The sequence below is a fragment of the Pinus tabuliformis genome, chromosome Q, assembly GCF_031772625.1.
Source record: "Pinus tabuliformis cultivar Carrire ecotype Pingquan chromosome Q, CPIR1, whole genome shotgun sequence".
NCBI lineage: Eukaryota > Viridiplantae > Streptophyta > Pinopsida > Pinales > Pinaceae > Pinus > Pinus tabuliformis.
The window spans coordinates 1,116,326,022-1,116,398,110 of record NC_142296.1 but is presented as its reverse complement, the minus strand read 5'-3'; positions in this window follow the sequence as shown (position 1 = coordinate 1,116,398,110).

Below are 72,089 nucleotides of genomic sequence, written 5' to 3'. Positions count from 1 at the left end.
AGTCGACCGTTAGGGATCCTTCCCAATGTACCCATAACGTTGAGAAGGAAAACTGTTTATATGAACGTAATGGTAGTCCAAGGACCTCTGGATTATAATCTACTCCTTGGGTGTGACTATATTTATAACATAGGAGCCATTGTCTCCTCACTCTTTAGAGTAATGTGTTTTTCGCATGAAGGCCGAGTGGTCCAGCTCGTAGACCAGCTTTCATTCCCCAGCTCACACATAGCTAATAGTCAAATACCATCCCTAAATGGTCTTTTCACGCAAGGAATGTCTCATCAATCTCCAGTCCGTCCACCTGAAGAGCGCGAGTGATTCGGGAGGACATGACTGAAACCCAAGGGGCATGCACCCTGGTCTGTTTCGGCAGGAAAACCTTGGGTATAGGGTAGGTTTCCACGGGGGATATATGACTAGTCTGACACACCCGTCCGTTTAGGAAAATGGGATTAGACTGGAATAAGATTCCCTCGTCAAAGTTATGTGAGTGGAGGCGACCGCGCCACTCACCTTTGTCTATTTTGGTGGACATCGCCAAGGAAGTGTTTTGTCTGCAACGCAGATGGAGCAATCTTGCAAATGCGAGAGCTTTCACATGGTAACCTAGAAACTCTACTTTGCTATGCCTGGGGGCATGCAAACCTTTTTGCCTGAAAGTAAAGAGCGACCATTTATTTTCTTAGTTTGTAGTTTCTCAACCCTTTAAACTCGTAGGATTGGTCATTCCTAACTTGCATAATGAAAGGATCCGGAGAAAAGTTTCGAATGGTGCAAGCTCCCTAAAAATTGAACCTATCGATGAGACGTCCTTATTATACGACTGGCACGAGCAGTTTTTATGCGAAGTTCAAGCTCGTTAAAAATTAAACCTTAGCAATGAGCAAACGTTCCCCCAGAGTTTAAGCTCATTAAAAAATGAACCAATCTCCAGTAAATAACCATTGTGAATGCATTATCATCGGCTTTTGAGCCCTAGTCGTGTTCTTACCATCACCTCCACTCTGTTTTAGCCGATCATTCACCTCCATTTGATTGTTTACCCCTTTTGAGGAATAGCTGCGAAGAGTGATCCTATTAGCCATCCTTGTGACACTGTCGTGATTGGAAAATTCCAAACCTTACCTGGAATCAACTGCTACCTGAAATTATCACTCGTTCCTCAAAAGATGAGTCTCCTTTAAGCTCTTTTCATCTGACTCGTAAAATGTGAAAAGATTGCTGAGGAATTGGCCTCTCTAGCTCGTTAAACCTACCGGGAGTTCTATCCCTCCTCTAGATTTTAATCTTTTTGGACCTGAGGGATTATTACACAAAAAGATCGAGTGCTTGTTTTGTTCGGCTCGTTAAAATTACCGAAAATTCATCCCTTTCGTATTATTTTATACTTTTTCGGACTTAAGGGATTATATGACAAAAAAGGATTATTGGAGTTTCCTTTACGTCCCTTTCAGACTCTCTAAAATTGAAAAGGACCGAGTTATCTTTGTCGTTAAACTCGTTAAAACCAAATAGCAACAAACTTGTCCATATAGACAAGAACGAGTTTCACTGTCGCTAGGCTCATTAAAACATAGTGATGGGTTTGCCTGAAGGGAAAATTATAGAACAAGCATATGTTATCCTCCTCAAGCTTGACAAAAATAAAGAGGTACTGGTCAGCAATGACTGGGGAAAAATTGGGAAGAAAACTTGAAGAAACTTTATTGGTAGCAAGTCGTTCTTGAACATGACACTTTCACTCCACATCCGAGTCGGGTTGGGTTATTCTGTTCACCGGTCATATCACCATTGGTCCATCACACCATCCATATTTGGGGTTAACGCTACCAATCCATGTCAGTGTCGCCGGTATGTTCAAGAGAAGTCGCTCAGAGAATTCACCTGTGTCTCATTCGCTGCAATACATTCACGCTCCATTCTTTCATGACCGCCACCCTGAACCCTGTATCATCAGATCGTTTTCACCTCCAAAATCATTTACTATGTTCCGTGTCATAGATGTGGGATTCATTAAGGCCCTCCTATGACGGGTCACTTCTTGTCGACATCAGCTCATTATCCAAGAAGTCGACTTAGGAACAACCCTTTCAGTACTTTGAAGCTTGCATGCCTCAATGGCAAGTTTCTCACTTCCGGCGACAGGTTTACATCAATGGCCTTCGACCGAAAGATTTTGCGTGGTGTTCGACGCCAAGTCCCTTTTCACACCACGAAAATTGTACTGTAGTACCTTGAAGGTCACCATCATTATCGGTGATTCCTCTCGTGCTTGTTAACAACTTACATCATTGGCTGGTAATCAGGCGATGTCTTTCCATGTTCGACTCCATAACATCTTTCACATGGATCGACTTGTACTCCAAGTGAAGATTGGACGAGTTTGAAGACCCCGAATCTAGTTTCATCCATCCGGGTTGCGATATATTCAGGAAAATAAAGACATCAAATGTACATCATTGCTGCACAGATGATCATCCGAATCAAAGGATGATGACTCTATCAGAATCATCAGTCTGCCACACAGACGGTTGTCTGTCTTATGTACATGAAAATGAATTTATAAAGCTGAGCATGGGAATGCCCACCTTAGCTAGATCATGAAAAATATTATGAAGATAATGTATTGTATTGTATCTTATTACAGGTCGCCTTCCAGCTCGAAAAAACTTCGGATCCTCATGATAAAGCATTTCACCCGACATCAAAAGATTAACGACCTCATGCTTTAGGGGGCAACTGTTATAGACATTTTTGGGCACTGCAACCCCAATCATACATGTCCATAAACCAAGGGCTCCTAAGTCCATAAAAGTGTTTCTTCACACCCTAAAGGAATAAGGTCAGCTGATTATATCATCTCCCAGAAGTTCTCCATAGAAAACTGCTCAGAACTAGTCAAAGATGGACCATACAGGCTGCCCAGTGCAGAGGGTGCGATGCATCTCACCTGCTCAGTGAAAAGGGTGCGATGCATACTGGAAAGCCCTTTTGTAGGGTGCGATGGGCGAGAGTAGACAAATGGCAGAGACAGTTTGTAAGGTGGATCGTCATGGAATCTTCCAGAAACTTCTCCTGTGACACTTGCCTCTCTGAATTCGCCCAGGGATGAGTAAGAGATCATCAATCTCCAAGTGGAATCAAGAACTATCAGAGAAAGGACACTAATCAAAATCCCAGAAGCTAACTCACCCCCCTGCAATCATCTATATATGGATCCCTCATCACAGAGATCCAGAGGCTGGAATTTTGTATCTTGTAAGGAAGTGCTATTGGTTTCTTGGTGGAATATCATAGTGTTGGGTGATCTAAGATTTTCATGAGGTGAAGAAGGGCTTTCATGCTGGGAGGATGACGCTGGGTCAGAACAATTGGTTGTAATCCTCTTTGCTATTTTTGATATTAATAAAACTATTCAAGTTTTCCTCCACATTCTTGTATGTTTGATGATATATGCATTTGTGTGGTCAATATATATCTAGTCCTATATTGTTTATGATTGTAGATCTCTGTTCTTCGATAGTATTATGCTGCTTTGATTCCATAGGTGCTCTTTGAAGCTGGGTAGATGAAAGAAAAACGGCAAGGATCTGTCAGAAGTGAGAGGAACCAAGAAAGGAACCAAGCACAAGACTGAGGTTGGTATTCTTTGTTCCCCTCTTATCTACTTCTCATAAAGGAAAGCGAAAGTAGTTTTAGTTTGTTTGTTTCTAAGATAGCTACCAGTCTTAGTGGGACTAGAAGCTCTAAGTGGACACTAGATTTCTTGATAACAGTCCATCTACTAGAATGCTGGTCCGGGATCTAACAACAGAGCTGAAGCAGTGGCATTAATGGGACTCCTTTCCTTCTGTATCTTCCTTAACATTTCGAATTTGAAAATCTATCGAGACTCGAGGATAATTATTGACCGTGTTTTGTCAAAGCACTACATAAAAAACATTCATCTGGCTAGATGGTTGGACAGGATTGCAGCGTTTTGGAACAGCATGAGGGACTATTCTATTTCTCATATTGACAGGAGCAAAAACAAAGAAGCTGATGCACTATCTAAAAGGGGCCTTACATCTCCCCAAGGCATATGGAGGATGCAGATCAGAACAGGCAGCAACAGCTTCCAGATCCAGGATTTTTGTCCCCCGGGTATATGATTCTCAAATATTGGTAAACATATGGTATGTTTTTTCTTCACAATCTCCATACAATGGCTTAACACACTGTTAAGGCATGCGCACATATTTTTTGCAGTCATGATACTCTTTTTGCATCCTATACATTGATCTGAAGTATCATTTCAGGCATACATGTTGTATATACAGGTCATCTTCATTTTTGTTAAACTATAAGGATTGTGGCATGATCTACTCCACAGTCATATCCTTTCGGCAAAATTCCCGAGATATGTATAATGTATATAGTCCCAATGAATACAATACAGATATATAGTTTTTTCGTGCTGAAAAAAGTTTGTCTGTCCATCGGTTCTCTTTAAAATAAAAATAGAAATTAAAAATTAACTGAAAATTTGAAAAATAATGTATAAAAAATATTCAATGTGGGTTATCATAAAATATTTTAATACAAATTAATATCGACATATACTTAAAAATATAGTAATAATAAAAAACTATTTTTATTTGCATGATAAAATATCAATGTACATGTCATGTAAAATATTTTAATGTTGATTACATATATATTATATATCATTTTAAAAAAATTATGTATATATCACAAAAAAAAAATTCTGGTTAAAACATTTATTTGGTCCTATATATATTGTATTTAGCATTCAAAAAATCAATTTAAACAATAAAAAATAACACATTATATTTTGCACTTAAACGAAATTTACACATGAAGAAATTTAATCCTTCTCAACTCATGCTAGATCTGTACTTAAAATGAATCTATACCAATACTAATCATAATAAGGATCGTCAAGTCAAAATATTTTACTAACAATTTAACAAAGAGTATAACTTCCCTCACTCCAATATCCCATCCAACTAAAGATCTTTCAATTTTTCGCCAAAGTTCGACACAAAACCTTGTTGGGAAGGAAAATGAAAACTGTGAGTAATTAAATATGACGTTGAAGACACCATAAATAAATAAATCTAATGTTGTTGAACATAATGCAGAAAAGGTGAAATGGATTAGAGTACCACCTTATTGTTGAAATAGATATCATGGACTTTAATGCCCACATTGCCTGCAACAAATGGTAGAGCTTCAAGATCCCTACATTGCTTTTGTGGGCATCATAACGACTTCCTGTGACCACAAATCCATGATAGTTACACAAATCTTCCATTGCAGGAAACTAACCATTAACAAACCTAAATAATCCCAAATTTCCTCTGGTTTACTCAGCATGTTGGCAAAGATAGTGAAATGTCCTCATATATATTTTCTTCATAGGCCACATTAGGCACCTTTCTCAACTACGAATGTACTTGATTTCTAGGAGTAAGTGCAGAGATGAGAAGTGATGGATGATGCAGCGGGGCAATATATATGCATATACCTCTATGTGGACACTAGCAAGTGATGTGTGTGATGGAGTGAGGAGTAAATTATGAAGAATGTGTTGTTATTATTGGCTTTGGCAACCACTTAGGGAACTATAATGGTATTGAAAGTGTTGTTATTATGAGCTTTGGCAACCACCCAGGAACTATAATTGTATAATTTCAATTGGGAGTTTATTTTACAAATTTATGGATTTTTTCATAATAATTTTTTTTCCTATAAAAACAGTTGCCTTACACTTGTTTCTTTTACTAATTTTTATTATTGTGTGGACTTGGTTCAATAGTTTTTTTTTTTTTTTTAATGAATTTTACCTATATTATATATTTTCACAATTCAATTTTAAATCATGATGTAATATAAAAAATAAAAGTTAAGTCAAAATTTTGTATTTTAATATATTAGACATTATAATTTTTTATATTAGATATTTTATGACATATGAATCCTTGACACGGGATGCTTCATATCAATTTGATTTTATCGACATTGAAATTTCATCATAAATGATTTATTTGGTAGGATGAGAATAAATTTAAAGTCAAATAAATAGTTTGTTACAATAATTAGCTTTTTAAAAGTTGTTGTTGTTGTTGTTGTTGTTTTACATTATTTAATATAAAAATACTAGACATTGTAATTTCTCCTTATATTGTCCCATGAACTAAAGATGGAATAAAATGTGCATAGGCACATTTCAATAAACTCTTAACTTTTGTAACAAATGATTATGATGGGGTTAATGTTTCATCCAAAATTATCTTTGCACCTCTATTTTGCTCCAAGGTTATCGAGTCCATTAATTACTTATGTTACATCCCTTCATCGTGTTCAAATGTGTTCCACTTTTAGATTTATGAATTTGTTCAAGCATTCAATAATTGTTATCGATTACTTCTTGCATAAGAGACAATTACGAAGCAGCAATGTTGCATATTACACTTGTTTATACTATCTTTGTATTGAAATTATTCTTTAAAAATTATAAAATGTAATAGCCCCTAGTTGATTTTCATGTAAATAAAAATAAGACCAAGGTCACGGGACATGTATTCCACGTTGAATGTTGGACAAAACATAGTGATGCCAATCACTTGTGATTAATTAATGGCCATGGAAATCGACAAAGGCAAAATGGCATTAGTTGTCATTTATTTATGAAAATAATGGAAAATAAAAGAAAATGAAGGTGAAAGCTCACAAAATTGCATAAAGGAAAATGAAGAAAATACAAGCCTCTATGATAAAAATGTTTCTAAGGATTAGTTCACAACTTTTGATAGTTCTATGGTGGAGCTCTCTCTCTATTCTCTCTTTCTCTCATACTCTTGCACACTTAGAGCATTCTTGGAGTATGTTTGGGGAATTCTAGCATATATTGGATTTGGAGAAAGAAGGAAGGGAAAAGAAGGAAAGCACAAGGGGACAACGGGATCAACAACTACAACAGGATTTCTTTGTAAGTAACAGGTTGCATGTATGATCTCCTTATTGATTTATGGATGCATGGTATATTCATTTGATTATTTGGTTATTATTTGTCGTTGGCATGGAGGATTGCCTAGATTGATAGTGGCTTAGCCTTGCATTTCCATTTCATGGATAGCCATGGTGTTGTGGATTTTTCCACTTGATTATTTTCTAGTTGGTAATCATAATTCCTTATGGTCGTGGGTTGGAACAAATGCTCTGGAGCCCTGGAACAACTTGGGTTGAGTTACTAGTCTTGGAGCCTAGGTTAGACAAATGCTCTAGAGCCCTTGGTGGATTGTGGGTTGAGATACTAGTTGCTGGAGCCCTGGAAATCTTGGGTAGAGACCGATTTGGTTGGTGTTAGTGATATTCGACCGTGAGATGGAATCATTGGTTGTGGATTGAGGTGGTTTGACCTTTAAAAGCTTTGGTTTGGTTTTGTTTGGTTTATTCCATGAGATCTCACATTCATGCTTGGAATATCCTTCTATTAATAGGTTCACAATTTCTTGACTCTCTCTTCTCAAAATAAAGATCTCATTACCCTGATGATGGACTCACCTAGCTAGTCCGAAACGTCGGTTTCATAAATTGCTCACAGGTTTTTCCATTAGCAAAAAAAATATTCTTCTCATGTTTACCCTGATAGGACGGTGAACTAAGTAAATGTGGGAGAGGTGGTTATAGATTGGTATCAGAGCTCTTAGGTTCAACACTTGGACTGGATGGGCAGAATATGTTTGTCATGCATGCATATCATTTGTATATGTGTTTGTTGCGCATGCATTGTGATAGTCATTGTTGCAGTAGTGGTGTCATGTAGAGGTTGATGATATTTATGTTGAGGTGATTAATATTTTGATTTTAATATCTATATATATATATATATATATATATATGTTGTGCTAATTTGGATTGATTTTGCAAAGGGGATAACCTCCCCTGAACTTCACCGAGGTATGTTGATTATCTTATATTCAGTTATCTAACATGGTATGTTTCCAAGAAGTAGAGGATAAAAGATGACAAACAAAATGGTGGACTACAGTTCACGTGATTCTCCCTACATATCAGATGAACAACATGGTGATGAGTACTCTCGTGACATCACAAATACATTAAGAAGATTGAGAGCAGAGATCATAAGTTGTAAGGTAGATAATGAGATGATCAGTTAGTCACAAGAAGTACTTCCTAGGGCACATGAGAAACAAGCAGAGGTTAATGCAGTCATCCTATATAGTATAACATATTTGCAGAGACATGGACTACTTAGGATCAGTCATGGATAGGAGGAAAGGACCAATGGGGCATATGGTAGCAGGTCTCAATCAGGATACTTGTTTGACATGGATGATAAGGTCAGAGATGGTAGGTTCTTGGATACACTTGACAAGAGGAGTAATGATTGTGGGTTTTATTCTAGTTCTAGTTTAGAGAGACAACAACATCATCATCGTCACCATTTGTATAGGAGGAGTGAGAAGTAGTACATTCCATAGGAGTTCAAAAAAGAAAATCCTTCTACATTTGATGGAGAAATGAAGAAGTCACATGATGAAGAAGCTTGGTTGATTGGGATGAATAAGTTCTTTTGATTGCATGATTACTCAGAGAATATGAAAGTCAGGATAGATACTTTCAATCTTAAGAAAAAGTAGACATTTGGTGGGAAGATGTGAAGGATGTCAGAGGAATTCAAGAAGAGGCGCTGACTTGGAGTGAGCTAGAGAGACTTTCAAGAAGAAGTATCTATCTGAAAGATACTATGATGACAGGGCAAAGCAATTCTATGAGTTGAAGATGGGATCTATGACCAACGAGGAGTATACTGGTAGATTTTTGGAATTGTTGAGATATGTTCCTTATCTTAAGGAGGATAAAGTGAATATTCATAGATTCATTAGTGGGTTGTTGGTGTCATTCAAATATATAATTGAGTTTGATGATCCTAGATTGTTGGAGGAATCCATTAGAAATTTGAAGCATTGTTAAGAGCAATCGAAGCGCAAGACTGACTCTAAGAAAGATTGGAAAGGTAATGAGAAGAATAAAGGAAATTGGGGTAAGAAGAGAGGAAAACCACAAGATACATATGACAAGGAGAATGCAACACTAAAAAAGAAGTTTATTGCAGTTGATAGAGGATATGGATTTCAGTCTAAAGAGAAGAACAAGGTTGATGGGAGGAAGCCTTTACAATCTTGGACATGTGGAAAATATCACCGTAGGAGAGATTGTCCACAACATCAAGGTGGCAGAACACAAATTTATAGTGCTTAGGAGCCACATACAGTGGGGGATGTTGGACAGAGTAATCCTTGGATTTATGCAGTGTTGGATAATAGGAAGGTTGATCATCAAGCATTTATTATCGATATGGAAGGTAAGCTTTGTGATCAACTTGTTTCTATTTTGATTGACCCTAGATCTAAATATAGTTATATTAGTCGTCACCTGGTGGACAAGTGTGGTTTGAAAAAATAAGTGCATGCAGAGTCTTGGTTAGTGCAGTTGGCTACAGGTACCAAGAAAAGAGTTTATCATTGGATAAGTTCTTGTGCATTTGAGTTGAACGGACTGTCTATATTAGCGTTTCTAAATGTGCTTATATTGGGATCATACAATATGTTGTTGGGTATTGATTGATTATACATTCACGGGACTAAAGTAGATTGATATGATAAGGTTGTCAAGTTCTTGGATGACAATGGAGAGAAGAGAATATTGTAGGGTAAGAAGAAGCCTAGATCAGGGAGGATGGTTACAACTATGCAGGCCAAGCGTAGTGGTAGGAAAGGATGTGTATTATTTGCAGTTAATATTTCTAGTGGTAAAGATAAGGATGTTGAGGACGTAGAAGTCTTGAGAAGGTATCTAGTTTTGCAGCAGTTTCAGGATGTATTCCTAGTAGAGATTTCAGAGTTACCGCTTCATAGGGAAGTGGCAGTTTCTATTGAGTTGATGTCAAGAGCAACACCACCATCTAAGGTGACATATAGGATGAACACTCTAGAGTTAGTGGAACTGAAGTTGTAGTTGAAGTAAATGCTTGAAAAGCGATACATAAGGCCAAGTGTGTCGCCTTGGGGTGAAACAGTGTTGTTTGTAAATAAGAAGGATGATATTCTCAGGTTGTGCATTAATTATAGGAAGTTAACCAAGGTGATAATCAAGAACATGCACCCTTTTTTGTTGATTGATTACTTGTTTGACCAGTTGAAGGGAGAAACAATGTTCTTGAAGATTGATATGAGATCATGATATCATCAGGTACACATAAAAGAAGAGGACATCTACAAGACTGCTATCCGGACCAGGCCATATGGGCATTATGAGTTTGTTGTGGCTCCTTTTGGTTTGACTAACGCTCCATATGCTTTCATGTGTTTGATGAATAGTGGGATATTTCCATATCTCGACAAGTTTGTGATAGTATTCATTGAAGACATATTGATATATTCTAAGAATGAGGAAGAGCATGCAGAACATCTAGCAACAATGTTGAGATTGCTAAGAGAGCATCAATTGTATGTCAAGCCTAGTAAATGGAGTTTCTTTTAAACAAAAGTTCATTACTTGGGGAATGTGGTTTCCAAGGAAGGTATAGAAGTGGACCCTTAAAAGATCAGAGTTATCATGGAGTGGTAAACTCCCTAGAATGTGGATGAGGTTAGATCATTCATGGGGTTAGCAGGTTATTACAGAAATTTCAACAGGAATTTCTCACGGATTTCCTATCATATTACATCATTGTAGATGAAAGGAAATAAATTTGAATGGACATAGGAATGTGCAACGAGTTTTGAGTAGTTGAAATAGCTGCTTACAAATGCTCTAGTTCCAAAGATTGTAGATCCAGAGAAAGAGTTTGCGGTCTATATAGGTGCTTGCAAAAGAGGACTTTGTGGGGTTTTGATGTAGGAAGGATAGATGGTATGTTATGAGTCAAGGAAATTGAATGATCATGAGCAGAACTATGTGATGCATGATCTTGGGTTGGCAGTGATCATCCATGCATTGAAGATGTGGAGGCACTATCTTCTTGGCAGGAGGTTCATTTTGATGAGTGATCATAGTGGGCTGAAGTACTTCTTTGACCAACCTAATCTGAATGTTAGAAAAGCTAGGTGGTTGGCCGTGCTCAATGAGTTTGATTTAGAGATCAAGTACATTAAGGGTAAAGAGAAAAGGGTTACAGATCCTCTTAGCATAAGAGTGCAGGTAAATCACATAGTTGCTATGAGTTCATATGGAACAGATTTACAGGATCAAATATTAGAAGTAGGACAACAAGAGGACAAGTTCCAGCAGCTTAAGCCTAGGTTGCAGGAGCAAGGTACAGGTGAATAGGATGTGCACTATCATCTCACAGCAGATGATTTGGTCCGATTTAGGTACATGATCTATGTGTTGGGAAACAGTGAGCTCGAGAAGCTTATCTTGAGGGAATTTCATGCCAAGATGTATTCAGGTCACCCAAGATATCAAAAGGCATTGAAAATGGCTAAGAAGTTCTACCATTGTCTGAATCAAAAGAGAGAGGTGGCGAAGTTTGTGGTGAGATGTTTGGATTTTCAACAAGTAAAAGCACAGTGTAAGCATCCAACTCATTTATTGCAGTTGATTTTGATTCCAAAGATGAAATGGGAGGTCATTTCCATCGATTTCATTACAAGTTTTCCAAGGACATCTAAATAGCATGATTCTATTATGGTCGTGGTTGACAAGTTGACTAACGTAGCTCATGTCAGTCTAGTAAAGTTGAAAAATGTAGCTAGTGAGGTAGCTCAGGTCTTTATCAGGGAGATAGTGAGGTTGCATGGTATTCCTAAGAATATTGTGTTAGACAAAAATGCCAAGTTCACTTCTAGGTTTTGGAAAGAGTTGTTTGCAGGTTTGGGTACAGAGTTGGCCTTCAGTACAACTTATCATCCATAGAAAGATGGGCAAACAGATGGACAGACAGAGATGTTCAACCAGATTCTTGAGGACATGTTGAGTATGTATGTCATGGATCAACAACAGAAATGGAAAGAGTATCTTCCACTGGTTTAGTTTTCATATAAAAGTGGATATCAAGAATCACTGAGGATGAGTTTGTTTGAGGCACTATATGGTAGGAATTATAACTCTTCTATCAGCAAGAGTGATCTAGTGAATAGGGTTTTTATTGGACTGGCCATGTTGGTAGAGATGGAACATGAAATGCAGTTTATTAAGAAGAATCTAAAAGCAGCACAAGATAGGCAAAAAAGTTATGTAGATCAACAAGGTAATTTAAGGAGTTTCAGGTTGGGGAACATGTGTAGTTGTGCATTAATCCCAATAAGATCTCCTTGAAGATTGGATCATGTGCCAAGATGGAACCTCGGTATTGCGGGTTTTCGAGATCCTTGAGAGGATTGGACCAGTGGCCTATTGAATTACACTGCCTCCAACAGTGAAAGTCCATGATGTTTTATTTGTCATTTCTTAAGAAGTATGTGAAATATGTTGATCATGTGATTGAATGGTTTGTATTATAGATGGAGCCAGAAGGAGAATTCCATCCAGAACCTCAGTGCATTTTACAATGAAAGATGCTCATGCTCCGAAATTGAGTAATCAAACAAGTTAAAGTGCAGTGGAAGCACTTTTGGCCCGATGAAGCTATATGGGAGATGGTTGATCAAAATGTGGGTTATGTATCCTTAATTGTTTGTCAGTTGAGGCAAAGGAGTTTTGGTATATGTATATATATTTATGTATGGTTGTTATTATAAATACCATAATGAGTTGTGTTATAAAGCTCCAGTAAGCTATATGGTTGTCATGTTTTCATGTTTGTTATGTTGGTTTTTCTTTTCAACAGGATGTTCATTGTAAATATTGCATTGAGCTAAGTTATAAAGATCCATGAGTAGTATGATTTGATTTTCAACGGTCTTGTTGGACATAGGTGTCATAGAACACCGAGGACGGTGTTCCCCTACGGGCCGGGGGGGGTTTGTAACAACCCCCGGTTGACTTTCATGTAAATAAAAATAAGACCAAGGTCATGGGACACGTATTCCAAGCTAAATGTTCGGAAAAACATAGCGATAGTGATCACTTGTGATTAATTAATGGCTATGGAAATTGGAAAAGGTATTGGAAAAGGCAAAGTGGCATTAATTGGAATTTATTTATGAAAATAAGGGAAAATAGGACAAAGGAAGGTGAAAGGTCACATAATTGCATAGATGAAAATGAAGAAAATAGAGGCCTCAATGATAAAAAGGTTTTTGAGGATCAGTTCACAACTTTTGATAGTTCTATGGTAGAGGTATCTCTCAAACTCTACACACTTAGAGCATTCTTGGAGCATGTAATTGGGAGCACTCTACCATATATTGGATTTTGTGAAATAAGGCAAGGGAAAAGCAGGAAAGCACAAGGGGACAACGTGATCAGCAACTATAGTAAGATTGCCTTGCGGGTAACAAGTTTCATGTATAATCTCCTTATTGATTTATGGATGCATGGTATATGCATGTGATTATTTGGTTACGATCTATCATAAGCATGGAGGATTACCTGGATTGACAGTCGATTTGCCTTGCCTTGCCATTTCTTGGATAGCCATGGAGTTGTGGGTTTTTCCACTTGATTGTTTTTTGGTTGGTCCTCATAATTCATTATGGTTGTGGATTGGAGAAAATGCTCTGGAGCTCTGGAACAACTTGGGTTGAGTTACTAGAACTGGATCTGGGTTGGACAAATGATCTGGAGCTCTGGAAGGATGTGGGTTGAGTTACTAGTTCCTGGAGCCCTAGCTAACTTGGGTAGAGACCGATCTGGTTGGTGTTAGTGATGTCCGACCATGAGGTGGACTCACTAGTTGTGGGTTGAGGTGAATTGACCTTTGGAAGCCCTGGTTTGGTTTTGTTTAGTTTATTCCATGACATTCCACATTCATGCTTCGAATATGGTGTGGGGGTTATTGGTTGAAAGAGAGATTTGGTTCAGCCCAATCTATGGTCGGGTGGTACGTGGAAGTCCCTAACTTGGTTGGCTTTTGCATATGTTAATAAGATATCTTTTCCTATTGTATTTTATGAGTACTTGTACTTGAGATTATGTGGTTTTGATTATTGTTCTATCATGATTATTTTTTGGTTATATGTTGGTTATAAGCATGGTTCCATAACAGGTTCTCACTATGACTCTTGAAATGTTTCGATTAGTCGATGAATGGTTAATGAATGCATGAGCTTAAAAATGTTATTATAGCTATTATGAGAGGGCATTAGACCTTGGTGATTCTCCGATAAGTTTTAGACCCCTATGTTCAGATATGCATTCATGATCTATAAATTACATGTTCGCCATATGTTTGACGAAATGATTGTCATGGTTAGACCTGGATAGATCAAGTATTTGATCAAATTTTGTATGAATGGCTTTGTCTTGATGTCATTTATCATTCTGAAAAGTCTCACTAAATTTTGGGTAGTGGTCTAGAGGCTCAATTGGAATTTAAGCTCAGAATTCAGGACCGCACCCTTTGAACTAGAGGAAGTGGGTTGCAACCGCATGGATGCAATGTTGTGCATGCGTTTGGAGGCTCCCAACCGCATGGATTCCTTCATGTGGGTGAAGTCGTGGGCCTAGGGATGAGAAATGGATGTTTAGCTTAGGGTTTGGCCACCTAGGGTGGTTGTTCAACCTCTGAGTGACTTGTAGCCCCTATGGGATGTGTTGAGTTGTCAGTTTGCCATCAATAGTCAACCCCACTTCCTTAATTGGATCTAGTAGGTTGGGTCAGGTCATATTAGCTCTTCGTCTCAAGTTTACCCTGATAGGCAGGTGAATTGGGTAAATGTGGGAGGGGTGGTTAGAGATTGGCATCATAGTTCTCAAGTTCAACACTTGGACTCGATGGGTGGAATGTGTTTGTCATGCATGCATGTCAGTTGTATATGTGTTAGTTATGCATGCATTGTGATAGTCATCGTTGCAATAGTGTCTTCATGTAGAGGTTGATGATGTTTATGTTGAGGTGATCGATATGTTGATTTTATTATATATACATGTGTCATGTTAACCTGGATTGATTTTACAGACGAGATAGCCTCCCCTAAACTTCACTGAGGTATGTTGATTATGTTATATTTGGTTATCTAACATGGTATGTTTGTAGGAAGTAGAGGATCAAAGATGACAAGAAAAATGGTGGACTACAGTTCACATGATTCTCCCTACAGATCAGATGAACAATATGGTGATGAGTACTCCCCTGACATAGCAGATACATTTAGAAGTTTGAAAACAAAGATCAGAAGTTGTAAGGTGGATAATGACAGGATCATTCAGTCACATGAAATATTTTCTAGGGAATACGAGAATAAATTAGAGGTTATTGCAATCATCCTTCAGAGTCTATCATATCGGAAAGACATGGACCAATTAGGATCAATCATGGGCAGGAGGAAAGGACCAATGAGGCATATGGTAGTAGGTCTCAATCAGGATACATGTTTGATAGGGATGATATAGTAAGAGATGGTAGGTTATTGGATACACTTGGTAAGAGGGATAATGACCATGGGTTCTATTATAGTTTTGGTTTAGAGAGACAACATTGTCATCACTGTCACCATCCATATAGGAGGAGTGAGAAGCATTAATTTCTAGAAGAGTTGAAGTAAGCAAATCCTCCTAAATTTGATGGAGAAATGAAGAAGTCAAGGGATGTAGAAGCTTGGTTCCTTGGGATGAATAAGTTATTTTGGTTGCATGATTACTCAAAGAATATGAAATCCATGATAACTACTTTCAGTCTTAAAGGAAAATCACTGGTGAGAATATGTGAAGAATATCATAGGAATTCGAGAAGAGGAGATGACTTTGAGTGAGTTCAAGAGACTTTTCATGAAGAAGTATATATATATATATGAAAGATACTATGATGATACAACAAAGGAATTCTATGAGTTGAAGATGGGATCTATGATCGATGAGGAGTATACTAGTAGTTTTTTGGAACTATTGAGATATGTACCTTATCTTAAGGAGGATAAATTGAAGATTCATAAATTCATTAGTGGGTTTCTAGTGTCATTCAAATACAAAATTGAGTTTGACGAGCCTAGATCGTTGGAGGAAGCCATCACAAAGTTGAAGCACTGTTATGAGTAATCGAAGCGCGAGATTGAGTCTAAGCAAGATTGGAAAGATAATGAGAATAAAGGAAAGTGGGTTAAGAAGAGAGGAAAACCACAGAATACAAATGACAAGGAGAATGTAACACCGCACAAGAAGTTCAATGCAGTTGATAGAGGATAGGGATGTCAATTTGAGGAGAAAAACAAGGGTGATGGCAGGAAGCCTTTAAAGTGTTGGACATGTGGCAAGGATAATTGCAGGAGAGATTGTCCAAATCATCAGGGTGGCAGACCACATATTTATATTGCTCAAGAGGCACAGACAATGGGGGATTTTGGACAAATTATTTCTTGGATTTATGCAAGGTTGCATCTATTATCGAGATAGAAGGTAAGCTTTGTGACCAAGTTGTTTATATTTTGATTGGCCTTGGATCTAACTATAGTTATATCATTCTTAACCTGGTGGATAAGTGTGGTTTGAATAAAGAAATGTAAGTAGAGTCTTGGCTAATGCAGTTGGCTACAAGTACCAATAAAATATTTCATCATTGGGTAAGATCTTGTGCATTTGAGTTGAATGGTATATCTACATCAACACATCTAAATGTGCTTCCATTGGGATAAGTATGTTGTTGGGTTTCGATTGGTTATACATTCACAAGACTAAAGTGGATTGTTGTGATAAGGTTGTCGAGTGCTTGGATGATGATGGAGAGAAGCAAATCTTGTAGGGTAAGAAGAATCCTACCTCAGTGAGGATGGTTACAACGATGCAGGCCAAGTGTAGTAGAAGGAAAGGATGTGTATTGTTTGCAGTTCATATTTATAGTGATAAAAATATGTATGATGAGGATGTGGAAGTCTTGAGAAGGTATCCGGTTTTGTAGTAGTTCAGGATGTATTCCCAGTAGATATTTCAGAGTTACCGCCTCATAGGGAAGTGGACTTTTCTATTGAGTTGATGTCGGGGGAAACACTAGCATCTAAGGCACAATACAGGATGAGCACTCTAGAGTTAGTGGAATTAAAGTTGCAGCTGAAGGAATGCTTGACAAGGGATACATAAGGCCAAGTGCGTCACCTTGGGGTGCACTAGCATTGTTTGTGAAGAATAAGGATGGTACTATCAGGTTGTGCATTAATTACAAATAGTTGAACAAGGTGATGATCAATAACATGTACCATTTGATGCAGATTAATTACTTGTTTGACCAATTGAAGGGAGCAACATTGTTCTCAAAGATTGATATGAAATCAGGATATCATCAAGTACACATCAAAAAAGAGGACATCTGCAAGATTTCTTTCCAGACCAAGTATGGGCATTATGAGTTTATTTTGTTTCCTTTTGGTTTGATTAATGCTCCAGCTACTTTTATGTCATTTTTGAATTGTGTGTTGTGTCCTTATCTCAACAAGTTTGTGATAGTATTCATTGATGAAATATTGATATATTCTATGAATGAGGAAGAACATGTAGAACATCTAGCAAAAGTGTTGAGATTGCTAAGACAGCATCAGTTGTATGTCAATCTTAGTAAATGCAGTTTCTTTCAAACATAAGTTCATTACTTGGGGCATGTGGTTTCCAAGGAAGGTATAAAAGTGGACCCTGAAAGGATCGAAGCTATCATGGAGTGGGAAACTCCTCAGAATGTGGATAAGGTTAGATCATTCATTTGGTTAGCAAGTTATTACATGATTTTCATCAAGAATTTCTCACGGATTTCCTATCTTATTACATCATTGCAGAGAAAACGAAAAAAAATTGAATGGGCATATGAATGTGCAATGAGTTTTGAGCAGTTGAAACAATTGCTTACAAATGCTCCAGTTCTAAAGATTGTGGATCCTGATACATAGTTTGTGGTGTGTACAAATACTTTCAAAAGAGGACTTGGTGGGGTTTTGATGCAGGAAGGACGGGTGGTATGCTATGAGTCAAGGAAATTTAATGAGCATGAGCATAACTATGTGACACGTGATCTTGAGTTGGTAGTGATCATCCATGCATTGAAGATGTGGAGGCATTATATTCTTGGCAGGAGGTTCATTTTGATGAGTGATCATAGTGGGTTAAAGTACTTGTTTGACCAGCCTAATTTGAATGTTAGGAAAGCTAGGTGGTTGGCTACGTTTAGTGAGTTTCATTTTGAGACTAGGTACATTAAGGGTAAAGAGAACAGGGTTGCAAATTCTCTTAGTAAGAGAAACAATGTAAACTTTGAAATGGGAACTGATAATGTTACCCATTTCGTAGAGATAGCAAAAAAGTGACCCGATTTTGAAAATGGGTGATGCGGAACACGTTTTTTTAGAGCATAGTTTTTGGTACTTTAAATTTTTTATGTAGATTACATTTTAGAATGGTCGTGATTTTCATGCTGATTTAAAAAAGTGGTAATTCTGCATCATGAACTTTTTTTAAAAGACCTATTTTTTGACTTTAAATTTTCTAATGTATGAAATGTAAATAACTATTTTCTAAATTTAATAATTTTTGAAGTGGCCTTCTTCTTCATATTTATTTATTTATTTATTTTTTTGTAGTGAGGTTTTTATTGTTTTGCATATTTAAAGAAGAAGGTCGATATATTGAATTTTCGATATTCTATATATTTATACATCATTAATTAATGTTTCAATCCACATGAAATAATTGTCTCTAAAAAACAATAATTTTTAACAATTGACATAAAAATAACCATTTTCAACATAAATATAACTAAAAAACTACACGTTTTGATAATTTTTTGCTAAAAATGACATGTCAAAATCACAATTTTTATAGGAAAATTTTAATTAAAAATGGTTAAATAATTTTTCTTTTCATGTCAAAAAGCTAATAATAATCACTATTTTTTTCAAAAAATAATGATTAACATAAAAATTAATGCGAAAATCACATAATACAAATATTGAACGTATAACAACCTTAATTGAGTGCTTATTCTTCTCATAAAATGCCAAAGTCAAAACATTACAAGTATAACTAATTAATAGTTACGAAAAATGAGCTTGGTTTCCAAGCATAACTTAAATTTAATCAGCGATGTCACGCAATCCAAACTCTTCGTCCTCTATAGTTTCATCATTGTCTTCTTCCACAATATTTTCTGCTTCATTTTGCTCATTTTCCTCTTCTAATGGATCTTTGATGTCTGCGAATCTCCCAATGTATTCCTTTCTAATCAATCCGTGTGATGGTGGTTAGGGTTCCTTTGCCTTTTTTTCCACATGTGATTCACTAAAGTCCCATTTCTTCAACCCAATTTCTTGCCAATTTCTTGCATTGCATCTCGAAGAAATTGAAGAGCATTAATTCTTTGTTGAATAAAATTGCACTGTATTGGATCTTTTTCAATGGCAATGCAATTTCTTCCTTTTTGAAGGCAACATGCTAGTGTTGTACCTAATTATCAAGCACAAAAGAAATAATAAAGTAAATTAGTACAATGACATATAAATTAAGAAATAACATATTGAAATTCAATTCCATATAATAAAACTTATCTAAGCCAGAAAATAAATCTAGAACCCAACCTCCTTCATTTGAACATGTCTATAAGATAGTTAATCAATAACTGTGGTTTTTGATAAATGTTAACTATCTCTCTTTTTGCTTTTTTGTCTTCATATGTTAGTTTTCTCACAAGAGTATCATAAGTCAGTATTTGGTTATGACTCTTTCCATCTACCCAGTTATAAATCATAGACATATAGCTATCATCTTTTGCCCAACTATCAATATGGATGAACTCACAATCATTTATAAATGGTTGATCTTCACGGTTAAGAAGATTTGACTTTTGCTTGTAGCATGAAATAGTAAAAGTTCAATTAACTTGTACATAAATGAATTTTTTAACATTAATCAAATATACAATTTAAACGTCTTACCATGTAAGTTGCATCCTTGAATTTGTTTTCCCCTTGAAGCTTGACAATAACATTGCCAATTGTGTGTCTGAATGAAATGTTACAAATCTCCATAATGGTGTGACATGACTTCTAGAAATCCCGCAACCACTTTACTAAAAGCTTGATAAGTATAAGGGTCACTATCATATTCAATGTTTGGAATATTGAAACCATGGGGAATATCTGCAATAACTAGGGCATAATCCCTTTTAGGTATGAGTTTAGCAATGTCTTCATAGTCACATTGTATTACTTGATATTGAATAGTGTCAAGCCCATTCCAAATGAAATGAGCAAGATTTGGATCAAGTTCGACATTCTTAAGATGTTGCTTCTCAAGTCTTTCGATCTTAATTTTTTCAATAAAGCTTCTGAAACTATCTGGTGCTCCATTTGCATCCTTCTTCATCTTTTATAAAATAAACAAATATATGTGTAAGTTCTAAATTAAAAATAGTATACAGATGAATAAAAATGAATGTATAAATCAACATACATTTTTAAATGCAAGATATATATTTTTTTTAATGTTGATGTAGAACTCGAATCTGGATAGTTGTGTACAACATCATCCCAACTATCTTCATTCAACAATTTAACCATTTGTTCTTGAATTTTCATTTAAACTTTGTGACTACATAGATAAAGTAAAAAAAATTAATATAATGATATGTATAACAAATACTACCAAGAACATTATGTTATATTTAAAATAAAATTATGATCTAGAAATAAATAAAAATAATTCAACAAACTTACTTTTGAAATTCCTTAGACATTTCCTCCAATGATAATTCCCCTTACCTCACACGAGATAATATTGTTTTGACAAGTTTTTCATCCTTCACTCCTTGCAATGCTCTCCAAGGTGTGATAGTCATATCTTCTGGAAGCTGCTTCATTTCAGGACCTGATTTACTGTTGCTACATATCAATGGTTTAGACCTTTTGACCTTCTGGATTTTAATGCCAATGTTCTCCCACATGCTAAGAATATCATTAATCAACTTCCATATCTCTCCAGTTCTAACTGCCATCTGGAAAATGATATCAACGCCTCTGAATAAATCACTAACTTTGTCACCCTTGTCATCTTTTGAATTGATTTTCTCTTCAATTTGATAGCCTATTTCCATACAACATTCCTTTCGGAAATCTACAGTAACATTTATCTTATCCCCACCACTTTTTTCTTCAAATTCACTATGAATAAATCTAAGCCTTTAGATGAAATTCATAGACATCCTATATTCATTATTTGAATTATGATCCCATGCCACTAATTTGGCTTCTGTATCTGATAAACGAACATAAATGATACATTTCATTGTTTCAAAACGTGGGTTATTGGATATTCCTCCATCAATTATCTTTGAGCTTCCACAGAATGGTTCCCCCAAGCACATAATAATTGTATTAAAAACGTTTTGACTTATCAAATGCTTCTTTGTTGGGAACTTGAACTGGATCAACAAGAAGCACATAATTAACCGCATGAGCATATGGATTGTACTTCATCAATGTCTTCAAGTTGTGAACATGCAGATGGTGTGGCTTTTTGATTTGATATTTACATTGTCCTTCACTTGCCTTACAGATTTGTCTGACATTAAGCTGAAATGTATGACCACCCTCAATTAAGTTTCTCTTTGTCAAGTTCTGTTGAATGGCATTTTGTTTTGTTTTGATAATGCCATCTTCTAAATCAGATCCTAGTGTAATGATTTCTCTGCTTTCTTTTGAAGTTTCACTAGGTTTTTGACTGTTGGTAATGAATACTTCAAAATGTTCAACTTTACTTTTCTTCCTCATAACATTCTCATCATTAAATGGAACATATTTATTCTTGGGCATTGTTACTTTTGGTATTTTACGACTCTTCTTAGTTCCAATGTCATCCTCAGTAACGACAACATATTCTTCACTGCCAGTTTCAACTTCATCGTCTTCAAAAGTAACTTGTCTACCTTTGCTAGATTTATCTAGTAGAGGCTTATTTTTCTGATCCCTTGGATGTATTTTATTTGCATCATGAATAACTACATTTTTCTTGTTTGCCATATATTCTTCTGACACTGAGTAGAAACTGCTGACAACTTTCATAATATCATGCTCTATGAAATGAATTCCTCCCAACCTAATTGAACAACTTTCAACAAAATTTTGCCAAACAAAATGTCATATGTCAATAAAAACAAAGTTATAAAAATATAGTGAGACAGTTACAAGAACACAAAACAAAAATATAAATAACAATACTTACGATATTTTGTGTCATCTCATTTATGATTTGTTTACACAACTTTGTAGATACCTCTTTCGTGTCATACAATGAATATGATAACTAGTATTTAATCCTTTCATGTGACTTGGGCAGTTTTGTAAGTATGTAAACAATTTCACTGTCCAGTACCGAACACATGTCTATGACATTTCCTATCAGTTCATAAATTCCATTATCATTAGATATATCAACATATAGATATATCTGCACATTTTGGATTTCTCTTTCTTTCACATACCAAGCATTTGATGGAAGTTTCACTTCTTTTGATTTCTTCTAGTATGAAATCATCTTATTATCGTTTGAGGCGCTTGAAATATTTGTAGCCATCAGCTCAGGTGGGGTTCGTTCACCAATGTTTTTTGAAGATCCACCTTTAAGAGTCTTTGGTCTAGAAAGATTCACAGAAATCTTCTTTGATGCCATTTTCCTGAAAGAAAAAAAGACACATATAAATTAGTAAATCACAAAAAAAATAACTTAAATTAACAACGAAAACGATAAATGATAATTAATTTTATAAACCATAACAATTAAAAAAAATAAGAAATTAAAAAAATACATCGCCCTGCCGCCGCACCTTGAAAATCGGCCGGCCAACTGAGCTGTCCGTTGGGTCAGGCCCCCCTAGCCCACCCTAGCAGCCCAACAACTTCCCCCCAGCCCCACCCCAACCCGGCAGCCCAATGGTCCGTGAGGGTGGTGGAGTGTTGGGCCATCGGGGTGGGGCGGGGGGTTGAGGCCAACCCCTGCCCCACCTCGACGGCCCAATGGCCCGTGGTGTGGTGGTCGATTACTGGAATCACCTTGCCACCCCCACGGGCTGTTGGGCCATCGGGGTGGGGCGGAGGGCTACGGACAACCCCCGCCCCACCCTAGCGGCCTAATGGCCCGCAAGGGTGGCAGGGCGATTCCTGGAATTGCCTCGCCACCCCTGCAGGCCATTTGGATGCCGAGGTGGGGTGGGGGCTGCGGCTAGCCCTCGCCCCACCCCGGCGGCCCAACAACCCGCAGGGATGGCGGGGCGATTCCCGCTTCCGCAGGCCGCCAGGGTGGGGCGGGGACAGTCTACAGCTCTCAGCCCCACCCCAGCGGCCCAACGATGCGTGGGGGTGGTGGGGGGGTTCCCAGAATCGTCCTGCCACCCCCACGGGCCACTGGGTCGCTGGGGTGCTGGGTAGCCAACCCCACCACCCCTAACCTACGAGCCCGTTTGGCCGCCGTGAGCATTATCGGGCCCACCATGCCCACTGCGGACGTAGTGGGTAAATTTGACCCACAAAAATTTTTAATTTAAAAAAAAAAAATTAAACTTCATTAAACTTATTTAATTTTAAAATTTACAAAGCAGAAAAATTAACTAACCTTTCAAATGCGAGAATCCTCCGTTGAATATGTTGTTGATAGCAATGTAGCTGCTCCACAAATTTGCTCCAAGTCTTTTAACGAACCTTAGAAAACCTTGATGTGATGTGAGTAATAGTGATAATGAAATTTATTATATAGGTGAAATTACGGAAATGTTTTACTGTACGGTTAATGTGAGATTAATTTGTTTTTAAAAAATTAACATGTTAATTTTGTTATGGCGATATAGGAAACTATGATAAAGCGAATATTATGGAATTGTTTTACAAAGTATTATAAAAATTAAAAAAAAAAACTTTCAATTGTCTAGTAAATATTATATAGTTTAACTATTAAATTAATTTGGGTAGAAGATTTAGTTTACAATTTTAAATTTAAAGATTTATTTCATAAAAAAAAAAAAATAGTTAAAATTTTTCAATAAATTGTAGAATAAAATAATGGAGGGAAATACATGAAATGAATTTTTTGGAGGGAAAAATTTTGGCGAAATTTTTTGGAGAGAAAATTTCATTCTTTAAGCCATATAATATCATTAGGAGAGTATGCATTTATATCATTCAACCTCTTCTATTTGAAATGGATGGATTCTTCTGATAGTGAAGTTTTGCTTTGTGAAGCATCAACATCTTCGTCGCGTAACAACTCTATTCATATTGATGAATATAATGGAAATTCTTCCACTTTAGTCTTAATCCTAAGGACTATGAGAGTAGCACTGATGAAAGAGGGGATGGAGAATTTCAAATAAATAAAGAGTCACGGTTTCCACTTAGTCCTAATCCTAAGGATTATGAGAGCAACAGTGATGAGGAGCATGATGAAGAATTTCAAAAGAATGGAGTGTCATGATGTCCACTTAGTCCTAATCCTATGGACTATGAGAGCAGTAGTGATGAAGAGCATGATGATGAATTTCAAAAGAATGGAGTGTCATGGTGTCAACTTATTCCTTATCCTATGGACTATGAGAGCAGCAGTGATGAAGAGCATGATGACAAATTTCAAAAAAATGGAGTGTCAAGATGTCCACTTAGTCCTAATCCTATGGACTATGAGAGCAACACTGATGAAGAACATGATGAAAAATTTCAAAAGAATGGAGTGTCAAAGTATTCTCTTAGTCCTAATCCTATAGACTATTATAGCAGCAATGATGAAGACCATGATGATGAATTTCAAAAGAATGGAGTGTCACGGTGTCCACTTAGTCCTAATCCTATAGACTATGAGAGCAACAGTGATGAAGAACATGATGAAAAATTTCAAAAGAATGGAGTGTCATGGTGTCCTCTTAGTCCTAATCCTATGTACTATGTGAGCAACAGTGATACAGAATTTTAACTGAATAGAGTGTCATGGTATCCACTTAGTCCTAATGCTATGGACTATGACAGTAGCAGTGATAAAGAGCGTGATGACGAATTTCAAAAGAATGGAGTGTCATGATGTCCACTTAGTCCTAATCCTATGGACTATGAGAACAGTAGTGATAAAGAGCATGATAAAAAATTTCAAAAGAATGGAGTGTCACGGTGTCCTCTTAGTCCTAATCTTATGGACTATGAGAGCAGCAGTGATGAAGAGCATGATGACGAATTTCAAAAGAATGGAGTGTCACGGTGTCCACTTAGTCCTAATCCTATGGACTATGAGAGCAATAGTGATGAAGAGCATGATGAAAAATTTCAAAAGAATGGAGTGTCACGGTGTCCTCTTAGTCCTAATCCTATGGACTATGAGAGCAGTAGTGATGAAGGACAGGATGAAGCACTTAGTCCTAATCCTAAGGACTATGAGAGTAGCAGTGACAAAGGATAGGATGTAGCATTTTCAGTAAGTAAACAGTCACATTTTCAACGTAGTCCTAATTCTATGGACTATGAGAGCAACACTGACAATGCACATGAGGAAGAATATCCAATAAACATCGAGTCAAATTTTCCATTTAGTCCTAATTCTAAGGACTATGACAGTAGCACTGAAGAAGGGGAAGATGAAGAATATCCTCCAAGTCAGTATTTGAAAAGCATAGCTGATCATAGTGTGGATAACATTCCTCAGAATGATGATGAAAATGCTTATGCAAATGATGATCCAATGATGGAGATGTTTCCAAGAAATATTGTATTGAGGAGTAGGAGCAGACCTTTTCGTATCAATGCAAGATGTTCTAGTTATACAAGGGGTAGAGTAGAATATCTGATGAGAAGAAGTTCTATCAACGCTCTCATTTCAAGTGAATGTTGTCAAAAAGATTGCTTGAAACATATGGATTTCAAATTTTCATTAGAGAAAAGGAAGAGATATTTATCAATGAATAAAAGCATGCAAAATTCATATTTAGTTGGGTGCATGCAATCTACATTGTCAGGTTATGATTATCATATTGCATCTTTTATTTATCTGTAGAAAGGCTTTCAAAATGTTTCATTCGATGGGTAATTTTCGTCTCTCGAGAATCCAAGAAAATTTGGAAAAGGATCCCACTTTCTATTCAGAAGTACGTCATAAACGACAGTTTGGGCCATTATCAAATACTGCAATGTCATGGATGAAAGATTTATTTTCAAAGTATGGAGAGTGTATGCCAAATAAAGAGATAATACTTATTCCAGATAATTTTTCAAGACGAGAAATCTACAACCTATACAAAGAATATGCAGAAGGTTCTGAGGGGCATGGTCGGTCTATTACATATCAATATTTTGTGAAGGTATGGAAGAAAGAATTCAACAATGTCCGTATTCCTAAGAAGAGAAGGATGGGGATTTGTAGTACATGTTCTTCTCTTAAATAAAAAATGGACAAATGTGAAGGGTCAGAAATAGGTAAGCATTCATAACTTTAACTTTTAAAATTGTATAGTCATCAACTATGAAAATGTATTTCTTAATGGCTTTCTTTTATGTTGTGTAGATTCAATTGTCAAAGAACTTCAGAAGCATCACGAACAACAAACAAGTGAAAGGAAAAAGTTGTAAAAGCATCAAAAGAAGTGTTATGATAATCTTAATAAATATTTTGGTTTGATAATTGATGGTATGGACCAGAAGAAAACAATTTTACCACATATTGTTCGCACACCCAAAAATTTACAGGAGGAAAATTTTATTCAGTATCACTTGGTCGGTTGTATGGTATTCAATGGGAAAATGTTGCCAAGGGTGTACTTCACAGCTCCAAATATTCATAATGATTCAAATCTGACAATAACCATAATTCATGATGTGCTTTCTCATTGGTCTGGTAATCTTCCTGAAGTTTTGTATCTACAATTGGACAACACTTGCCATGAAAACAAAAATCAGGTTGTTTTCGGATATCTAAACATGCTTGTTGAATTAAGATTTTTCCAGAAGGTAAAGGTTGGTTTCCTTCTTTTTGGGCACACTCATGACCATATTGATCAGATGTTCAGTCGTTTTTCAGTCACATTGAGGAGGAAGGAAGTTGGGAGCTTGCCATCATTAACTGAATGTATTAAGAAATCATACATGCTAGAGCCTACTTTTGATGTGTTGGAAGAAACTGTTGACATGCGAAGGTTTATTCTAGGATCGCATGGTGAGGAGAAATGCATTGAAAAACTTAATGACATTAGCTTCCAACATCAATTTTGTATCAAAAAAATTGATGGGAAAACACTAATATGGGGCAAGAAGTATTCAACTACTGCAGAATGGACACCGTCATCATGTTTGGAATTTTTGAGGTTCATTTTAGATCATCCAATATTTGCATCAAAAATATTGTTATTACAATCAGTTGGTGAAATTCATAATGTACGTAGATAGAATAGAGATATAAATTATTCTGATTGCCTAGAAGAAATTAAAAAATGTATTAGATATACATATGAGTACTTTAACATTGTTGATTCAGTTTGGTGAAGTTCATAATGTACATAGATAGAATAGAGATATAAATTATTCTGATTGCCTAAAAGAACTTAAAAAATGTATTAGATATACATATGAGTACTTTAACATTGATATCATTTCAACAACAACAAATGAAGATATACCTTTGAAAAATCCATTTATTTGGCCACAAAATGTGTCAAATGAACATGAGGAAATAAGCATTGTTGAACAACACAATCTCAAGGTATTATTAATTCTTCACAGGCAGAGGAAAGAGAGATGTATATTGGTTCCAGAAGATCTCGTGCACAACGTGAAGCCATCGAAGACCTTTACAGGGGTTCATTACAGGATATTAAGGAGGGTTGTATGATCATAGTGCGAGTAGATGGAGATCCCAATGGCTATCCATTCTGGGTTGCTAAGGTTATAAAGGTCTTTACAGAAAATGAGGATGTTACAGGTGTTAAAGTACATTGGTGAGCCACAAATACACACCCATTCAATGGTGTGTATAAGCCAGAGATGGTAGTTGAAAAAAAAAATGGTGGAAAGAGAAAAAAAGGGTACAAATATAAATCGCTGCCACACATACCTCTTAAAATTGTAGGATGTTGACATACTTGTTTATGACTTCAATTTAACAAAAAGAGGAACTCTTCGCTTCAAGATGATAGAGATTCTAAAAAGGTTATTACCAGAAGGAACAGTGTTGAGATGGGAGTTTGTTGAAACCAGTTGTAGATCCAGAAGAATTTTGAAACCTGAAATGGTGGGCATGCATGTGGACTTAGATGGGGCACTAGTTGATGAAAGAGAAGAATATGGAACATCTTCGTCTGCATCCATTCATTCATTTGAAGATGTGAATTCTGATGGTGTGCAAGAAAATATGAGTGATTTTGAATAATTGTCTAAGACAGTTTATATAACTGATGTTTGCATCGTATCTTGAAATAAAAATTTTGATTTCCATATGGTGTTAAATCAGAAGTTATGAGTCATTTTTATGTTGTTGGATTATATGTCTTAATTATGATGATTTTTATTGTTTAGAATATCTACAATGCAACATTAAATTAGAGATATAATGTATGTTTCATTCAATATACAAATAATGACATTTTTATTAATTTAGTCATGTAATTTGTTCATAATGTCATGGTTTTTTAATTTTATGGTTGAAAAAATTCCATTTTTTTGTATCTTTAATGTTATGGTTGAAAACAATTAGAATTTTAGCAATCTTTAGTGTGATGTTATTATATGTTTAACAACATGGATGAAAACTAATAGAATTTTAATTTATTTCAGATCCCATTATTTTATCTTTATGGTCATTACTAAAACATGTTGAATTTATACTTACGAATGAAAAATGTTATTCTACCAAAAACATTAGTGTGTTTTTTTCCTCGTAAACAGTGGTTTTTTTGCACATAAATATTCGGTTTTACTAGCATTTTTTAAAAATGTTGAAAATTGACCCTAAAAAAAACCATCGTTCCAGTATCAACACTTTTCGTTTTCATGGTGTTTTTTGCACGAAAATTTCGTTTTCACTGCCATTTTTAAAAAATGTTCAAAATTGACCCTAAAAAAAAACCATCATTCTAGTATACATACTTTTCGTTTTTAGCACTGTTTTTGATGTTTTTCTAGGGTTTTCTTGTCAGAGTTCCCATTTTGAGTTTATAGTTCCCATTTCAAAGTTTACATTGTTGAGAGTGCAAGTAAATCACATAACAACTATGAGTTCATATGGGACATATTTACAGGATCCGATATTACAGACAAGACAACAGGATGGTAGGTACCAATAACTTAAGTACATGTTGCAACAATAGGGTACATGTGAAAAGGATGTGGATTATCATCTCATGACGGATGCTTTGATCATATTTAGGGACATTGTCTATGTGCCAGACAACAGTGAGCTCAAGAAGCGTATCTTGAGGGAATTTCATGTAAAGCCATATTCAAGTCACCAGGGATATCAAAAGACATTGACAATCATTAAGAAGTTCTACCATTAGCCGAATCCTAAGAGACAAATGACAGAGTTTGTGGAGAGATGTTCCGTTTGTCAACAGGTAAAAGAATAGTGTAAGCATCTAGGTGGTTTACTATAGCCGATTATGATTCTAGAGTGTAAATGGGAGGAAATTTCCATGGATTTCATTACAAGTTTGTCAAGGACATATAAAAAACATGATTCTATTATGGTTGCAGTTGGAAGGTTAACTAAGGTAGCTCACTTCATTCCATTGAAGTCGATGAATTCAACTAGTAAGGTGGCTTAGGTATTCATCAGGGAGATAGTGAGGTTACATGGTATTCCTAGGAAGATTGTGTCAGACAGAGATGCCAAGTTCACTTCTAGGTTTTGAAAAGAGTTGTTTGCAGTTTTGGGTACAAAGTTGGCCTTCAATACAACTTAGCATCTACATACAGATAGACAAACAGAGAGGGTCAATGGGATTCCTGAGGACATGTTGAGGATGTATGTCATGCATCAACAACAAAAATGGGAAGAGTATCTTCCACTGATTGAGTTTGCATATAATAATGGATATCAAGAGTCATTGAGGATGCATATGTTTGAGGCAATGTATGGGTGGAGTTGTAACACTCTTGTCCACCTGAGTGATCCAGTGAATAGGGTGTTGATTGGAACAAACATGTTGGAAGAGATGGAACAAGAAATTTAGGTTATTAAGAAGAATCTAAAAGCAAAATAGGACAGACAGAAGGGATATGTAAATCAACATAGGGAATTGAAGGAGTTTTAGATTGGGGAACATGTGTACTTGCACATCAAGCTCAAGAAGAGCTCCTTGGGGATTGAATCATGTGTCAAGCTAGCACCTTGGTATTGTGAGCCTTTTGAGATAATTGAGAGGTTTGGACCAGTGGCATACCAACTTGCACTGCCTCCGATAGTGAAATTCCATGATGTTTTCCATGTGTAATTACTAAAGAAGTATGTGAAATATGTTGATCATGTGATTTACCGGTCTGTATTGCAGGTGGAGCCAGGAGGAGAATTCCAGTCGGAACCTCAGTGCATTTTGCAGCAAAATATGCTCATGCTCCAGAATCGAGAAATTGAGCAAGTTAAAGTTCAACGGAAGCACTTTGGTCCCAATGAAGCTACATGGGAGATGGTTTATCAAATGCAGGCTATGTATCCTTCATTATTTTTCGGTTGAGGCAAAGGAGTTTTGGTATATGTATATATATTTATGTATGGTTGTTATTGTAAATACCGTAATGAGATGTGTTATAAAGCTCCATTAAGTGGTATGGTTGTCATGTTGTCATGTTTGTTATGTTGGGTTTGCTTTTCATTAGGATGTTTAGCGTAAATACTACATAAAGCTAAGTTATAAAGTTCCATGGGCAGTATGTTTTGGTTTTCAACTATCTTGTTGGTCATAGGTGTCACAGAACACCGAGGACGGTGTTCCCCTAATGGGGCGAGGTTTGTAACAACCCCTGGTTGATTTCATGTAAATAAAAATAATACAAAGGTGATGGGACATGTATTCCAAGTTAAATGTTGGTAAAAACATAGCGATGGGGATCACTTGTGATTAATTAATGGCTATGGAAATTGGAAAATGAATTAGCAAAGGAAAAGTGACATTAATTGGCATTTATTTATGAAAATAATGGACAATAGGAGAAAAGGAAGGTGAAAGGTCACATAATTTCATAGAGGAAAATGAAGAAAATAGAGGCCTCAATGATAAAAAGGTTTTTGAGGATCAATTCACAACTTTTGACAATTTTATGGTGGAGCTATCTCTCTCATACCCTTGCACACTTAGAGAATTCTTGGAGCATGCTTTGAGCACTCTAGAATACATTGGATTTGGAGAAAGAAGGTAAGGGAAAAACAAGAAAGCATAAGGGGACAACGGGATCAACAACTGCAACGGGATTGCCTTGCAGGTAATAGGTTGCATGCATGATCTACTTGTTGATTTATGGATGCATGGTATATGCATGTGAGTATTTGGTTATGATCTGTCATTGGCATGGAGGATTTCCTGGATTGACAGCAAGTTAGCCTTGCCTTGCCTTGCCATTTCATGGATAACCATGGTGTTATGTGTTTTTCCACTTGATTGTTTTTTGGTTTGTGCTCATATTTCCTTATGGATGTGGGTTGGAACAAACACTCTGGAGCCCTGGAATAACTTGGGTTGAGTTACTAGTTCTGGAGCCTAGGTTGGACAAATTGTCTGGATCCCTTAATGGGTTGAGTTACTAGTCCTGGAGCTAGGTTGGACAAATGCTTTGCAGCCCTAGAAGGTTGTGGGTTGAGTTCCTAATTCGTGATGCCCTAGACAACTTAGGTAGAGACCGATGTGGTTGGTGTTAGTGATGTCCGATCATGAGTTGGAATCATTGGTTGTGGGTTGAGGTGGTTTGACCTCTAGAATCCCTGGTTTGGTTTTGTTTGGTTTATTCCATGAGATCCCACATTCATGCTTGGAATATGGCGCGGGGGCAATTGGCTAAAAGAGAGATTTGGTTCAGCCCAATCTATAGTAGGGTGGTATGTGGAAGTCCCTGACTTGGTTGGCTTTAACATATGTTAATAAGAGTTATTTTCCTATTATATTTTATGAGTACTTGTACTTGAGATTATGTGGTTTTGATGGTTGTTTTATCATGATTATTATTTTGACTATATGTTGTTTATAAGCATTGTTCTACAACAGGTTCTAGCTACGACTCTTGATATGTTTTGATTAGTTGATGAATGGTTAATGAATGAATGAGCTAATAGATGTTATTGCAACTATTATGAGAGGGCACTAGACCTTCTTGGTGATTCTTAGATAATTTTTAAACCTCTATGTTTAGAGATGCATTCATGACCTCTGGATTACATGTTCGCCATATGTTTGACAAAATGATTGTCATGGTTAGGCCTAGATATGCCAAGTCTTTGATCAAGTTTTGTATGAATTACTTTGTATTCATGCCAATTACAATTCTAGAATGTCTCGTTGAGTTCTAGGTAGTGGTCTGGAGGCTGGCCTGGAATTTAGGCTCAAAATTTGAAACCGCACCCTCTGAACTAGAGAAATTGGGTTGCAACCACTTGGATGCCGTGTTGTGCATGCGGTTGGAAGCCTTGTTGTGGGCCCAAGGATGAGAAAAAGAGATCTAGCTCAAGGTTTGGCCACCTAGGGTGGTTGTTCAGCCTCTAAGTGACCTGTAGCCCTTGTGGGATGTGTTGAGTTGTTAGTTTATTGTCAATAGTCGCCCCCACTTCCTTAATTGGATATAGGAAATCAAGTCAGATCATAGTAGCCCTCTATCTCATGTTTACCCCCAACAAACCAATGAACTAAGTAAATGTGAGCAAAATAATTACATAAAATAATAAATATTTCGAAATTATTCTACTTATATATTTTATTAAAATTAAATCACTTATATAAAATAATAGGTTGATTTGATTAACATACAAATTTTAATGTTTAAGATTTAAAATTATTATGTTTGAAAATTATAATATTAATATCTAATAAAATTATAATATATCAATATTATTACAATGAAATAGCTTATAATATCAATATTGTAAATAACAATAATTTATAAAATAATATGAATTTTTTTAGAAAATAAAAACACCCTTTTTTAAATTCTACATGGACAAAACCAACGAGATAAAAGCTAAAGTGGAGGGTCCAATCCACGAGAAATATCAAGGAAAAATACTTTATTTCGTTATTTGCGATTAATATGTGATAAAACTATTTAGTACATGAATCCTTCTTTGAGAAATGGAGTTCAACAAAATTCCATACTCAAAACTTGACCTCTATTTCGGTTAATGGTGCCTTTTCTGTGAAACGCCTCTCAATATCACATGATTAGAAAGTCCACACTCACATGGTTTTGTGAGGGTTAGAAAGTCACATAGTTTTAGTGATGGGTTGGATTACCTTATGATTTGATGACTACTTAATTCATTCCTATGTTATTATATTTTTCTAGAGGTAAGTCATATGGTAATTGATTGCAACAATTAGTGCATGATTTTTTTGGTTGTCCTAATTATTAGTGGTGGATATTAAGGGAGCTAACTTTTTTTCATCATATTTCTATGTGAGGCTAAAGGTAGAATGTTTCTTTATCTTTCATAACTATAATTTTAAAAGCATGTTCATTCAGTTATTTGTATTTATTAGACATTACTTTTATCATAAAGGAAAGTTATACCCATATAGTGATGTGGTAATTGGAAACCAATTTTGAGTTATGATGTTTCATAACTACGAGCCATTAAACCTTGAACATTTTTTATCTTGGTTTCTTAAAATTACAGGGGAATTGTATTCAACTATGGATGAAGGCATCAACATCAACATGAAACTTAGCTAGACAGATATTTCATGGAACTTGTAATGAAGGTGCCAAGTATAATAAAATATTGGTAGGTCATGTATGTATCCTCATAAATTTAAAAGTTTGGGTAGAGTACATGTATTGTATATCATCGCTAACAGAATAAGATGAAGACAGATTGAATGAGTGTGAGTTGACAACTAGTGGGGCATGTAAGACGATGCAAGAGGATGGACGACTAGGGTTGCAATCACCACCATAAAAAAACATCAATTGGCCATCATTGAAAAAATCATTGGCAGATGGAAACGATGGTCATCTAGAACTACAAATGGCAATAAACATTGAATAATGGATAGATGGCAATGGTATCCTAGAATAAACATCATTATTTATTAGTTCCACAAATGAATTTTTTGAAGTCCATGTTCACAATCTAAATACCTTTTAGTGTAATTATTTTACAAGTTTTATCTCAGATAAAGGGAGGTGAAGAGATACAAAGGAATATTACACATACTTTGAAATGAAAAACAACATTCTCTTTAAATAAACAACTTTCTTTAACCTTTGATATTAGGTTAACATATTATATCTATGTGTGTGTGGGGTTACACATGAAATAATAAGAGACATTAATACTTGTAAATCTGTCTGTGGAATTGTAATGAGAAATAAACTATGACACATACATCCCTTCTACAATATTGCACCTAATGTAGAATCTATTAGATATGAACCTACCAAAAATGTTTAATGCCATAAAGTGATTGAGATTTAACCCCCTCCACCTCCCCCTTTCTCCCCAATATTACTTACTTTTAACCAATTTTAGTAGTAATAATAGTTTGAGTGTTACTTAATCCTAATATATATATATATATATATATATATATATATATATATATATATATATATATATATAACTTAATCATACTCCAAATTAATATAACATACACATGTAGTTTAACTAATATAGACTAAATGACTCTTTTCTAAGCATTTTTCTCGTTTGGTACAATTTTTTTAAAATCACAAGTTTAAGATGTTTAATTTGCAAAAATTAAATGCTCCTGATTTTTAAATAAATTTTATATAACAAAAAATCACAATTTTCGCTAAAATTGTATTACTCAATAAAAAACCATATATATATATATATATATATATATATATAAACAACTTACTTCCTCTCATTTCTTTCTATTTAAACTTGTAACCCTTACTTCCTCCCTATTCCTTTCTATTTAAGCTTGTAACCTCCTAGAAAATAATATTTTTTTAGGCTTCATATATATGTATCAATATATTTTAAATTTATTTAATTAAGAGTATTATAAATTTTAATAAATTTGGTTGTATATTTCAAATTTATTTAATTAAAAGTAACATAAATTTTAATTTTAGATTTATTAAATATTCAAAGGGATCAAATTTAAAAATGTGATTCAAATTTTTTTGGTGCTTCAAAATTTTCGAGTTAAATATATAATGTATATTTGTGTGTATTTCAAAAGAATATTTCACAAGATTTTTTCTTCCTTCAAATATTTAGACTAGGATGGTGTTAACTACAAGCTATAAGAGTGGAATATTTAGACTAGGATGGTGTTAACTACAAGCTATAAGAGTGGTTAGTAATCCTGAGGGACTTAATTAGATTTATCTTATGACTTATAAGCTCTCATCAATTACATGCTTTGATAAAATGGTCCAATAGATTGAATTCACCTTTTGATTTATATATTATTATACCTACGGCAGGTAGGTATGGTATTATGTATTAAATCTTGTTTTGACTTGCTTATGGAGCTTATCCATAATTTAACATTTATGGAGCTTATTTATAATTTAACATTAGAAATTCAAACTTTGTTATTTTTTATTATTATTTAAATTTGTTTATTTGTAAAGTGAATGATTGAGGTCTTATTATGGTTTTTTTAGTAACTTCAATTTATGTTAGTTACCATTTTTTTGTTTTTAGATGTATTTCCCTTTTATTTTTCATTTTCTTATTTTTTTAGTAAATTATATATATATATATATATATATAAACCATATTAGTTAATCATATTTCTTAGATTTTGGTGATAACATTCAACAATACAATATTTTATTAGTTGTTTTATTTCTATGATGAATTTTCTGTCTTTATTATTTTTTAGTTTAATTAAACAATATTTAAGCTAAGCGACACGTACTAGCTACTATTTAGCCTTTGTTTATATTTGTGTGTGTCACATTTTTTACCAAATCACAAACTTTAAAGTCTTCATCAAATAGGATACAATCCACTTATCACAAGACTTTAAAGTTTTCAAGTTTGGTTGGTCATAATATTTTTGTAAAGACGTAGTCTAAAGAATCCACAAATTAGCTCGGAAAATAATAGAAAATTTGGCAAGATTATGACAAAATCCAGTAGAATTTTTTGAAAATCTAGATTGCAGCGATCAAGCTTCAAATTTTTGAGTGCCCATAGATTTTTAATGGTGTTGAATCCATTTCCACCATAAAAATGATTGAAATCTATTTTACCAAATTAATTTGTAATCTTGATACAACGCCTTTTCATAAAAAAAATACCGAAAAAATGCTCTAACCGATGCTGATGTGGACTTCTTAAGCACCCAATTATAGGTAGGTCAAACACATGACCGCAATTTTCTTCCCATTAGTGTTTAGGTGTCAACACCTGCCTGACATCAGAGGTCAAACGCTTCCTTATGTTACAAATATCTATGCTTCAAACCATTCTCGACGAAAAATCGTCAAATCAAAACACTTATATCGTATCAGGCTATAAGCGTGGCTTATTAATGAAGCCGTAGGCTGGAACGGTTCATCGTGAGTCCACAGGATTCTAGCCGCACTTTACCGCTTTTGACCTCGCTCTTTTCAATAGCCTCCAATACACTGTCACCGAAAGCAAGCTCGCCTTTTGACTCCGTGCTTTACACTACAACTATTAGAAATTTGATACAAATAGAAAAAACTATAAAAGATTTATTAATAAAAAGGTTATTTTAAAAAAAATATTAATATCAAAATATTATTTTAATTAAAAAATAATATTATGTAAAACCATGTATTTAATTTAAAAATATTCTATTATAATAAAAAAATTAAAATCAAGTTTTTTAAAATATTAATATCAAAATATTATTTTAATTAAAAAATAATATTATATAAAACCATGTATTTAATTTAAAAAAATTCTATTATAATAAAAAAAATTAAAATAAATTAGTACTAATATATAAGAAAATTAAAATTCTTTAATTTTAAAAATTAAAATTTAATTAAACTATTTTATTTATAGCTTTATATTGAAATTATTGAATAAAAATTACTAAATAATAAATATTTTAAAATTATTCTACCCACGTATATATATTTTAATCAATTCTATAAAATATTATGGTGATTTGATTAATATAAAAAAGAATTAGGTTTAAAATTAAAAATTATTATTTTTAGAAATAATCACATTAATATTTAATAAGATTATAATATATTTATAAAACGGCAAAATGGCAAACCTTGTAATGTGGGATAGAAAGAAGTTCCTCTTTGACACTTTAGTCACTCCGCTTATCTTATATGGATGTGAGGTTTGGGGTTGTAGCATCTCTAGAGAATCCTGGAGAAAGATTGAGCAAATCCAGAAGCGTTTTATAACGTATAACCTCAAAATTAAAAGCAACACACCCTATCCTATTCTCCTTATAGAAGTGGGTCTTTCCCCTATTGAGAGCCTACCTATGACTAGGCTTCTGTTGTACAAGCACAAACTCAATAACATAGGAGACCATAGACTTCCTAACCTAGCTTTAAATTCCAGCCAAAACCACCGAAGGCTCAAACGAGGTTGGTTTAAAGACACTAGGGCCTGGTTAAACCATTGGGAGATCGACAAGAATGTAGCATTGCAAAAAATTAATAATATTAAAAATATTGTTACTTTTAAGTTCAAAGAAAAAATGTGGTGTGAGAAAGATTTAGTAGCTAAAAGAAAATTAAGATATTATAAGGAGGTCATCAACCCCACCCTAGAAGATCAAAAGTATCTCTCTATTTTAACTAGCTCAAAGAAGAAAATTAATATAGCCAAGATTAGAATGAACTCTCATGAGCTCCATAGTGAAATGGGTCGTTGGGCAGTTCCTAAAACACCATGGATGGAAAGGTTCTGACATCTCTGTGAAATATGAACATCGAGGATGAAAATCACTTCCTCTTAGAGTGCCCAGCGTACAACCACATTAGAACTCAGTTTCAAAATCTTTGTTTCAATACTAACCTTCCTAGCCTTTTACGTTGTCAAAATTACAGTGAGTTCGGGAGGCTTCTCTCCAAGCTTTTTGAGCATAGGAATAAAATCTTAAATCAAACTAAATAATTCGTTTGTTTAGGTCCAATAGACCAAAGTTTGGTCTCAGTGGACGTTAACCATCATCATCATCATAATCATTATTATAATAAAATATTGTATTTTATAATATGATATTATATTGTTAATAGTCATAATTTATAAAGTAATATGGAGTTTTTTTAATTATTTGACAAGATATTTGCCATCTTTATGATTATATTTTTCAAAGACTATGATATTTTGGCATTTTAAGGGTTATTTTAACATTTCCTATTTTCATGTTCATTTTCCAATGAGCATGACATTTTGCATTTTAATTGGTAATTTTTTAAATATTTTTATTTATTTTTATTTTTATTTTTAATGCTTTTTTTTTGTAAGATGAATATTATATTAACTAGAAAATTAGTGATTATATCATAAAAATGATAGTCTATGTTAGTCTCTCACTAGGGAGTCCTTACCATAACCAAAAAAGAATCCTGCTAAGAGAGGATTGAGATACCAAAGAGCAAAAAGAGAATAAAAAAAAGTCATTATACCAAGAGATCAATCTTAAGTAAGAGAGAAACGATAGAAAACATGAAAATCAAAGACATGTGAAGTTACTCCAAAGGATCTGAATCATAATCAACAATCTGAACAAGTGCTTTTCCCTTCTCCCAGGTTGAGCTTCCCATAAGAGGTAAGCCTAGGTGTTGTTCTACTTTATCTAATATATGATCCATGGTGTTCAGGTGGCCGTGGAGGCCCTACAAAGAGTGGAGGACATCATCCCTATCCTCGTGTTTGTATAATAGTGTGTGCCGCATAATACACTTCATCTTCCATTATCAATCTATGATTTGCATGTATTGGGTGAATCTTCCTCTATTGTGCCTTGTATGCATTAGGGGAATTTTGAAGTAAAAAATGGGTCTCAAAACAAAAAATGTACTAACAAAATTAACTTTAAGAGAACCAATAGGATTCAAGATGATGATGTCATCCCTAGGGGTAAATATTTTGGAGGGAAAAAAAACTACCTTTTTAAATCATATTTTCGACTTATCTCCCTATAGGTTTACTCAAATTTTAATTGTAAAAACCCATTGGATGCATAATTAAATTTCACCTCCAATAAGTACCCACTTTGCATAATTATGCATAGACCCACATAAAAAAAAAAAGATGAAAATACATGAAAAGAAATGCAACACGGTTTTTTCATGTATTTTTATTTTTTTCGATGTAGGTCTACTCATAAGTATGCTAAGTGGGTACTCATTTGATGTGGAATTTAATTACATATCCAATAGGTTTCTACACTTGAAATTTGAGTAAACCTACAAGGACATAAGCCAAAAATACATTTAAAAAAAGTTGTTTATTTTCTTTTTCTTTAAAAATTCATAATTATTATTTTATTATTTTCCTCAAGAGGCCCATTTTAGACCTAAAAATTCCCTTAATGTGGGATCTAGTAAGCTCTTTCCACTAGTACTTCTATTTTAGAGAGGGAGGATCTATGTGAGGGGGGCTCACTCTTATTCTCAGCTCTGGCAATTTATTCCTAAATAAGATTAGGAGTAAACTCTCCATTGCAATCGTTCGTGCCTGCGAGATTGCCCCCTTTGGGCTCTCTCTTGATACTAAGCAACCCCGTATAGACTCTAGACCACTGACATGGAATCTTGACTTAAATATACTGATCCCAAAATGATTGCCACACATGATGATCTAAATTCTAGTGATCCACCCAACCTCAAAAATCCCCTCAGAAATGTCATGTTTTAGACAAGAGGCTCCACAAAAAAAATTCCAATCTCCCTTTACCAACTATGCAACCAACATATATGCTTCCAAATTGATTATTGCTTCTTAGAAATAATAGCACCTTTCTTCCGCCATCCAATAGGAACGACCAAAGAGCCATAAATATCCAAAAATGCTAATGAGTCGGTTATGAGAGTTATTTGTGCAATTTATCCAATGTAAGGCATTGAAGGTGAGAATGATTTCCAAATGAAAATAAATTCCACTAGCACAAAAGTATATTAGTCATATAACTGAGGTTCCAATATCCACCTATAATAGAATTAACCTAGATATGCTCGCTTTGAGGCCTTCCCCTTCTCTCAAATCTTTGTTTACAAAGTTAGAACAATTGCCTAGAATTCTAGACTTTATCACCAGATCATTAAACTGGACTTCATACCCTTGGAAAGGGGATTCATTCCCTGATGCTCACTGGGTATATGGCTGTAAAAATTAACAAGTACAGAAAAAATTCCCCCTTACCCAAGGTTAATACATTCAAATTCACGCCCACAACATATGAATGAACATTGAGGCTCTAGAATTGAATAAAATTACAACATGTTGGGGAAAAATCACTCCCTCTTCTATTTAAATATTGGAGAGTATGGATACTAAAACTAGAGTACCCCCCACACTCTTACAAACGTACACTAACCATTCTAAGAACAAAAGAACATAATTCAAACTCCTCAACTCCTCAAAATTCCCAGTAGTCCCACACCACAACTAGCATTTAAAATTTACCAAAACAAGTCCAACTAGATTTAGGGGGACAAAGTTTCCCTTGATATCAAACACAAAGGAGATACAAACAAGGCAAGAGAAACCACCTTGTATTCTCCTATATCTCTTTGTAGTAACAATGTAGATCACTCTACCTCTGATCACTCACTTCACTACTCTAGACCAAGACTACAAGCCATCCTTGTGTTCAGTTGATGTTGGACAACTTGCAAAGTGGGTGAGGGAAAATTATAAGACTAACAACCAAGAAAACAAGATAATTTCCCACTCAGTGTCTGGTCTCCTAGAACTTGGGATAAAAATCCACTCCGAAAAGCTTCAATTTTGACATTTCCGGAACCTTGTAGTCGCCCTTCTTCTGGAACAAAATTCCCCATCCATGCACATTCCAAGGAAATGGAGATGGAGTCTCCTGCACCTCATAGGTCTCCTCTCTTCCCAACTACCAAGAAGTTAGGATTGTTGTTGCCAAGAGGGTGCTAACTTTTCTCCCCTATCTTACATTTGCCTGCAGACTAATCCAACTCACTCTTCTTCCAAGGATTTAACAGGATGTTTTCCATGATTTTGTTCATCAATTCTGCATGAGTGAACTGTCTCATCTCTCCATCCACTAGATGCACACTAAACTCCATTAACTGATCTATAATTGAAACTTGAAGGTGATATACAAATTGCAAGTGAAATTTTATTTGTTATGGGTAATGGATCAAGTTACAAAACACATAAACAAGTAATTTTTAAACTTAATTATCAGCCAAAACAAAGACAAAATACCATATCAGATACACATAACAACAAACATGATAAAGGCATTCACCCATCTCTTGGGATACATCTCCTAGTTCAGCTTCCAATGCAGGGTCTCCTTCATTAAGTGCTCAGATTTGTGTTTTCATGGCTTTATAATAATCAGAATGCAAAACAAATGTCTCCAATGGATCTAGAACTGTCAAAAACCCTCATTTGGGTTCTTTTTGCTGCTTGTTACAATTTTTTCCCAAATTCCCTAACTAACCATCCTATAATTCAACCCAAATCTGGCTTGAGCGCCCCAAACCTGGAACCGCCACGCAAAACTGGCCTACAATCCCACCCGATGGGAGAAATTGTTGGACAATTAAATTGTCCACTAAATCCCAGTTTTCGAATTTTTAGGTCATGTGGGGGCCACGTGCTCAGGGGTTGCGGCTAACCGCCTGCCCCCATCGGCTGGGCCCCCAACAGCTGGCGCTTGGTCATATCATGCCCACAGAACCCGAGGCTAGTGCCAAAATCCGCGTTGAGTCCATAACCATTGGGTGCACTACATTTATTTGGCAGTAAGGTCGTGTCGCAGCCATATGGTCTGAGGCTGGCCCCCTCTCCTCCTCCACGTACCTGGTCATACGCAGGGTCATGTGACCTCAGGTTGGCCCCAAGGGTTGGCCCCTATCTATTTTCCATCTCGGTTTTGAGTTAGGCTCTTGGTGCATGGTATTGTGGTAAGGTTGTGACCATAGTGCTAGGGCTAAGCCCTGGCCCATGGTCCCTCCCCTTAATCCTCATGGGCGCGGTGACCAGGATTAGGGCTTAGCCCTGATCCTACGCCCAAACCCATCGTCGTTAAACTTTAAATAAAATTCGTGGACTTAAGTGTTAAGAAAGTGGTGTGGTGCGATGGTTGAGGCCTATGGTGCTTGGTGGTTGATCATGGGTTCTATTTTGATGGGAAGCTTGTCCCGACCCCTTAACAATTTTTTACACACCAACAGGAGGTCACATGGCAACCAACTATTGGCCCACATGGCTCTCCACCATTTGGCCACTTCAATGAACCCACATCCAATGAAATTGTGTCATTCACAAACTAATCAACAAGAGAAACTTGTCAACAAACCATCGGCCCAAATTGTACACAATCAACTACCCAGTCACCTACCTAGTCAGAGTATGGGCTGCTGACTGGGTGTACCTTCAACCCAATTACAAAAATTGTAGTTGTTTGGCAATTCGATTAGAACACGATATCTGTAGCATACACTATCAGTTTTGAGTGAAACGAGTTGCATTGGATTCAGATTGCCAAGATCTACGCACTGGTATAGGTTTCGAGCATTTTTGAACAATCTGGATTTTGAGCACTAAATTGATCCCTTGGATCAGTCCTCCCCATTTGAAGCTTTTGGACCTCAAAAAGCTCATTTTCAGTCAAGAAATAGATGAGGGTAGAGTTCCCTCACCCTTATAACCTTAATCCATTTGGTTTTGTTTGTTTTTGTCGCTTTGATCTCCTCATGAAGGTACTTCACTTTTGAAGTCTTTGTCTTTTTGTCAAAGATAGCACCTTGTTGCAATTATTCAAGATGTTTAGATGAGAAAACTTATGTTAAAGAAATTTGAGCATTCTCTTCTTGACCTTCAATTAAAGGAGACTTATTCAATTTCAAGTTAATTTCACCTTGAACACTATAGTCATAATGATGCTTAGCATGTCTAGCCTTGCACTTGGCTTAAATCTTTACCAAATGTGATCGCCATCGCCATGCACCATTATTCCTCAAAGCCAAAATATTATGAAACTCACAAGAAGATATTTTAGAACCAATGTCCTTTTTGTCAAATAGCTTTTGCAACTTCTTTTTGACTCTTGCATTCTTTAACACTGACATCTTGTTCATACCAATGTTCAACAATGACGCATCTTGCTGCAAATGAACTTCATGTTGTTTTCCCCTTTTAGGAGGAAACATGTTGGACTCCTGAAACATCTTATCACATGGATTAGCAACCTCAATAAAATCATATTTCAAACTTGATTCATATCCTTGAAAAGCTTCAGATCCATCACCATCTTTATGTTTAATCATCAACAATGTAAAATTCTGACTAGCATTTACAAAGCTCTTCATTTGTCCAGAATTCACAAGAGATAAATTCATCTTCTTACTATGTTCTCTAACAATGTACTCAATCCCAACTTTAAACAAGTGATACTTGTTCTCATGGCGCTTAAATATGGATTTCCTATCATATAAGTATGGGGTTTCCAAAACAATTCCAAAAATGTCAAGTGATACCACATCAAGTTCTACCTCATCAATAAAATTTGTAGTGATGGAAAATCTAAGTATGAATTTTCTCGTCACTTGCAACTTGGCATTGTCACATACCCAACCCAAAGGATAAGGTTTAGGATGAATAATGGTTTCCAAATTTAGTTTCTTGACAATGTCTTCTGAAATGAGGTTTGCTTGTGAACCACTATCAAACAACGTATCTACCTTGTTATGTTTTGTGATAATTCTAATATGGAACAACTCTATTTTTCTCTTTCATTTTGAGTTTCAATGGGTTTGTGAGTAGAACTATTACTTGCAATTAAATCCTTACCTTTCAATCCCATGTCTATGATTTTTGTTTCATCTCCAGAATCAGATCCTAGATCTTGTTGTGTAGTTGCAACAATCATTTGTTTCTCCTTGTTATTAAACTTTTTGGGTCCCATCTCAAGATGAAGTTTGCAACAGTGGTCTTCATCATAGCCTTCTTTAGAACAATGTTTACATGTGATATTTTCTCCTTCTTTCTTGATTGAAGCATTCCTTTTATCCTTGCCTTTAAACTTCCTTTTCCCTTTTCTCCAAACTTGAATGACTTCTCACTAGTTTCTTCATAAACATTTTTCCCTCTTGCCTCTAAATGAGTTGCCTGTACACAAACTTCATCTAGTTTTGTAGGGTTAAACATGAGAATGGTGTGTCTCAAGTAACTATGTAATCCTCCAATGTATTTGAGCAAAGTATCTTGAGAGGACAAATCTATACCCAAAATCAAAGCTCTTTTCCTAAATTCTTGAGTATAGCTTTGCACATTTTGACCTTTGGCTTGTCTAAAGTTTTTCCAATCCATGATATCTTTTTGCATGTATGCTAATGGATAAAATTTCCTTCTTATTGCAACAACCAAATCATTCAAAGAGGATAAAACCTTACCATGTTTCTTCATGTCCTCTTGAGTTTTGTATTCCCACCAAATAAGTGTTGCACCTTCCAATCTAAGAGAAGCAAGCTGAATTTTGGTCTCATCGTCCTTGATTGTTTGTATCCCTCAATACACTTCAATATGACCAACCCAATTATCTAATTTCTCAGCATTTACCTCCCCATTGTACATAGGCAATTCAAAATTTATATCAAGCTTAAGCAAAGGAGTTTTTCCATGTCCCTTTGGCGAATTTGGAGGTGTTTATGAAAGGGTAAAAGAAGTAGAAGATGATGATGAAGATGAGGATGAGGATGGAGGTGAAGGTGGGGGTTGTAACCATTCCCTCCATTCCCTTTTGGAGGCTTGTTTCCTTTTCCTCCATCTCCTTTTGGAGGTTTATAGCTCTCTCCATACAACCTTGAACTCCTCTCTTCATAAAGAACCCTTACCATTTCATACATCTCAAAGAAAGATTTTCTGAAAGTTTTTTCATCTTCAGACATCCCTTCATGACCTTCTTCATGTACCATGACAATTGAGGCTTGAGGTATGTTGGTTCTCCTTGAAACGATTTGAGATCTTGGCTCTGCAAGTTCTCCTTATCATCTTTTAAGCTTCAACTTGTAAGCATAAAAAAAACACTTGCAAACAAAATCAAACCTTCATAGTAACCTGATGCTCTGATACCAAAATTGTATGATATTGAAACTTAAAGGTCATATACAAATTTCAAGTGGAATTTTATGTGTTATGGGTAATGGATCAAGTTAAAAAACACATAAACATGTGATTTTTAAATTAATTATCAGCCAAAACAGAGACAAAATACCATATCAGAAACACATAACAACAAACATGATAAAGGAGTTCACCCCTCTCTTGGGCTACACCTCCTGGTTAAACTTCCAATGTAGGGCCTCTTTCATTAAATGTTAAAATTTGTGTTTTCATGGCTTTACAATGTTCATAATTCAAAACAAATGACTCTAATGGATTCAGAACTGTTAAAAACCCCCATCTGGGTTCTATCTGCACCTCATTTGGCCAAAAATTGAGAAAATTATGTCTGTTACAAGTTTTTCCCAAATTCCCTATCTAACCATCCTACAATTTGACCCAAATCTGGTTTGAGCACATGTTGAAGCCCTGAAAATTGGGTCTACAACAAGGGGGATACCCACCCGGTCTGGACCTTGAAAGAAGCTCCTTTTCCATTTGGGATAGTGGGTCCAACTGGGGATAATGGGACCAGTTTCCCAATTTGTTTGTGATGATGCTAAGGGATGATGTTTTTCTTCCTAAAAGTTTCTAAATAAAATTCTTTTAATCTAAATCTAATCTAACACATGCAATTTTATTCTAATGAACGAAAACATCTAATTTTAAAAACTATCTATCCCGGGATTAGCTTTTCACTTATGCGATCTAAAATAGTTTCTAACAGCAATCGGTAATAAAGATTATTCAATTGCTACGAGAAAAGAATCCATTAAAAGTGAATTGTTTCGTATAAGAAATTAGTTGAAACAATTATGATAAACATATCACATAATAAGTTATTCATACATTCAACATAAACAGAATAGCTACCACCGTACAAAAGTGCCAAATGATAACTTAAACATTCAGGCTTTCATATATAAACAACTGAAAATAACATATCACTTGATGCATAAGCAGAAATCATTAAGAGATAAAAGTACCATTGATAATTAGTCCTACTCATGAGCTTCAGCAATATAGATTTATCTTCTCATAATTCAATATCTACTAAGAGTACAAAAGTGCATTTCAGTAGCAGACATCAAACACAGATATAAATAAATCTCGTTCCATTCATTCATCAAAACCTCCTCAGAGGGTGCAGAAGTGCATGTTCTGAAGAACTGTTTTTGACAAATTTCTAGACCCCTCTCTAAATGCATGAGAGGGGTTTAAATACTACTAACTAAAGACTAAAAATAGTTATTACAAAAATATAGGAGGAGGTTTAAATGACCGTCCTCATCTAAGGTAGAAATAAATCAAAATAAAACTGAAACTGTATCTAAGAATTAACTATGCATATGTTCTCTTAGGTCGCAAGCATCCAACATCAGCTTGAGGAGTGTCGGTTGGCCAACCTCCGATTTTAATTGTCCTGCGAAAATAGAATCAGCAAGCGCTGGCGCTATCTTATTGACGAAATTAGTAAGACACTTCAGAGTCATCCACTGACTGTGTGGTTTCACCAAGTATTGCCAGTAAGTGTCCCAATTCAACTTAGTTAACTTCTTGATTGACTCTGCCTTTTCTTCAGCTTTCTGGCTCCAACTTGTCTGTAGTTGTTGTGCTTTTGGGAGAAATCCTGGAGTGGTTTCCGATATCAGGTTTTCTCTGTGCAGATTTTCATTGACACAGTCAATGACATTGCTTGCTGTTTTCGCTTCTTCCTCCGCTACTTGTTCTGCTTTCTTGATCTGTGCATCCTATTTATTAAAGAACATTTATTTGTGGGATTCATTGATCTTGGGAAACCCTGCTTTCTTGCTTTCCTTTGATTCCTGCCAATTCAAATAATTAGAAACTTTCTTATCAATTAAATCATAATCAAGTCGCAAATCCATGACTTGATTTGTGATTTTGCCGCTCATCTCGCAGTGAGAGTTCCATTTCGATATTCTTTGGCAAAGTATCTCTTGCTGTTGCAAGAGTTGATAATTTAAGGCAAGGGCTTCTGTGACAAATTCTGTGACTTTGGAGTCATCTTTCTGCTTTTCTAACGTGGCCTTTAATTGCTATTCCTTTTCAGCCAAACTACTTTGATAACCCAGCTGCATCTGTTGAAAGTCCTGTTGTAATTTTTCCAAATTTTCTTCTTCTTCCCAGCTAGCGCTGGCCGGTTGTAACTGTTGCTGCAAAAATATGATTTTATCCTCTTTATCCTTAAGCAATAGTTGAAATTTAGATGCTTTTTCAATAGTAGCAGAAGCATAAGCTCCTGCGATCTGGGACAACCTAGTCAGGTTCTCTGTTGGATCAGTGGTAGGGTCTTGCCAAAGGAAATCTAGCTGCTCTGCCTCAGGTGAGAGCATGATGTCTAGTTTTCTCTTCTTTCTCTGTCTCCTGACCACAGCTTTGTGTTGCGGGCTATAAAACACATCTAGAGGAGGGATCTCCTCTATCTTTAGCATGATTTTAGATGACAGAGCTATAGGAATGTGCTCAGTTTCTGGAGCATTGACAACTGTTTCAATCACCATTTCTGTTATTGTTTGTGCTGGATTCCTTGGTGTCTCCACCTTTTTCTCCTCGGTGTTGATCAATTCATTAAAGGTTTCCCACTCTTTCTCTAGCTCTGTTCTTAATGGCTTTGTTGGTTGGATAAGGGGAGCAGGAACTTTCACCTGTGTTGGTGACAACACTTGTTGCTCAGGATTTTCCTTGGATTGGGCAGTATCCCTGACTGATCCTTCACTCTTATTATGGTCACTCTTAGACTGTCTAGACCTTTCTGGTGATTCTCTTCCAGACTTAGATTTAGACTTGTCTGGCCCCGAGCTTCCACTTATACTGATGCTGGGAGTGGGTTCCCTTATTGGTTCTAAGCGCAACTTGTCCAAGGGGAGGTTTGCCAATCTTCGTTCTCTGTAGAGTTTAAACTCTTAGAATTCTACTGGGCCAAACTGGATTTGGGCCATGTGTAAGATGTCTCTGAGTGTGCTCTTCCATTGGAAGATGTTGTCGAAGAGATCATCTTCCTTAGTGAATACCTTTATTTTAACAGTCGTAGTAAAATTCTTTATTACATCAAAGGGATCAAACTGTCTCCTTGGGAACTTAAACAATTGTAGACTCAAAATGTTGTCTATTTCCTTGAAAGCGTGACCTAGATCAAACAATGCAAAAGCCCCACAGACCACAGGGAATTGTGGCCAGATTGCCTTTTTCTTGTCCTTAAGTTCTCTGCTCATTCCTCCAACCCCACAAGTTTGGTAGGCTATTTCCCGGGCCATCAACTTGTCAGGAACATACAAGGGAAGTACATGAGGAGAGGAAATGCTTCCGAATACTCTGATATAAGTGAAAAATTCTTCTTCGAACCATCTTCCCATAGGGAGAATATCATTTTTGGCTTTAGGAGAAAATCTTGGGGCGTTTGTATTATACATCTTGTGAACAGGTAGCATAAATCCATGGCAGATTTTATAAAAATATGGGGTGAACTTAGAATCCCATAGTTCCTTATGGTAGACTTGAATGGGTAAGGGATTTTGTACCATCCATTTCCAACCCATGAGAGGAAATTCGGAAACAAAACAGATAGCATCCATGACATAGGCAACTAAAAAGAAAGGAGGATAAATCCTTTGAGAGGGAATCCTTTTAGACCGATAATTCCAAATAGCAGAGGCTAAGTTATTAGACAATATTTGGACCCATTCCATTATAGTGGCATTGGTGGCCGCATCCAATAGGGGTAGCCACTCGGATGAAAACTTATTGATATTAGGTTTTTCGAATAGCCTACATAACATTGCAGCAACGAAACAATACAAGATGAGAGGGAACCAATACTGTACATTCCATATTTGTCCTTTTTTAACAACTCTTCCTTTGCTAACCAACTTTTTGTGCATTCCGCCAAATCTTTGTTCTCTTTGGTGAATTTCTCCACGAACTGTTTGTTATAGCTAGCTTGCAGTTCTAGTAAATGATACATGCGTCTTAAATTTTGTGGGGTAAATGACTCAATAACCTCCTGGTTCCGAGACTTGAACTACTTGTCTTTTATATTAGCGTCATCTATCACCCATTTGACCATATCTGTATAGGGAAGTATTTTAGGCCTTGCTACTATACGATGCAGGAATGAGCATGCAAGCTCTGTAAGTGATGCTTCGGATGACCCACGTGCATCTGCCGTAACTGTAACTTCCATAACTCTCGGGTTTTCTTCCTCCAGCAGACTATACATGCCTTCCCAAGTAGATATGCCTACTTCTCTGGTACAGGTGGTATCCGTGAATAATGGAGTCATCTCTGTTTTGTCAGTGACCGGAGCTTTTCCCTTCTTTCTCATTACGTTCTGTGCACTTCTCTGTATATTGTTCTTCGTACCGCTCCTATAAGTTCACAAGTAGAGAACTAAGACACAATGAGAAAGATAATGAATGATGGTAAGTAATAAGGTGATGGGAAAGCTCTTAATTTGAAAATCACATCAAATATATCACCCTACATGAAATAACCTTTCGCTCAGATCTAAATCATTTCTCATAAATAACAATGAATAAACCACTAAGTTGACATTAATGCCCATAACTCAGTATTGGATTACGAGAAATATTTCATCGTACTGTGAGCCCTTTTGATCTGCGAGAAAGTGATTTTGCGATTTTCTTCACAATATCACAGATCGCAATATCGCTAATATTTTTCGTTAACAATCATTTGCTTCATTATGCGACTGCGAGATGCGATTTGCGAGATGCTTTATCGCATATCGCAAGATCGAGACGTTTTATCTTAGGTGGCGCTGCAATGTATGGAATCTGTGACATGTGATGAATCTGTGTGGCTTGTGATCTTGCATCATCGCGTTTTCGCAATTCCGATGATTTCTTTATATATGATGTCCTCCTTTACCTTTTTGCGATGTGATGTTCATCATTAAGAGAATGATTTTATTTGAGACTTATCATAATACTTAAGATTTTTCATTTGCGGATGTTTTTCCTAAGTTTATGATAGTGTGTTTTATTAAAAGGGAATTCTAAATGCTAGTTTTTATATATTTTTTTTAGAAGGGTCCCCATTTATTTAGAGTTAGTAATAACTCTAAATAAAAGGGGGGTTGTTGCTGGCCACAACAATTGGCGATTCACTAGAAAGAACCAGTTATCTCTGATTTTCTTTTGAATTTTCTAAAACTTCCAAAACGGAAAATTTTTCTGGAAAATCAAACTTTATTACAGAAATATAAAGTGCATAATGCTCTTTGTCATTAATAATAGTTTGTTCCTTCCGTGCTAATTCTGATTTTTTCTTCCCAAAGCTAGTCATTTCATTTACATCAGTCACTACTTGGTTTATAAAGATAAAATCAAAGACATCTCTGTAGATTATTTTTAAGTATGCTCATTTGTCGTAGGTAGAGCCTCTGCTACCAGCAGGCGTTTATAGCCTCGACAGGGTTACTGTTACCCAACAATGATCCAGTATCCTACTTCAAGAAGTATACAATTTTTAAAGATAAAACCACATTCAGACTTATTGCTTTCACTTTCTTTTAATTCTTAAAGAACAATGTCTTGGTTTGGTAGCCAAATTTTGACAGTGCCATTCACTTGATTTATAACTTTACTGAACAAGCTGGCTCATGATGAGACCCCTTGTCTTTTGATTGCAACAATCTTGAGTCATTACCCTATTTTGGTATGCAGTTTTGGCAATGTCAGCTAGTTATAATCTTTATGATCATGATAAACCGGCTCTTAATGAGACCTCTTATTCTTTAAGTTTATAGTGCATATGTGGATTACTCTCTGAAACTTGTAATTCCCTAAGTGGGGAGGAAGTCATTGGTTCCTTAAGAATAGCTCTAGACGACAATTATAGAGTTTTTGAAGACAACTTTTCTACAGAGAACCTTCATTTTGTTATTGATGCTTTTCATGACTGATATAAAACAAATTCCCACTAAAGGTTGTTTTTAATCAAAATTTGTAAGGTTGAAACTAGTAAAATTTTCAGGCTTGTAGCACTTGACTATATTTTTCAATAATAATGATTAATTTTCCAAATCAGTTCTATTTATACAAGTGAAAAACAAAATTTACGAGAGACACTAATCTTTTTCGTGAAATCCAAAAGTAACCATTTACAACCAATTTTATTATGAAAATAAAGTTATAAACAATAATTTACAAAAATACAAGAGGTCATCTTCTATGGAAAGTATTTTTTAAGGATCTGCCCATTAACAAGTAAAGATTCTCTTTTCCCTGCTAAATCTTGCAACATGAAAGTCGATGGACCTATGATTTCAACAATTTGGAATGGTCCAAGCCACATCCATTGTAGTTTAGAATGTTTTCCTTTTTCTTTGTGAGCCTTATCCCATTTCAATACTAAATCTCCAATTTGAAAATCCTTCCTAGATACCATGTTTGAATCGAAAGAAGCTTTAGCTAATGCTTGATGATGTGCATGGGTAATTTTAGCCTGTTCTCGTTGCTCTTCTAGCTTAAGGATCTACAATTGTCTTAGTTGCAAAGATGAAGAAGGTGTTTCTTCAATAAATTGAAATAAGGCTAAAGAAGGAATTGCTAGATGGGTTGGGAGAACTACTTCTTTCCCATACACCAAATTAAAGGGAGAAGTGCTAATGGAAGCCTTTTGAGTTATTCGATCTGCCCAAAGAGCATACATCAAAGATTTGTGCCAATTTCTATGATTTTGATCAATAGTTCGCTTAATGATTCTGATTAGGTTTTTATTTGTTGATTCAGCCAACCCGTTCCCTTGTGGGTAATAATTGGCAGAATACTTAAGTTTAAAACCTCTTTTAAGTGCAAATTCAGTCATAGCATTGCCAGAAAAATATGATGCATTATCAAACATTAAAGCAGAAGGTAAGCCAAACCTGGTAATTATGAACTGATCTATGAAATCGATGATATGTTCAGCATTAGTTGTCTTGAGAGGAACTGCTTCTACCCATTTAGTAAAATAATCTGTAGTTGTAAGGATGTACCTATGCTGTTTAGAAGAGTGAGGAACGATCTCACCTATTATATCCAATCCCCATTGCTCAAATGGTTGGTCGATATTAATTGGTTGCAATGGCAATGATGGTTTCTTCTGTCTTCCAGCAGCAGTTTGACAAACTTGACATTTCCTTACATAGCTATGTGCATCTTTAAATAGTGTAGGCCAATAGTATCCTACGCGCAAAATTTTGTGTGTTGTTGCATCTCCTGCATAATGTCCACCTGTTGGTCCATCATGGAGTTCCTGCAACACTTTTTCAGCTTCAGATTTCTCAAGACATCGAAGAAGAACAGAATCATAATTCATCCTAAAAAGTACATCGTTTACGAGTTGATATTGCTTAGCTTTCAATCTTAGGGCTCTTTTCTTTGTATGATTCAGATTTGAAGGAGCATATCCATTTTTTAAATAAAACATGATATCAGCATATCTCGATTCAATATCATTTAGGCTTACCTCATACATTTGTACCTCTTGATTGGGAGATGGTATTTCTGATATAAGCGATGCTCCAGCCAACATCCTACAAAAGCCTTGACCTTTTACAATATTTGTTGGCTTGATCTCAGCGTCGTATTCTTGTAGGGCAGTGACCCAATTTGCTCTCTTTTCACCCACATCTTTCTGTACCAAGAGATTTCTTACTACTGGAAACGACACTATTATCTTTGTATGGGTTTTAAGAAGAAAGGGTCTAAAGTGTTTGATTGCTTTGAAAACAGCATAAGCTTGTTTCTCAATGTCAGAATAATTTAATTTAGCCCCTTGCAAATTTGAACTAAAGAAGGCAATTGGGGCTTCTACTTTGTCTTGATTGGCTTGCGTGAGTATTGCAGCATATGACTTCTCAGAGGAAAATGTATACAAAATGAAAGGATCGGAAAAATTTGGAGTGGCTAGGGATGGGGCATTAACAATCGCTTGTTAATCAGACTGAACACTTCATATTCTGCCTGACGCCATTTAAAGAGTGAATTTTTCTTGATCATTGCTTGTAATGGTGACATAATTCTTGAGAAGTCTGGGACAAATCTTTTCACAAAATTAATTTTACCTAGGAAAGATTGCATTGTTTTCTTATTATGTGGTAGGGATATTTTAGAAATTTCCTTAATCCTATCTGGATCAATATGGATTCCAGATTTAGACACTATAAATCGAAGCAGTTTTCCTTCACTTAATCCAAAAAAGGAATTTTTTGGATTAAGTGAAATCCCATACCTTTGACAACGTTGGAAGATCTATTTTAAGTCTCTGAGGTGATTACTACGTTTTTTAGAATATACCGTTATGTCATCCAAGTAAATCACCACTGATTTGTTTACTAATCCCTTAAATGCAATATCCATGGCCCTTTGAAATGTGGCGCCAGCGTTAATCAACCCAAAAGGCATCTTTTGATATGCATATGTACCCCATTTGGTTCTGAATGTGGTTTTTAGCTGATCATCCGGATGGACTAAGACTTGGTTGTAGCCGGAGAAACCATCTAAAAAGGACATCAATTCTGATCCTGCAACTGCTTGTAATATTTGTTCCATAGGAGGAAGGGGAAAATTATCCTTTTGGCAAGTTTGTTAAGATTTCGAAAGTTGATACAAATTCGAATGTCTCTGTTTTTCTTTCTGACTGGAACCAGATTGGAAACCCATCTAGAATGCCGAACGAGAAAAATATTTTTGGCTTTAAACAATTTATTGAGTTTAGACTTAATCTGACTTTCCAGATTAGGATGGATCTTCCTCAACTTTTGCTGGACTGGTCTTTCATCAGCTATCATCGGGATAGTATGTTGAATGATTGAAGTGTCGTAAGTCTTAAGGTCATCGTAATTCCAGGCAAAGACATTTTTATACTGTTTTAGGAGTCGAACAAAGGCTGGTTTTTCTTCTGGGGCTAGACCAAGACCTAAGTTGATACTCTGCAACTTAGTATCTGTTCCTAGATTTACTAATTCATAGTTCAGAGTTGAACTCCGGAGTTTTGAATTGGTAGACCTTTTGAATCTGTCTTTTAAATCGTATAGATTTTCCAACTTGACTACAGATTTTGGTATGGAATTATTGGTTCTCTCTTGTTGTAACTACTTGTCATGTTGGTCCTCGTCAATTATCTGATTACTGTAAGATCCTGCTGAAGTCAAGAAAATTACAATATCAGGATCATCGTCAAAAATTCTCTGGTTGGTAACAGTACCAGGGATGGAGGGTCTCAATTCGATTGAAAATCTGTCTGGGCTATAGTCTTCTGAGGGAATGAGCTTGGAAGCTACATTAGCCAGGAGGTCAGCAATAGCATTTTGGAGTCTGGGAATGGATGAAATATTGAATGCTATAAAATATTCAATCATATATTGTACTAAATATTTTAATGCTTTAAATGACCTGATAGATAATGTATAGTATTTTGTACCTATTTCATAACAATCTCAGAATCTCCAAAGACTTGTAGATACTTGATGTCCTGTCTGATTGCCTTGTACCACCCTTGCACTAAAGCTTTGTATTCTGCAATGTTATTTGTGCAATCGAACTCAAGTCTACAGGTTAGCATGGTTTTATTCCCTTCTAGACTAACTAATACACATCCTGCGCCTGGTCCATCATTAGACTTAGAACCTGTAGGAATTTACAGGGTAAGTTCCTCAGAAAGAACACCAAAAGGACACCGCTCACAACCAGATCTCAAATCAATACACCAGTATTTTTGACGTGGTTAAAACCATCAAAGTGCAAGGAGGGAAACAGTCCATGGCTTGTCCCAACGTGGGTACTACAGGCAATTTATTAATCAAAGAATGAAAATTTACATAAGCTTCTCTCATGCACGGATTACCCGAACAATGACCCTCCATGCGCTTTAAATAGAACTCATGGACCAATCGGGTGTCAAGCCACGGATCAAGTGTCGGTAATACCGAGGTGAGAGTGAACCGTCGGATCACTACATATCGTGACCGTCGGATTGTAAGTTACAAAATGTACAACGGTAAAGAAAGACACTTTACCTAACTATATACCTAACTCTATACTAGACCAAGTTGAACTTAACTATATCCTATGTGTCGGAATATCCTAACATCCCCCCTTAAGAACAACTTCGGATAGGATTGAAGGATTTACAAATATGACACAATAGGAGAAGGAAGGAGGCACTAGAGCCTATCCCCCCTTAGTGACAACTTCCTGAACTCCAAGCATATATCGAAGTTTAGTGAACTTCGCCTCTGTGAGAGCCTTTGTGAAAATGTCTGCAACCTGATCATCTGTTGAACAATATTGCATTTCAAGAACATGGTCATGAATGAGCTTTCTGATGAAGTGCATGTGTAGTTCAATGTGTTTGCTGCGCTGATGCTGGACTGGATCTTTGCATAACTGAATGGCACTTTGATTATCACACCAAAGTGTGGTAGGATGCTGCTGCTCAAAGCCAAACTCTGATAGGATCTGACGAAGCCACAAGGCTTCCTTACTAGCTTCCACGACACCACGATACTCTGCTTCTGCTGACGAAAGAGAAATGGCAGCCTGTTTCTTACAAGCCCATGTAATAGGTCCTGAACCAAGAGTGAAGACATAACCGGCAGTAGACTTCCGATCATTAGGGTCACCAGCCCAATCAGAATCAGTGAAACCAACTAATAGAGGAGCTGCTTTGGCACTGTAATGAATCCCAAACTGTACTGTACCTCGAACATAACGAAGTATTCTTTTAGCTGCTTTCCAATGACTTTCACGGGGGTTTTGCATAAAACGAGCAACAAGGCCAACAGCAAGGGAAAGATCAAGACGAGTATGGGTTAAGTACAAGAGTTTTCCTACAAGTTGATGGTATAAGGTAGCATCAACTTCAGGAGAAGTACAAGAGACTGAAAGTTTGACGCCAGACTGAAAGGGAGAAGGGGCTGGCTTACAGTCTTCCATGTGAAAATGACGAAGAATATCACAAGCATACTTGGACTGGGAAAGGGAAATACCCTCCTTGGATTGCAAGACTTGAAGACCGAGAAAATAGTGTAAGTGTCCTAAGTCTGTCATTTCAAATTTCTTTTTGAGGCTAGACTTCACATGGTTTATAAGGTTGGGATCACTACCAGTAAGGATAAGATCATCAACATAAAGAACAAGGATGATAAGAGAGTTGCCCACTTTCTTGGTGTAGACAGTATTGTCAGAATGACACCTAGAAAAGCCAGATTCTAAAAGAAAGCTATCCATTTTGGCATACCAAGCCCGAGGAGCTTGCTTGAGACCATAAAGGGATTTCTTGAGTCGACAAACAAGGCTGGAGTCTGTTTGTATGAAGCCAATGGGTTGTTCCATATAGATTTCTTCCTGCAAGTCCCCATGCAAGAAGGCAGATTTAACATCCATCTAATGGACTTCCCATTTTAAAGAGGCAGCAAGGGAAAGAACAAGGCGGATAGAGTTCATTTTCGCAACAGGGGAGAAGGTTTCAGTGTAGTCAATGCCTTCAACCTGTGAAAAGCCCTTAGCAACAAGACGAGCTTTATGTTTATCAATTTTCCCATCTGGTCCATACTTGGTTCTGTAAACCCATTTACATCTTACAAGTTTGCGTCCCTTTGGTAGAGGAACAAGATCCCATGTATCATTTGTCAACAATGAATGATATTCTTCATTCATAGCTGCTTCCCAATGTGGATGGCTTGAAGCTTCTGCAAAAGTGTCAGGATCATGATTTACTGGAGCTTGAGCCAGTAAAGAAGAGGCTCTTTCAAACTAAGAACGTGTACGTCGCTGATCTGTAGGATCACCGGCAAGATCACCTGCTGCATCCCGAGTAGCACGGACCCATCTTGGAAGTTGAGGATCCTGAGAAGGTGGGAGAGGATTATCATCCTCACTTTCATCATCTGAAGAAGAAATGTTATCATTCTCTTACCAAATCTTTGGAGAAGATTCGTTGATGACACTGGTGTTGTCTGGTCTCATGGTCCTGATGAGCTCGATCGCTTCTTCTGTCACCTTAATAACCAATCCACCGCCATAAAATTCACGATGGAAAAAGAAGAGAATGGTTGTCTTCCGTTCTTGGATGTTCTCATCTCTAAAAAGGTGGATGGTTCCTTTTCTCATCAGGTGTATAGGAAGAAGACGCATACTGAGAAATACTTGCATGCTTCTTCCCACCATTTCCCTGCTCAAAAGTTAGGTGTTCTTAGCACGCTTGCCACCCGTGCTGTTAGAATTTCGGATGAGGAGAACCTGGAAAAGGAGAAGGCTCACCTCCTAGAAGTCTTTGAGAAGAATGGTTATGATAGACGCCTCGGTCAAAAAGCCTTCCTCAAGGCTAAGAAGGAGCCTTCTTCTCATAAGGTTCCCAAGGATCATATTATGGGTGTGAACCTTCCGTACATCCAAGGAACCACAGACAGGATTGCAAGGATTCTGAGGAAGTACGATGTGGCCGCGACCTTTAGACCTCTCAATACTATCCGGGGTTCCCTCAGGTCAGTGAAAGACCCGATTGACCCTAAGGACATGAAGGGCGTCTATGTCATTCCCTGTTCCTGTGGGACCCCTTATATTGGTGAGACTGGTCGCTCTATTAATCAACGGATTAGCGAGCATTCGGCTGACTTAAGACATGGAAGGACCAAGTCCTCGGCCCTGGCTGAGCATGCGGGAAAGACTATGCATCATGTGTGTATAGAGGAGGCTCAAGTCATTGCCAAAATTGCGCACTTTCACCATCGCAAATTTAGGGAGGCCCTGGAGATCGAAAAAAGGCCGGTCAACCTTAATAGGGATGATGGCTGGAAGATTAGCAGTTGCTGGGTCCCAGCCTTGTCTTCTTAGCCTTCTCATTTCCTTTCGTTAGGTCTTAGGGTTTATGTCTTCCCCCTCCTTTATTTTTCTTTTGTCAGTTTTATCCTATTATTTTGGAACGGTTGAGTTTGTTTCGGGCTATTATTGTATCTATGGGGCATATTAGTATTATACTATTTAAGTATCTCTAGGTTAACCTTAAAATTAAGTTTCCCTTAAACGAATTCCTATTAACGCGTTTTAAACCTTATAAATATCAATAATTAATAATATTGACATGGTTATCCTTAATAAAAATTTGGAATAAATATTCTTTTTAATAAATAGTGGTTTAACCTGTAGGTTTAAAGATACCATAATATTAGTTTAGTAATAAACTCATCAACCTTGGATTATAAGTAAGAATAGACTTTAGATTATGATTTACCTAATATTTACCTAATATAATAAAACTCTAGGAATAATAGTTGAACAAATTGTTTAGATCTATCAAGAAGATTTAGATTATGTAATAAACTTTTAATCTATTGGACCAATCTATTTAAATATTAAATATGATATAGACCTAACTTATAATAGATAATAATGACCTTAATAAATTTGGAATAAAAATCTTTTTAATAAATATTGTTTTAACCTTTAGGTACCAATAACATCAGTTTTAATAATAAACTATCGACCTTAAATTATTAGTAATAATAGTTTACCTTGGAATAATTATTATTAGGTAATTATGATTTACCATAATATTAGTTATAATTTTCACCTAATATAGCTAATTCTCTAAGAATAATAATAGAAGATTTAGATTATTTATTAGACTGTTATTTATTTATATAACTGATTGATTTAATGGACCAATCTAATTAAAATTATTAAATAACTTAACAAAGACCATGAATTAATCATCACACAACTATCTAGTAGAAAAATAGGGTTTGATTACCTTTACATTGGAATAATAATTAAATATGATATATATTAGGGGATACAATAACCATCTAAATTAAAATATGTACGTAATAAGAATAATACACCTAATTATTTTGAATTTACCAAATATTTACCTAATTATTTTAAATTTACCAAATATTTACCTATATTTAGCTTTTTAGAGAAATATTAATTGAATAATTTTTTAGTAGTTTGACCAGGGTATCTTGGTCAAATTAGCCATTAGAAATGTAGCCGTTGGGATCTCTGCACACTCTATTTATTCACGCTGAGCTAGATTGGTTCTTCAACTTGTCCTGACGATGAACCACACTGGTTGGTTCGAAACGCGTCGACAAAAGATTCGTTATGTGATTTTGCCGAAGATTATCTTACAATATTATGGATCACAGAAGTCTAAATTCCTCAAGAAGAAATGTTGTCAAAAGTAGAAGAGATAGGAAGAGGTGGCACATCCGCCGGACTAGGCTCGCAGGCCGATTTATTTTCATCAAATTTTACATCTCTTCTAATGATAAAATTTTTGGACTTAAATGGAATAAGTCTATAACCTTTTACATCTTCAGAATATCCAACAAAAGTACATTTCTCACTCTTAGGTTCTAAAGCTTTATGCTTTTCATCTGGAATATGGGCCCATGCTTCACTTCCAAACACACGAAAGTGACTTACATCTGGTTTAATGGAACTCCAAGCTTCTTCTGGAGTGATATTCTCTAGAACCTTAGTAGGAGTGCGATTGATTATATAATTTGCACAATTAATTGCTTCGGCCCAAAAACTAAGACTGAGTCCTTTAGATTGCAGCATACAATTAGCCATTTCCTTTAAGGTGCGATTTTTCCTTTCAGCTACACCATTTTGTTGTGGAGTGTATGGAACAGTATGTTGCATTTGAATTCCATTTTCGGTGCAGAAGTTGATGAATGTGTTTTTAACGTATTCTCCACCATTATCAGTTCTTAGCTTAAGAATTTGATGTCCAGATTGTTTTTCAACAAAGGCTTTGAAGGCCAAAAATGTGTTAAATACTTCGCTCTTGAGTTTTAAGAAGTATACCCAAGTGCGTCTGGAGAAATCATCAATGAAAGTTAAGAAGTACTTGCAGCCAGAGAATGAAGCAACAGGAAGAGGACCACATAAATCACTGTGCACAAGCTGTAAAGGGGCTGAGGCGTGCCAAGAGGCACGTTTGTCAAAACTGTCCCGATGATGTTTTCCGAGTACACATCCGGAACAAACACCATCTCTGCAAGATACCATAGGAAGACCTGTCACCATATTTTCTTTACATAGATGCTGAAGGGAACGATAGTTTAAGTGACCAAATCGCTCATGCCAAAGTTTGCTCACTTCATCATTATGAGCAACAAATACTGAGGGAAGATTTGATGACCCAAAGTTGTGAAACTTATACAACCTTGTGGAATCATCAGCAGGACCAGTAGCTAGAATCTGTTTAGGATCTTTTAGATCCTTGATTACAACATCATGAGGTGAAAATTCAACAATTTTACCTTCACCTGAATGAGTTATCTGATAGACAGATAGAAGGTTGCAGGATAAGGTTGGAACACACAATACATCATTAAACTGACCATTGTCTAGATGAACAGTTCCAGTCCCTACAACATTAAGAGATCTATCATCACCAACATATATATTTTTAGTGTTACAATCATTTAAAGAAGAAAACATGGCTTGGTTTTTGGCCATGTGATAAGAGGCTCCAGAATCAATGAGCCACTCATGAGAATGAGAAGAAGAAGAAGATACATTTAATGCATAACCAGACTGAGATGATTGACAACGACATGCAGACAGTGCCATTCCGGAAGTTGAAGTTGAAGTAGGCTCCACATGGATGTTATGTTTCTTCATTGCGGCTTCCAAGGCTTCCATCTTCTTAAAGCATTTAGATTCTAAGTGGCCATCTCGATTACAAAAGTTACAATGTCTATCAGTCTTCTTCCATTTGTTTTTATTGGTCTTATCATTTTGCTGAAATGATCTTTCATTTTGAGGCTGAGTTGGTTTAGGACCATTCTTTTGAGGATATGACTTCTTAGGATTATTTGAATTTGGTTGCTGCTGGGCGGCTAACGCTTTCGTGGAAGAGTTTCCAAGATTAAGAAGACCAAGGTGTAAGAGTTTTTCTTGTTCTCTTATTAAGGAATCACAAAAGGAGTCAAAGGAAGGGGCCTTGTAGTCTTTTCCTTGACAAATGAAATCTTCCCTTGTAGAATGGAAAGTGGAAACAAATACAGAGTAGGTTGGTCCCAACTTAGTAAGGATGGAATAAATAAGGTTACCATCTTCTTTCTTAACTTTAACACCTTCCAAGAGATATCTAAGGGTCTTGAATTTGGACAAGAAATCTTCAATGCAAGAAAAATTATTAGGATCCAAAGTAAGCAACTCATTTTCAAGTTGATGGGCTCTAATTTCATTTTTAATCCCAAAAACTTTAGCGAGTTTTTCTAATGCTTCATGAGGAGTCTCAAGTTCTGCAATGTGGAATCTAAGATCAGGAGAAATAGACATCCCTATCAAACCACGTGCTTGATCTTGTCTATTTTCCCATTTTGCAGCCTTGTCTTCATCTTTTGGTTTCTTCTCTTGGTCTGTGGCTATTCTGAAGAGACCTTTACTTCTAAGTAAATCTTCCATGTAGGCTACCCATTGGAAGTAGTTAGTGCTGTCAAGAATGACTTGGCATGGACTTTCCATTTTTTTTTTTTTTTAAAAACTGAAGCTAAAGATGCTGAAAGTAAGTGTTCCAATGGATAGATCTCGAAAAAATAGGCGGTTTTAAAAAAAACGGCTCTGAAAAAGGCTTCCGGATGAAGAAGTTATGGCTTTTTGAAAAAAAATTGTTGATGTTGCCGGCAAAGTGCGCGAATGTGCGGGAATGAAAAAATCCGCCCCCACAAAATGGAGACTTGAACCCAAAACCTCTACTCTCTAAAAATATATTTGAACCAATTGATCTATACAAAAAATTTGAGAGAGAGAGAGAGAGAGAGAGAGAGGGGGGGGGGCCTTGGTTTGCGTGCTTGCCTTGAGAAAGCTCTTTTTCCCTACAAAACACAAAACACAAAACCCAACACGAATATGCAAAGAAAAACGAACCTTGCGGCTCGAAGTTAGCTTTAGCCAAAAAACTAGAAATTTTTTAAAAAAAATCTCAAAGTTAGCTTTAGCCGAAAAACTAAATATTTTTCTCAATGTTTCTGATTTTCCGAGATCACACTAAGGTGCAGGGAAAAGAGCATACGCATGAGAAAAATCCTTCCTTTCTGTTTCTGATTTGCCCAGATCGCACAGAGTCGCAGGGCAAAGAGCATACGCAGAAATGAAAGGTATAGATCCGGTTAAAAAAAAGGGCTAAATAAACCGAAACCGAAATAAGCAGAGAGAAAATAACAGTAAACTGCAAAAAACACTGTATACCTCCCGATCTGAAAAATGACGCAGCTAGGGCTACCGAAAACCTTTTCACGTGAAATGAAAGGGGTTCCTCACTGGAACAGATGCTCCAAACGCAACAGAGCAGTCCTCTCGGCCCGAAAGCAGTCAGAAATAGCAGATCTAGGAAATGACAGCCGCATGCAGTGCTACCGGCTTCAGATTTGGATCACCAACGGACGCGGCCCTCAAATAGCTCTGATACCATGTAGGAATTTACAGGGTAAGTTCCTCAGAAAGAACACCAAAAGGACACCGCTCACAACCAGATCTCAAATCAATACACCAGTATTTTTGATGTGGTTAAAACCCTCAAAGTGCAAGGAGGGAAACAGTCCACGGCCTGTCCCAACGTGGGTACTACAGGCAATTTATTAATCAAAGAATGAAAATTTACATAAGCTTCTCTCATGCACGGATTACCCGAACAATGACCCTCCATGCGCTTTAAATAGAACTCATGGACCAATCGGGTGTCAAGCCACGGATCAAGTGTCGGTAATACCGAGGTGAGAGTGAACCGTCGGATCACTACATATCGTGACCGTCGGATTGTAAGTTACAAAATGTACAACGGTAAAGAAAGACACTTTACCTAACTCTATACCTAACTCTATACTAGACCAAGTTGAACTTAACTATATCCTATGTGTCGGAATATCCTAACAGAACCGTCAAAAAATAATTTCCAAAATAAAGAGTTATTTACAAGACTATCTACAAAATTAACGCATTTAGAATTGTCTGTTTGAGAAAAGTTTTCTAATTGAGACAAAATAGAATGTTCTAAATAAGGGGAAGTGTGAGCATTAAAATTTCCTAAGAAAGAGCCAACAGAATAGTTCCCAATTATATTGTCGCCGTACGATATAGGTTCATTTTCTCCTTCCAGTTCAGTCACTATGTACTTTTGGTGTCTTTCTCACTCAACCTTTATTTGATTTGGTTTACCATTGTCAGGGAGCCACATGTGTGACCAGTCGGTCACAAAGTATCCATGCAGCTTTTAAGACCAATCCCTGCTAAGAATTAAACCATAAAATTCAGGAATGTTTGCAACTAAAATATCAATGGCTTGACATACCTTTGGATTCGATGAGAGCATTATGGTCACTTGATTTAGTTCACCAATTACTTCTACCTGCGATTGGTCTAGCCAAACTATGCGTACTACAGATTTTTGAGGTTGGACGTTTAACTTTGCACAAATTGTTTTAGGCAAAATATTAGATGAAGCACCTGAATCTACCAAACAATTATGCAAATTTTTATTGAAAATTTCGTAAGTAAGGAGGAATGGAGGAGTATGGGATTTTGACCTACCTCCAATTAAAGCAATATCATTTGGGTCAACTTTATTTGCCATACTAGTTGGAGGTCTTCCCATTTCATGAGAAGCTTGTGAGATTACAGCAGCAGGAAGAGGTGCAGTGGGTACTGCATGCAGCTCTTTCAAAAGCAGTTTCTGTTGATGCTTTAATTTGCTCAGTTCATGAAAAGTAATGTTGGCCCTAGTCTTCTTCATGTCTTCAACAATATTATACTCCATCTCATCGAAAATGATCAGTGTTTTAGATGGAGTTGATGACTCGGATTGGACTGGGCTTGTTTGAGTTGCTTTTGGTGATGATTTCTTACCTGCAACTTTATCCTTGGAAACTGAACTTACATTCTTCTGTTTAGAATTGGGCTGTGGAGGATCGAGTTGATTTCTACTTCTGGTACTGACTGGTGATGCGTCTTGATCTTCTTTGTTTGGAAGAATGAAGTCCCACATTCCCTGTAGCTCTACAACCTCATCTTCATCAATAGGTTCTTCATTGGAAACTTCTTCTTCTTCTCCTTCAGATTCTGCATTTGTTATAGCATTGGGAGGCTTTGGATCAGTTGAAGGGTTTTTCCTATAAGGCTTGTAAGGTTTCTTAGAAGAAGTCTCTGCTACTTGTCTTTTAATGTCAACCGTTTCGTTAGACATGGTTTTTAAAACTTTTTGTAATCCTTCCGAATCAAATGGGCCCTTTAATTTCTTTTTCTAGGATCATCCCTAAAAGTAACCTTCTTAGATTTTCTTTCATCAATAGCGTTTTTCTTTTCTAAAGCTAAGATACGATTTTCTACCGCTATCGCTTCCTTCATGTTTTCAACCAATGTTGGCTTGGCAGCCCTATCAACAAAGATTGCTATATTTGATGGTAAAGCAGATATGTACCATTCACTTTGAACTTCTTCGCTAGGCTTGGAAGCAGTAGGGATTTTATTCAAAAGTTTGTTGAAATGCGAGTTGAAATCTTTGATAGGTTCTCTCGATTCAGCTTTAAGATTTAATAGATCATTGATCAATGTTGCTGTAGACCTATCATCGCCGAACTTTGTCAAGAATTACTCTTGGAAAATGTCCCAACTAGTAATGGATCCTAATGGTAATGAAAAATACTAGGACCTAGTTTCTGCTTATAAAGTATAAGGAAAAAGTCTAACAACAACGTCTTCATTTGTAACTCCATTTAAATTTATTGATAACATAAAGTTATTTATGTGTTCTTCTGCTAGCATGCCTACTTCAGGATTAAACTTGGGCAGCCATTTTTCAGGATGGGCTGGTAATTGACTTAAGGGCGTAGGCATTGAGACTGCCCCTGGATTGTTCCATGGGTTTTGAGCCATAGTTGAACTACTAACAGAGGAAAGCGCAGATGAAGTTCCTTGTGGTGGGGACGAAGATGTTGAAGTTGCAGTACTCTGTTGAACAACGATATGAAGTGGAGGAGTGGATGGTTGACTTTGCAATGGAGAAGATGGAATGAATGATGATGATGAAAGAGTCTCACTATCAGACCCTTGAGGTGTCTTACTTGATCTTTTCCTTTTAGGCAGAGGTAATTCGGTTGGTTCAATACCGAACTTTTCACTCTGTAATCTGGTAAGAGGATGAGAAGGATTGTATTGTGAAGTCACACTACCTTGAGATTATTTAGATTTCTGCGGTGATATGGAAAATCCTTGAAGTTTATGGATCAAAGACTCAACTTCAGGGGGGTTCGATAATAGATTTATCTGAAATGTTCAGGTTTGTGGTAGTGGTTGTTGTTTTCTCAACTTCTCACTTAAGATTTAAAAACTCAGAATGCGATGGAGAAGTCGGGGGGGATGTTGAGGGCGATTTACTCTTAGAATGGGTTTTAGATTTAGATTTACTATCCATTCACAGTTTGGGCCCTCCTTCTAGTGCCAAATATGTTGAAGCCCCGAAAATCGGGTCTACAACAAGGGGGATACCCACCTGGTTCGGACCTTGAAAGCAACTCCTTTTCCGTTTGGGATAGTGGGTCCGACTAGGGATAATGGGACTAGTTTCCCAATTTGTTTGTGATAATGCTAAGGAATGATGTTTTTCTTCCTAAAAGTTTATAAATAAAATGCTTTTAATCTAAATCTAATCTAACACATGCAATTTTATTCTAATGAACGGAAACATCTAATTCTAAAAACTATCTATCCTGGGATTAACTCTTCACTTATGCGATCTAAAATAGTTTCCAACAGAAAACAGTAATAAAGATTATTCAATTGCTACGAGAAAAGAATCCATTAAAAGTGAATTGTTTTGTATAAGAAATTAGTCGAAACAATTATGATAAGCATATCGCATGATAAGTTATTCATACATTCAACATAAACAGAATACCTACCACCGTACAAAAGTGCCAAATGATAACTTAAACATTCAGGCTTTCCTATATAAACAACTGAAAATAACATATCACTTGACGCATAAGCAGGAATAATTAAGAGATAAAAGTACCATTGATAATTAGTACTACTCATGAGCTTCAGCAATATAGATTTATATTCTCATAATTTAATATCTACTAAGAGTATAGAAGTGCATTTCAGTAGCAGACATCAAACACAGATATAAATAAATCTCGTTCCATTCATTCATCAAAACCTCCTCAGAGGGTGCAGAAGTGCATGTTCTGAAGAACTGTTTTTGACAAATTTCTGGACCCCTCTCTAAATGCATGAGAGGGGTTTAAATACTACTAACTAAAGACTAAAAATAGTTATTACAAAAATATAGGAGGAGGTTTAAATGACCGTCCTCATCTAAGGCATAAATAAATCAAAATAAAACTGAAACAGTATCTAAGAATTAATTATGCATCTGTTCTCTTAGGTCGCAAGCATCCAACATCGGCTTGAGGAGTGTCGGTTGGCCGACCTCCAATTTTAATTGTCCTGTGAAAATAAAATCAACAAGCGCTAGCGCTATATTCTGGGTGGAATTATTAAGGCACTTCAAAGTCATCCACTTACTGTGTGGTTTCACCAAGTATTGCCAGTAAGTGTCCCAATTCAACTTAGTTAACTTCTTGATTGACTCTGCCTTTTCTTCAGTTTTCTGGCTCCAACTTGTCTGTAGTTGCTGTGCTTTTGGGAGAAATCCTGGAGTGATTTCCGATATCAGGTTTGCTCTATGCAGATTTTCATTGACACAGTCAATGACATTGCTCGCTGCTATCACTGCTTCCTCCACTGTCTATTCTTCTTTCTTGATCTGTGCATCCCATTTATTAAAGAACATTTCTTTGTGGGATTCATTGATCTTGGGTAACCCTGCTTTCTTGCTTTTCTCTGATTCCTGCCAATTCAAATAATCAGAAACTTTCTTATCAATTAAATCATAATCAAGTCGCAAATCCATGACTTGACTTGTGATTTTGTCGCTCATCTCGCAGTGAGAGTTCCATTGCGATATTCTTTGGCAAAGTATCTCCTGCTATTGCAAGAGTTGATCATTTAAGGCAAGGGCTTCTGTGACAAATTCTGTGACTTTGGGGTCATCTTTGTGCTTTTCTAACGTGGCTTGTAATTGTTGTTCCTTTTCGGCCAGACTGCTTTGATAACCCAGCTGCATCTGCTGAAAGTCCTGTTGTAATTTTTCCAATTTTTCTTCTGCTTCTCGACTAGCACTGGCCTACTGTAACTGTTGCTGCAAAAATAGGATTTTATCCTCTTTATCCTTAAGCAATAGTTGAACTTTGGATGCTTTGTCAATAGTAGCAAAAGCATAAGCTCCTGTGATCTGGGACAACCTAGTCAGGTTCTCTATTGGATTAGTGGTAGGGTCTTGCCAAAGGACATCCAGCTGCTCTGCCTCTAGTGAGAGCACGCTGTCTAGTTTTCTCTTCTTTCTCTGTCTCTTGACCACAGCTTTATGATGCGGGCTGTAAGACACATCTAGAGGAGGGATCTCCTCTATCTTTAGCATGATTTTAGATGACGGAGCTATAGGAATGTGCTCAGTTTCTGGAGCATTGACAACTGTTTCAATCGCCATTTCTGTTATTATCTGTGTTGGATTCCTTGGTGTCTCCACCTTTTTCTCCTTGGTGTTGATCAATTCATTAAAGGTTTCCCACTCTTTCTCCAGCTCTGTTCTTAATGGCTTTGTTGGTTAGATGAGGGGAGTGGGAACTTTCACCTGTGTTGGTGACAACACTTGTTACTCAGGATTTTCCTTGGATTGGGTAGTATCCCTGACTGATCCTTCACTCTTATTGTGGTTAGTTCTAGACTGTCTAGACCTTTCTGGAGATTCTCTTCCAGACTTAGATTTAGACATTTCTGGCCCTGAGCTTCCACTTATACTGATGCTGGGAGTGGGTTCCCTTATTGGTTCTAAGTGCAACTTGTCCATGGGGAGGTTTGCCAATCTTCGTTCTCTGTAGAGTTTAAACTCTTAGAATTCTGCTGGGCCAAACTAGATTTGGGCCTTGTGTAAGATGTCTCTGAGTGTGCTCTTCTGTTGGAAGATGTTGTCGAAGAGATCATCTTCCTTAGTGAACACCTTTATTTTAACAGCCGTAGTAAAATTCTTTATTACATCAAAGGGATCAAATTGTCCCCTTGGGAACTTAAACAATCGTAGACTCAACATGTTGTCTACTTCCTTGAAAGTATGACCTAGACCAAACAATGCAAAAGCCCCATAGACCACAGGGAATTGCGGTCATATTGGCTTTTTCTTGTCCTTAAGTTCTCTGCTCCTTCCTCCAACCCTGTAGGTTTGGTAGGCTATTTCCTGGGCCATCAACATGTCAGGAACATACAAGGGAAGTACATGAGGAGAGGAAATGCTTCCGAATACTCTGGTATAAGTGAAAAATTCTTCTCCGAACCATCTTCCCATAGGGAGAATATTAATTTTGGCTTCAGGAGAAAATCTTGGGGCATCTGTATTATAAAACATCTTGTGAATGGGTAGCATAACTCCATGGCGGATTTTAAAAATATGGGGTGAACTTAGAATCCCACAGTTCCTTATGGTAGATTTGAATGGGTAAGGGATTCTGTACCATCCATTTCCAACCCATGAGAGGAAATTCAGAAACAAAACAGATAGCATCCATGACATAGGCAGCTAAAAAGAAAGGAGGATAAATCCTCTGAGAGGGAGTCCTTTTAGACCGATAATTCCAAATAGCAGAGGCTAAGTTATCAGACAATATTTGGGCCCAGTCCATTATAGTGGCGTTGGTGGCCGCATCCAATAGGGGTAGCCACTCGGATGAAAACTTATTGATATCAGGTTTTCCGAATAGCCTACATAACATTGCAGCAGTGAAACAATATGGAGAGGAGAGGGAACCAGTACTATACATACCATATTTGTCCTTTTTTAACGGCTCTTCCTTTGCTGACCAGTTTTTTGTGCATTCCACCAAATCTTCGTTCTCTTTGGTGAATTTCTCCACGAACTGTTTGTTATAGCTAGCCTGCGGTTCTAGTAAATGATACATGCATCTTAAATTCTGTGGGGTAAATGACCCAATAACCTCCTGGTTCCGAGACTTGAATTGCCTGTCTGTTATATCAGCGTCGTCTATCACCCATTTGACCATATCTATATAGGGAAGTATTTTAGGCCTTGCTGCTATACGATGTAGGAATGAGCATGCAAGCTCTGTAAGTGATGCTTCAGATGACCCGCATGCATCTGCCGTTATTGTAACTTCCATAACTCTCAGGTTTTCTTCCTCTAGCAGACTATACATGCCTTCCCAAGTAAATATGCCTGCTTCTCTGGTACAGGTGGTGTCCGTGAATAATGGAGTCATCTTTGTTTTGTCAGTAACCGGAGCTTTTACCTTCTTTTCCATTACGTTCTACGCACTGCTCTGTAGATTGTTCTTCGTACCACTCCTGTAAGTTCACAAGTAGAGAACTAAGACACAATGAGAAAGATAATGAATGATGGTAAGTAATAAGGTGACAGAAAAGCTCTTAATTTCAAAATCACATCAAATATATCACCTTACGTGAAATAACCTTTCGCTCAGATCTAAATCATTTCTCATAAATAACCATCAATAAACCACTAAGTTGACATTAATGCCCATAACTCAGTATTGGATTACGAGAAATATTTCATCGTACTCTGAGCCCTTTTGATCTACGATAAAGCGATTTTGCGATTTGCTTCGAAATATCGCTAATCCTTTTCGTTAACAATCATTTGCTTCATTATGCGACTGCAAGATGCGATTTGCGAGATGCTTTATCGTATATCGCAAGATCGAGACGTTTTATCTTAGGTGGCGCTGCAATGTATGGAATCTGCGATATGCGATGAATCTGTGTGGCTTGTGATCTTGCATCATCGCGTTTTGACAATTCTGATGATTTCTTTATATATGATGTCCTCCTTTACCTTTTTGCGATGTGATGTTCATCATTAAGAGAATGATTTTATTTTAGACTTATCATAATACTTAAGATTTTTCGTTTGCGGATGTTTTTCCTAAGTTTATGATAGTGTGTTTTATTAAAAGGGAATTCTAAGTGCTAGTTTTTATATTTTTTTAGAAGGGTCCCCATTTATTTAGAGTTAGTAATAACTCTAAATAAAAGGGGGTTTTTGCTAGCCACAACAGCGCCCAAAACCCGAAACCAGCATGCAAACTTGGCGTACAATCCTGCCTGACAGGCGAAATCGTCAGCCAGTTAAACTATCCATTGACGCCTAGTTTCTGAATTTTTAGGTCGTATTGGGGCCACATGCCTAGGGGTTGGGTCTACCCACCTAACCTCGCTGGGCTGGCCCCCTCTACTCCTTCGCACACCTGGTCGCAATGTAACACCCTCCGAGGTAAATGTGCATATAAAGAACATAATAGGAATAGAAATACAATAAACATATCAGCCATCAAAATCCATATATATATATATATATATATATATATATATATCTATATATATATATATATATATATATATATCAGTATATTTTCACATGAAAATCAAGGGAATGAATTTTTTCATTAATAAATGAAATGAACCAACAGGTGATGGGACTACCACGTTCCGTCCAACCATAGATTGGCTGAGCCAAGTCTCTCTTCAGCCAATCACCCCTGTGCTATATTCCAAGCATGAATGTGGGACTCATAGAACACATCAAAAAACACTAATCAATGTGGATGCCATCGGAGTTCTCCGCCAACACCGTGAGGAATTTGAGTGCCTCCTAGTCTCTCAGGTTTTACCATGCATCCATAGTCTGATCCAGGGATCACTAGGCCCTACATCGAGACATACTCTCCAGGATTTACCATGAATTCCATCCCGGAATCACTAGGCCCAACGGAGAGAAAATCCCCCTCTTGGCTTTACCGTATATGCCGCCATTCACCGGCAAGGATTCCTAGGCCCATTGAGAAACACAATTTGGCTTTATCGCAACCCATAGCCCAGTTTAGGGGTTACTAGGCCAGTGGCTTCGTGTATCCTTAGTCCAGTTCAGGGACCACTACCACCATGTGTTTTTCAATTCGGAGATCCACCCCACTCAGCTTCGAATCCAATCCGGTCATCCCCCACAAAACGCATGAGAGAACCCATCTCATCAAAGCTATCAGGAAATGGCAAGGCTAGGCTAAAATACTATCACACCTGGAAAAACCCATGCCATGGTAGAAAAAGAAACACATGCAATCCCATGCATGCCAAATCTAGCAAGGAAAATACAAATGCAATCCCATGCATGCCAAATCTAGCAAGGAAAATACACATGCAAGTTGATACCTACAATGAAGCCTATTGTAGCTGCTTGATCCTACCTTTCCCTGCTTGATCTTTGATTCTTCTTGCCTTCTTTGTCTTTCTTGCTCCAATGCCAAAGTGCTCCAAGAAAACTCTAAGTAACCAAGAGTATGAGAGAGAGAGAGAGAGAATAATGAGAGAGCTCAAAAACTAAACTGACCAAGTCTT